This window comes from Bison bison, unplaced genomic scaffold (genome assembly GCF_000754665.1).
Source record: "Bison bison bison isolate TAMUID 2011002044 unplaced genomic scaffold, Bison_UMD1.0 scf7180017864472, whole genome shotgun sequence".
NCBI classification, from domain to species: Eukaryota; Metazoa; Chordata; class Mammalia; order Artiodactyla; family Bovidae; genus Bison; species Bison bison.
Genome location: NW_011495033.1, coordinates 10,114,613 through 10,168,499, shown reverse-complemented (window position 1 = coordinate 10,168,499; position 53,887 = coordinate 10,114,613). Strand labels below are relative to the sequence as shown.

General features: G+C 39.2%; 1 protein-coding gene across 2 annotated transcripts; it reads right to left on the bottom strand.

The window, feature by feature from the left end:
* Positions 1-663: 663 nt before the first annotated feature.
* On the bottom strand, positions 664-23,219 carry DDX52 (DEAD (Asp-Glu-Ala-Asp) box polypeptide 52). 2 transcript variants are annotated; one of them, XM_010861533.1, is made up of 15 exons: positions 23,113-23,219; positions 21,833-22,025; positions 18,221-18,351; positions 17,065-17,250; positions 15,000-15,143; positions 14,011-14,122; positions 11,894-11,966; positions 11,196-11,399; positions 8,805-8,895; positions 6,816-6,938; positions 6,548-6,698; positions 6,295-6,370; positions 4,920-4,991; positions 4,281-4,373; positions 664-1,223 (listed from the first exon to the last, which is right to left on the bottom strand). In XM_010861533.1, the coding sequence occupies exons 1-15, from the start codon at positions 23,197-23,199 to the stop codon at positions 1,169-1,171; spliced, it is 1,791 nt and encodes a 596-aa protein (XP_010859835.1). In that variant the 5' UTR covers positions 23,200-23,219; the 3' UTR covers positions 664-1,168. The 2 variants fall into 2 exon arrangements, with proteins under 2 accessions (XP_010859835.1, XP_010859836.1); XM_010861534.1 differs by lacking the exons at positions 18,221-18,351; positions 21,833-22,025.
* Between the last annotated feature and the right edge of the window lie 30,668 nt (positions 23,220-53,887).

Sequence of the window (53,887 nt, the reverse complement as noted above, 5' to 3'; positions counted from 1 at the left end):
CTTAGTTTTCTGAATGTTGAGCTTTAAGCCAACTTTTTCACTCTCCTCTTTCACTTTCATCAAGAGGCTCTTTAGTTCTTCTTGGCTTTCTGCCATAAGGGTGGTATCATCTGCATATCTGAGGTTATTGATATTTCTCCCGGCAATCTTGATTCCAGCTTGTGTTTCTTCCAGTCCAGCATTTCTCATGATGTACTCTGCATAAGTTAAATAAGCAGGGTGGCAATATACAGCCTTAATGTACTACTTTCTCTATGTGGAACCAGTCTTTTGTTCCATGTCCAGTTCTGAGTAATGGAATATTACTCGGCCATAAAAAGGGACACATTTGAGTCAGTTCTAATGAGGTGGATAAACCTAGAGCCTATCATACGAGTGAAGTAAGTCAGAAAGAGAAAGATAAATATCATATATTAACACATATACAGAATCTAGAAAAAATGGTACTGAAGAATTTATCTGCAGGGCAGCAATGGAGAAACAGACATAGAGAATAGACTTATGGACAAGGGGAGAGGGGAGGAGAGGGTGAGATGTACAGAGAGAGTACCATGGAAATTTATATTACCATATGTAAAATAGATAGCCAACGGGAATGTGCTGTATGGGGGGAGAAAAGGAATCTCATTGTTATGGCTCCTACTACAAAAAGCCATCAACAAATTTAGAAACAGCGAAATAGAGAGATGAGTAGATTTATTCTTGGTAGACAGCTTGTGTTGCCTCTTGTCCATTTCCCTCCCACCACACCCCAAAAAAAAGTGGGTTCTCAAGACTTGACTTTGCCATGTGGTTCCAAATGCCTCTCCACAGCATATACAACACCTGCCTTCACACTTGAAGGGAAAAATCCAGCTTACCACATTTGGGTGTTGTTACTTTAAGTACAAGCTTTAGTTCTTCTATAAGAAGTATCACTCTGGATTCAAACCACACGGATGTCATTGAATGTTTTTCCCACTGTATAATCATTTAAAAATCACCTACGAATTAAAACTTGACATGATACACTGAGAATTTAGGATCATTTTTCACCAGTCCCATGTTCTTGTGGTTGACTTCAAATATTTGGTACAGGTGATTATAAGACGATATATTCCATGAAAAAAACATTCATGCTGGAATTATGAAACCACATTTGCGATACAGTTCTTTTAAAAGTCTGTTTTTAACTTTTGTCCTCAGGAGCTACTTTCTTCTTGTTCTGACCAGTGACCTTTTTCCTGTGATAATGAAAGGAAAGTTGAATTAGAAATTTTAGATATATGTACTTTCCAAAGCTCTACCAGTTTAATAAACATTTACTGAAACCTCCACGATCAAGTATATGAGACATTAGTAAAAAAAAGCTGTGTCTCTGCCCTTTAGAAAAACACATCCACCTAAGTGAGACAGAAACACCACAATAAACTACATTACAACATGGCATAAAAGATTCTGACCTAATAAAAAGAATTCACATTGATTAACTGCTAGACACTGTTACAAGTGCTTTATATGTATCAACTCAGATCTTCTAACTTATGAAAAAAGATTCTATTAGCATCCTCCTTATACAGATGTGGAAAACGAGGTGGAGTGGTTGAGTAACTTGCAGATCATCACACACTGGTAATATTAGATATGAACTCTGATATTCTGATTTTAGAGTCTGCTGAATGGTAAATGCTATCAACTAACTCTTAACCCAAGAAAAACACTTTTGAGAAAATAATCAACATTTGCATACTACAGTAGAGTAATGCCAATCAACTCAATCCTTCACTAACAGCAGCAGAGTTATTATTTATATAACTATTTCCATTACATATAGGGAGAAAGAGGCTTAAAGATGTGAAGTGATTTGTTCAAAATCACACAGAAGAGGTGATATTAGAGCCAGTTCTTGCTCCAAATCCAGTCTCCTCCACCCTCTACTACACCAGGGTGAGTCTGTGGTGCCTGAAGTGAGGTCCACTAGGCAACAGGATTTAGGTGTATTACTCAGTTGGGAAGCAGGGTCTGAAGATATGGACTTAAGAGTAATCAGCACAGAGCTGAGGCCACAGGTGTGGGTAGGATCATTATAGCAACATCTACAGTGGAAAGGCAAGCTGGTGTCAGATCAACTCTTATGTGTATGTTATGTTAAGAAGTATGGTTTTTAAATGTGAAGAAAATAGACAACTAAAGCACCTTAAGCAGGGGCTAGGGACAGGTTTATATCAAGTGTCCTCAAAGTCAGTGCAGCCGTAAGTTTTAATAACTTCAGGGCATAAAGGCTACAGACTTATAAAAATCAACAAAATACATAATTTAAAATATCAGTATTTCTTATTATAGTTCAACAGAGCCACGATCTTATGCTCTAGTTGATTTTCCGTCTTGGTAAAAACTTTCCTCAGCTGCTAGTCAGTACCTGAAAAGATTGCACTTTCAATCTTAGCTTTACGATCACCCAAGAATGAGGTTCTGATGGTCATGCAACAATTCAGAAAGAGCTCATTGCAGGAGAAAGTCTAGTGAGACAGATAAGGCGACAAAGCAGGGCAACCTCCTATGCCAATGCACTGGTCTACTAATCTTCTACCAATCCACCCAGGAACTGTTGCCACAAAGAAGAAAAATAAAAAATGCATTAAGGAGGCACAAAACTGATTAGGTATGAATTAATCTTTCCAGTGATGTATTTTTGTAAGGTTGTAACATTTATTCCTCCTGTTATTAAAGCTCAAAACCACTAAACCCTTGGGACACTCTGTACATGCCATGTACTGGGGTTGAACATGACTTCCCACAATTAATACAAAATGTCAGGCTGACTCTTCTCAGAAGGAAAGTGCAGGCCAGTTTTCTCACCTGGGTTCACCTTGTTCCTTCTACATGCCTAAATTTTACCTATCCCTGAAGATAATTCTACTTCTGTAAAACTTTTTGCAAACAACACCAATTCATAATGATTTTCCCTTCTCTAGCTTCTATTTTACTTAAAAATTATTTTCTAATTATTTTTTTCATGTATACTAATCTCCTTTCCCTAAGTTCAGGAAAGGGGTCTCATTTTACACCCTTTTAACATCTTACTACATATTATGTATGTAGTACATATGTAATACAAATACATGCAGTAAGGCTAAAGATGGACAGTAAGTACTTGGCAAATGCCCACATTTTATATATGTTATATATTAACTGGTACTGACAGAATTTAAAGTGTCATTTTTCTTAAATACTGGAAAGAATAGTACTATGCAGAATATTTCAGTCTACCTCCATGAGATCATGGTTTCCTAGTAGTGATAGGCAAAAAAGGTAGTCCTGTGTACATTCTAAAAAAAAAAGAAAAAGAAAAAAACTATACTTTGAAATCCTCAAAACATTAAGCTAAATGACTGAACTTATAGTTTACTCAAGTTTATAATTTATATATAAACAAATTTGTGTATAATTTCATATAAATATGTAAATGTTTATAATTTACATATAAATAAATTTATAATTTACTCAAATTATACTTTTCAGAGATGTTTCAACATGCTTCAGTGTAAATCCTACTGAAATCCTTTCCAGAATATGAAGCTTCAAGGAAGATTCCATTGATGTGAGTTGACAGTCCTAACAGGTGGCTTCTTGTAGCGTGTCCAGATGCAGGCTGGGTGGAGATAGTGTGTCCATGTGTCCTAAGTCACTGTGTCCGACTCTTTGTGACCCCATGGACTGTAGCTCGCCAGGCTCCTCTGTCCATAGGATTCTCCAGGCAAGAATACTGGAGTGGGCTGCCATGGCCTTCTGCAGGGGATGTTCCTGACCCAGGGATTAAACCTGTGTCTCTTTAGTCTCCTGCACTGGCAGGCGGGTTATTTACCACTAGTGCTACCTGGGAACTCCATGTGGAGACAGTGGACAGTGCAATTCTAATTCACAGTGAATTGAAATCATATTTCCAAAGATGGAAAAAAAATTCATTAATATGTTAAGACAAATTCCAAGATTGAATTAACCAAGTTTCCAAATCATTAGCAACCTGCTATATTACTTTTATTAGATTCTATAATGGACTGTTGCTAATGTTTAGTCGCTCAGTTGTGTCCAATTCTTTGCGACCTCATGGACTGTAGCCCCCCAGGCTCCTCTGTCCATGGAATTTTCCAGGCAAGAATACTGGAGTGGGTTGCCATTTCCTTCTCCATTATGGACTGTAGACCTATTAAATTTTATTTCTAAAAATCTATCCTAAGGAAAAAGAAAGCCCATGTTATATGAAAATGACAGAGTCAAACTAACTTTTACCATATACTTACCGTTTATCCTTTGCTTTTTCTAAAAAATATTTTGGAGTTGTACTAATGCTCTCCCTTTCCAAGGGCTTCTTAATCATCTTTTTCTTTTGTTTACTGGAAGTTACAAAGAGAAGAAAGAACTGAATTAAGTGCAACTTAAATTTAGAGAGCTAAAACTAAAACTAGTTTTGGTTCTTAGTCACAAAATTTGTTTATCTACTTACTGGTTTATAGTGACAACACTGTATCCACTTTAATATACTAGTTTACCTAATAGTATCTAGAGCGGTAATCCAAAGAGATGAAATTCAACCAATTTTTACAAAGGCACTGATTATGATTAAAATATGTGTCACTCATATCCTGCCAATAAGCGCTAGAGTCTGATTCTGGCCAATTAACTACTTTTTACTAGCTTTATGAATTAAAATCTGAGCATATTTCACTCACATTTAATATTTTAAAAATCTGAGTACTTAAAATTTCAAGGATGAAAAACTGACAGGGAAAGAGCACACAATATTCACAAATATTTAAGTGGAAAGTTTTTACTTTAGAAGGTTCTAAAACAGTAATGTTGATAGAACCACAATGTATGAGTGTGAAAGTAAGAATGTACATGCAAAGAGAGAGAACTCCCAAGTAAACTTAAGACTGTACCTTAGTAGTTTCTGGAAACCTTTTATGTATTCTGGGACAGGACATCCAGCCTGCTGGATAACATTGGCAACACTGAAAAAGGTACCAGTAAACATAAATTTGTATCTTGTCAAACTGTTGTTTATGTACTTAAACCCTCTGTACAACAGAAGAGGAACTAAGACTACACAAACAAGAAACTAATCCAGTAAAGTGTTCTGATCAATTATTACCAGAAGCAATCACATTGGACTACTGAGAGAAGAGTCTGCTGGACTGCAATCAAGGTACTGATGAATAATTTTAGCTAGCAACGGCTTCTACTCAACATGCATCAAGCCCTAACCAGCACAGCCCAGTGCTGGATGAAAACGCTGAAGTCAGAGTCACACTTAAATTTATTAAATCATAGGGCTTGGCTGACTTGAGCTTCTCATGTACAGTCACTTATTCAATGTACAGTCATTTAGAAGCTTTTGTAGTAAGTATCATCATTATCCCCATTTCCCAGATGGAAAAGAAAACTGAGGTGCACACAGTGATATGGGGGCGGGGTCATCAGAGTCACATGCTTAGAGCTGCTGAGGAGAACTCAGGTGCATCAAGGCTGCTGGAATACAGTCCCCTACATATCACACGAGTCTGCTCACGACAAAACCAAGGTTGACAGAGCCAAGGCTCAGAAGGCACAAATCAAAATCTGTGCCACAACTGAGAAACAGGTCAATGTATAAACCACCTCCATCCACAGCTTGATTTGTTAGAAATATGAACTGCTGTCAGTTATCATCAGCCTAACATTACTGTAGGCAGCCCAAGTGTAGGAAACACAACTCAGCTTTTACATTAACATCTAGGATGATGGGCTAAATTAAGATGAGATTCTAAAAATGTATCCATCATATGTTACCCAGGCCTCAAGGAGCTACAACTGAATAATACTGGAGTGTGTTACTAAAGCAGTTTTTCCTCTATGACAAGTGACCTGGGACTAAAGATAAACTCCATCTGCCCCTAAAAGTAATGGGAAGAATGTACCATGCTAAGAGATCATTTTGACTAGGCTGTAACATAAAGAGATTCAGGGATTAACTTTAACTATTCACTAATCCAAAAACCTTAATATTACCTTGTGATTAATATCAAGTGATGTTATTGGAAGAATTCTTTGAGTATGAAACTTAAATGAATATTCTCTTGTGAATACTTCCAAAATCTAACAACGGAAGAACAAAAACGAAGCCTTTTGATCGTTTTTCTTTCATGGCTAACATTTGGTTGACTAATATCATAAAAGAATTTGGGACATAGCCATTTTGTAATTATCCATCAATTGTGTATAAGAATAAAGAACTAATTTTGCCAACTTAATGCTAAGCTATTTCTCCTAATTTACCTTCTTAATAATGGTTTATCATCTTCAGTGAAAAATGTAACAGCTTTTCCTTTATGCCCAGCTCTTCCAGTTCGACCTAAGAGAAATCAGATCATTAAAAAAAAAAAAAAAAACTCATTTTTGAAGGGAATGGGACCTTCAAGATTCACATATACAAGTCACTGGATTTTTACAGTACTGAAAAAATGAACATGCTGAAGGGACTCTGGTAGACGTGCTAAGACAGATGAGTGGGGGTGGGCACGTGACTCACCTATCCTGTGAATATATTCCACTGAGCTGGTTGGAAAGTCATAGTTGATAACCAAGTTCACACCTTTAAAATCGATCCCTCTGGCTAGCAAGGCTGTACAAATAAGAACCCAGATTTTTCCTGCTCTGAAGCTGTGGACTGTGTTATCTCTCTGGTCAAGAGAACATACGAGAGATGTTTTAGCACCACTCTGGGAATGGAAAACAAGTGCTTCATAAATGCCAGTACTTAGTTCTTTGTTGCTTTGAAAGTTTACATTTGACTTTACCTGTTGCTGTGTTCTGTCTGCATGAATAACATCCACGTTAATACCTTCATATATGAGCTCATGAAAAAGTTCTTTAGCCCTTTCAATGGACTGAACAAAAACAAGAACAGGTGGATTGAAACCCTAAAAGAAAGCACACATAACCCATAATTAAGAATGTAACTGCATCATTTCATAAGATTTTAATTCAATTTAGAAACTGCCAAATTTCTCAGACCTGTGGTCTAAGTCTGCCTCCATCTTCCTCAGCACCCATTCTCCACAATGGGCTTTTCCTACTTTCCTTCAACAGTACTCTCCATTTTGCCCATCCCCAAAATCTTGTCTAATTAATCCCCCTTCACCTGTCTACGGCAATGGATGTCTACTCCTTGAAATAAACACGTTTGCTTCTGTGCCTCAGAACATTTTTGTTCCTTCTTAAAATGTAGTAATTATCACTTTAATCCATTATTTATCCTAACTGTGGGTATTCCAAAAAGCTTAGTTCCTGGTTCTCAGTTCTCTCAAAATTATCTTATCAAGTTAGACAAATTTTAAGTTATAACTACCAGCTCTAAGCAAATGATTTTTACATTTTGTATTATCAAACCCTGATTCTCTCTCAAACCAGCTTTCTATATTTTCAACTGTCAGCATTAGGACTTGACCTTGTAATTATGGTCCATACATCCTTTCAGAATCTAATGCGACATATGAAGCTGTCTAGTAGGTAGTCAGACATTCACACAATTTCAGAAGGTTCACAAAACAAATTCATGCATGGCTAAAAATCCCTGGAGTATAATCCTATGTGAATATCTGTCAAAACCTTCTATTTCCTATTGCCAAGTGATATCAATAACTAACAAATAGCACAATGTGCCAAGCACTATTCTAAGTACTATATTTGTATCAATTCAGTCATAAAACAAAAAACCCCACTCCAGTGGGCCCTACTCATGTAAGGCCCCAGTTCTACATGGAAGCAGCAGAGTGGTGGGGGGAGATTTATATATACATGCATACTCTTGTTTTATTGCACTTGGCAGGTTTTTCATAAATCAAAGGTTTGTGGCAACCCTATGTTCGAGCAAGTCTATCGACATCATTTTTCTCCCAGCACCATTTGCCTACTTCTTGTCTCTGTAGCACATTTTGGTAATTCTTAGAATATTTCAAACTTTTTCACAATTATTATATTTGCCACGGTGAGCCGTGATCAGTCCTCTTGGATGTTACTAATATAACACACTGAAGGTGATGGTTACCAAGTTTAGCAATAAGGTATTTTTAATTAAGGTGTGTACATTGTTTTTTTGACATAATGCCACTGCACACTTGACTACAGCATATGTAAATGCAACTTTCCTACGCACTGGGAAATCCCCAAAATTCCTGTGACTCACTTAATTGTGACACTGGCTTTACTGTGGTGGTCTGGAACTGAACCCCCAGTATTTCTGAGGTCTGCCAGTTCACAGATGTGGAAAAAGGAGGCTTTGGGGGCATCAACTATGTCTTTTCCTAGCCTTCCCTGCGCTGGGGACAGAAAACTTAACTTTATTCTCAGAGGTGAGCCTCTCCACTTGGGACGAGTTGCTCCAATGTGCTTCTTACTGATTTGCCACTGGATTACTAAACACGACGGAGAAGGCGATGGCACCCCACTCTAGTACTTTTGCCTGAAAAATCCCATGGACAGAGGAGCCTGGTAGGCTGCAGTCCATGGGGTCGCTAGAGTCGGACACGGCTGAAGCGACTTAGCATGCAGGCATGCATTGGAGAAGGAAATGGCAACCCACTCCAGTGTTCTTGCCTGGAGAATCCCAGGGACGGGGGAGCCTGGTGGGCTGCCGTCTATGGGGTCACACAGAGTCGGACACAACTGAAGTGACTTAGCAGCAGCAGCAGTACTAAACACGACGCAGGAAAACGTGCTCAGCCTCCCGTCAGTAATACAAGGCTTGGTGAGCTTCATCAAAATTTGAAAATGCAGCCCAAATTTACCTTTTTAACAAGTTCTCTCATGGCCAGTAGTTTTCCAGTCTCTGAACCAACAAAGAGAAGCTCTTGTTCTACCGTCTCTACTGCAGAATTCCTGAGAAAGAAAACATATCTTACAGTGTGACAGCCAATCTTTGCTTTTCCCCATAAATTTTAAATAAATGAAAAAATTTACACATACTTCCAACAGAATGATTTTTTCCATTATCAATATAAGTACCTAATTATTTATGTTTTAAAGACAAAGTTTTTTGAAATTTACTTTTACCTAGAGAATAACTGCTTTACAATGTTGTGTTGGTTTCTGCCATTTAACAACGTGAATCAGTCGTAAGTGTACGTATGTCCCCTCCCTCTTGAGCCTCTCTCCCTGTCCTACGCCTCTCAGTTGTCACAGAGCTCCCTGTGTTATACCAAGGTTTTTAAATTTTAGTTCAAGTACAGCTGATTTACAATGTTGCATTAGTCTCTGGTGATTCAGTTATACACACACACACTTTTTCAAACTCTTTTCCATTATAGGTAATTATATGTGGTTTATGTATTTTACCTTTAGAAGTTTGCATCTGCTAACCCCAAACTCCTGCTTTATCCCTCCCCCCTCATTTCCTCTTTGGTATTCCTAAGTTTGTTTTCTATGTCCATGAGTCTGCTTGTTTTGTAAAGAAGTTCACCTGTATCATTTTTAGATTCTACACATATTCTACAATATCACATTTGACTCTACTTTCTTCACTTCGTATGATCATCTCTAGGTCCATCCGCGTTGCTGCAAATGGCATCAGTGAGTCGGACGCGACTGCAGCGACTCAGCAGCAGCGGCAGCATTCCACTGTGTATGTACATATCACATCTTGACCCGCTTACCTGTCAGTAGACATTTAGGCTGTTTCCACATCTTAGCTGTTATAAATAGTGCTGCTATGAACACTGGGGCGCATGTATCTTTTCAAATTAGTTTCCTCTGGATATATGCCCAGGAATAAGACTGATGTATCATATGGCAACTCTATTTTTAATTTTTTAAGGCATCTCCATACTGTTCTCCATAGTGGCTGCATCAACTTATATTCCCACCAACAGTGTGGGAGGGTTCCCTTTCCTCTACACCCTCTCTAGCATTTATTCTTTGTAGCCCTTCTGACGATGGCCATTCTGACTGGTATGACGTGGTGCCTCATTGCAGTTTTCAGTTGCATTTCTCTAATAATTAGTGATATCGAGCATCTTCTCATGTGCCTATTGGCCATCTGGATGCCTTCTTCAGAGAAATGTCTATTTAAGTCTTTAAATGTTCTCTTCTGATTATAAAAATGTTATTTCAATTAAAAAAAGACATAAACAATAAGTTGCCCACAATTCTACCATTTTACGATAAATTTTGATATTTTGTTGTGTTCTAGTCATATATTTTCATGTTTCCAATCTTTCAAAATCTTTCTAAAAGTAAAATTAATGGGTAAAATCAGAACATTTTAAAGGTTGCTTCATATGGCTAAATTTTTTTCATAATGATAGCAAAGGTTTATTTATAGACAGATAGTTGGAGTGAGGTATCTCAAGGCTTTATTAACACTCTATAAGCCACTGTAATATACTATGTATAAATACTTTTTCCACTCTGTTATCTCCTTTCATAATTATATTTATGGTGAATCTGTTCTATTTTTCTTTTTATACACAGGAGTTTTAAGTTGGAAGTAGCTAGGATATTCTTTATTATTTCATTTGGCTTTTTACTTAACACGGTATTACAAGCACTTTTTCATACAGCCACAATCTTCACTTTTACTACTTCATTTCCATTCTCCTGGCAACAAAACTGGAGTACATGTTCATTCCCTTCTCCAGGGAATCTTCCCAACCCAGCAATTGAATACAGGTCTCCTGCACTGCAGGCAGATTCTTTGCTGTCTGAGCCACCAGGGAAGCTCCATACTACTTCATGGGTTGCACTACAGTGTATCAAGGGGAAGTATTATAATTTCATAAAACTTTTTCCCTACCAATTAGCATAAATGCACCCCAAAATATTTTTAAAAAGGAATTATAAATCAAGTGGCTCAGTAACATTAGCTTCCTTCTCTCAGCCCTACTGAGTTAAGCCATCAAAGAGATTAAATCCTCTGGGTGGCCACAGAGCTCATGGTCATACTTTATGGAAGGGAAAAATCAACTAAATGCATGATGACAGTAATATCTACATGACAATATGAGAATGTCCCTTTAGATTATTCTAACACAGAATATCCTTAATCAACCTTGACTTTAAAGAATATGTTTCTTTCAGTAAAACTCTTTTTATTAATCTTAGGCCACACAACCTGTCTCTTTTAGTCTAAAATAATGACTTGTGTGGTTTTTTCCATCAGTGGGATAACGTGGAAGAATTACCTTGCTCCAACGGATACAGTAATGACACTGTCCAAGTTCAGTCTGCACCACTGTTCGACGTCATAGGCAAACGTTGCACTGAACATAGCTCTCTTCACCTTGTGGGATGTACAGGCCAAGAAAATGGAAGCCAGCTGGTCTCTGAACCCAGTTTTGCCATCTTCAAACAGTTTATCTGATTCATCTACTACCAGCCATTCAACACTAAGAAACAACAACAAAAAACATTTGTAGCTTATTGAACTGAAAGATCCAGGACACGTCACTAAACTGTGGGAACACATAAAGAAGTCAAACCACAATGACGCTTCTCAGATCTACATATTGTACCAGAAAAAGGTACAAGAAGAATAAGCAATAAAAAGGTAAAACAAGATCAACATAAATTAATGTACCTATTCCATTAGACCCCAAGGATATGAAGCTCCACTGGCAATGTCAGAACCTCAGATAAACGTTAGGAACTCCATCACCACTGCTGAAAGATGTGAAAAATTTCTAGGGAAACTGTACTAATTGCTTATCAGAATCTGTTAACTTTATTTCAGGCCAGATATTTCTCAGCACCAACACTGACTGAAAGCTGGCAGATAGCAAGCTCCAAAGGGCAATACTACAAGTATTATATTATAGTTGAGGACAAAATATAATCAACTTAATGAAAAACAAACATAAAAGACATTATTAAAGTAATGTACCTCGTTAGGTCTATTCCTGGAGGATCTTGTTTTAATAAATAGATTAGTCGATTTGGAGTAGTCACAAGGATATCTGTAAGGAAAAACAAATGGTACAAATTGCAAAACATTCATCCCTCTTCAACTAGGGGATTAAGTCCCCTGCATTTCAGTTAATAACCTCAAGTGGAGAGAAGTGCTGATATGCACTATACCAATAACACAACAAACTAATGTACGTATTTTTTTAATCCATCATAGCACAAACTACTAAATCCTTACTCTCCTTTTATTTGACTTGCATGGATCACAATAAACTGTGGAAAATCCTGAAAGAGATGGGAATACCACACCACCTGACCTGACTCTTGAGAAACCTGTATGCAGCTCAGGAAGCAACAGTTAGAACTGGACATGGAACAACAGACTCGTTCCACATAGGAAAAGGAGTACGTCAAGGCTGTATATTGTCACCCTGCTTATTCAACTTATATGCAGAGTATATCATGAGAAACACTGGGCTGGAGGAAGCACAAGCTGGAATCAAGATTGCCGGGAGAAATATCAATAACCTAGGATATGCAGATGACACCACCCCTATGGCAGAAAGTGAAGAACTAAAGGGCCTCTTGAGGAAAGTGAAAGAGGAGAGTGAAAAAGTTGGCTTAAAGCTCAACATTCAGAAAACGAAGATCATGGCATCTGGTCCCATCACTTCATGGCAAATAGATGGGGAAACAGTGGAAACAGTGGCTGACTTTATTTTTTGGGCTCCAAAATCACTGCAGATGGTGATTGCAGCCATGAAATTAAAAGACACTTATTCCTTGGAAGGACAGTTATGACCAACCTAGAAAGCATATTAAAAAGCAGAGACATTAGTTTGCCAACAAAGGTCCGTTTAGTCAAGGCTATGGTTTTTCCAGTAGTAATGTATGGATATGAGAGTTGGACTGTGAAGAAAGCTGAGTGCCAAAGAATGGATGCTTTTGAACTGTGGTGTTGGAGAAGACTCTTGAGAGTCCCCTGGACTGCAAGGAAATCCAACCAGTCCATCCTAAAGGAGATCAGTCCTGGGTGTTCGTTGGAAGGACTGATGTTGAAGCCGAAACTCCAATACTTTGGCCACCTGATGTGAAGAGCTGACTCATTTGAAAAGACCCTGATGCTGGGAAAGATTGAGGGCAGGAAGAGAAGGGGATGACAGAGGATGAGATGGTTGGATGGCATCACCAACTCAATGGACATGAGTTTGGGTACACTCCGGGAGTTGGTGATGGACAGGGAGGCCTGGAGTGCTGCGGTTCATGGGGTCGCAAAGAGTTGGACACAACTGAGCGACTAAACTGAACTTGGCCTCTAAGAGGCAAGAATACAATCATCCCACAGTCTGCTTTTCAAACATTCGTTTGTTTTTCAGGAAAATACTTTCCTTAAATGGAACTTTATTCAGAAGTTCAAGATAAAAGCCAAGTAAAAGAGTTTCTCTGGTGGATGTTAAGAGTAGGGATGTAAGCCAGTCTTATCTGCAGAATACTTCCATGGCAGGTTAACAACCAATAGAATAAAGCAGGGATTATCAGTCTCAGTACTACAGACATTTTGGTTCAGACAACTTGCTGTAGGAGGCTGTTCTGTGCACTGCAGAATGTGTAATACTATCTCTGGCTTCTATCCCTCTAATAGTAGCACCTCTCCCCAGCTGTGACAAAATATCTCCATATATTGCCAAATATCCCTGGGGTGGAGGGTGAGGTGGAGAACCCCTGGTATATATTTATGTAACTACTGGGTGAAAGGAGATTTCTTTCAGCTTTTCTAAAAATCGAACTAACTACACTTTAAGAATTTTTAGGTGGCAATTAGGATATTTGAAATTTCCAAATTCCTTACACTTCAAGCATGAACTGAACTGAATTTACAGCTTCCATCCTCTTGAATGCATGCTCAGTTGTGTCAGGCCCTGTGACCCCATGGAGCCTGCCAGGCTCCTCTGTCCATGGAATTTTCAGACAAGAATACTGGAGTCAGTTGCCATTTCCTCCTCCAGGGGATCTTCCCCACCGAGGGATTGAACCCGAGTCTCTTGCACTGGCAGGTGGACTCTTTACCATTTGTGCTACCTAGCAATCCCTTACCAAATTTCTTAGATGATTTAGGTCCAAATTTCTTGGCTGCAACTGCTGCTTTGTGGATCATGTGTATCCTGAATCCTGTTCCCTCAGACAGTTTTACTAACTCTCGGTGAATCTAAAACAGAAATGATAAAAACATCAGCTGCTGAAATACTTGGATAAGATGTACAGTCACTTTTTTAGTATTTATAAAATAGATCTAGTATCAATCCGTGAATACCTGAAATTAAGCTTATGATAATCTGTAGATTAACTTGGAATCTTGGCATTTTGGAACATCAATGCCAAATAAGATTCAGTAGTTTCTTCAGGTCTAGTAAACCAGTTCCAAGAGATAAAATCAAAACTCTTCAACTCTGTATTATTTTTAAGAATAAAGTACCATTTCAAAACTATTTCATACTTGGCATGTTTACATTAAGCACACGGGGAGAGTCGAATGGATCACAGTATAGTTTTACTTTCTCAAAAACTGAGATGAGGTTTCCTTTTTTCTAAGTGAGAAAAAAAGTTTTAAAGAGGAACTATATATTACAGACCACATCCCACTACTGTCTGTGGCTCAGACAGTAAAGAATCTGCCTGCAATGCAGATGACCCAGGTTCGATCCCTAGGGAAGATCTCCTGGAAAAGGGACTGACAACCCACTCCAGGATTCTTGTCTGGAGAATCCATGGACAGAGGGGCCTGGCGGGCTACAGTCCATGGACTTGCAGAGTTGGACTCAACTAAGCAACTAACACACATATGTTACAGTAGCCTTCCAACTACAAGGATCTTAGAGCATATACCACAGTATAAATGCTAAGATCATCATATTTTAGAAAATTATAAGACTTTATGCAGTAAGACACTTAGAAGTATGCTTTGTACATAATACTTGACCATGACAAAGACACGGCCCTTCTCTTCTGGACCTTTCTATTACCCTCAAATAAGAAAGATGACTGGCAAACACAAACACATACTTTTCAGAAACTACAGGTTATACCTGGCTGGCAAGTTCTCGTGTTGGTGATATAATCAGGGCTCTGAAGCCTTTATTTGTGGGTTGTTTCAGGTGCATTAAAATAGGAATGCTAAAAGCCAAAGTCTTTCCAGATCCAGTAGGAGCAGAAGCCAGAAGTTCTCGACCCTAAAAACAGAGTATATTAAGTATAAGGAAGAGTACATACATTTTTAGTGCCAGTCAAATAATGCTACCAGCCATAAAAATAAAATTATACACAGCAAGTCCAGATACTCACATTCCCATCATTCTTCTAACTTCTCCCATATTTGCTTTTCTAACATCACCCATCTCTGCTACCACCACCCCAACGGAGTTTCTGAGCATTATCACTAAAGTTAATTTGAACTGGGTAAAGAAACTAGATAACTAAAATCCAAAGATAATCCACAACCATATTCCCATTATTTCAATTTTCCTTTTCCCTAATCCTCTTTATCAAAGTTAAATCAGAAAACCAACTTTTGGTCCTGGTATCTGTATTGCTCCATCCTTATGGAAAATTTTAATAAGTAACAGAAGGACTAAATGTAAAATAAAAAGTGGTGATAACACCAGTGACAGTCATATATAGGTGACAATCTTCAAAAAGTCACTGTGCTTTTTAAAGCTTTAAGCTAAGGTCACTACAGAAACAACATTTTAATGAAAATTAAAAGCAATTTTGCTATAATGTCAGTAAAAAACATCCTTCAAATATATTCTGATTTCAGTTTCCCAAAGAAAATGAAAAGGATTAATACAGATGAGGAGGGAGGGAACTCATACCCTTTGGCTACTACAATTGGGAAGGCCGCCTTGGTTATGTGGGGAGAAAAAGTCAGCTCTCACTACTATAAAAAGAAACCTCAGAAAAACTTAATTTCCAAAAATCTAAGTTAACTCATACCTTTGTTAACAGTGCATAAACAAATCATGGTATACTCATACAAGAGAATACTACTCAGCATTTCATATATCAGTAACAAATTGATATATGCAACATGGAGGAATCTCAAAAAAAGTTCACAGAGTGAAAGAAAGAAACCAAAAACAAAAGAACACATACTGAATGATTCCACTTATATGAATTCTATAATATATGGCAATAAGAACCAGAACAGGGCTTCCCTGGTGGCTAGCGTTAAAGAATCCACCTGGAATGTAGGAGACGTGGGTTTGATCCCTAGATTGAGAAGATCCCCTGGAGGAGGAAATGGCAACCCAATCCAGTATTCTTGTCTGAGAAATCCCGTGGACAGAGGAGCCTGGTGGGCTACAGTCTATGGGGTTGCAGAATCAGACACAACTGAGAGATTAAACAACACGAAGAACCAGAAGAGTGCTCACCTCTGGGTGAGGGTGGGGTGGGGACTGAATGGCAAGGGTATGAAACTGCTGAAATTCACTCAACTGTGCACTTAACATCTATGTATTTTTTCGGTACTTAAATATAGCTCAATAATAAAAGGTACTGGGATATGGGAATTCCCTGGCAGTCCAGTGGTTAGGACTCTGTGATTTCACTGCTGAGGGTGTGGGTACAATCCCTGGTTGGGGAACTAAGATCCCACAAGCTGCGCGGCATGGGCAAAATCTTTTAAAGTACTGGAATTAAAAACAAAGTCAGGTTATATACAAGAATTCAGCACTTCTGAAATAGTTCTTGGATATTATAAACCAAATCAATGATGGATAAACAGAACATAGTCTCTATGCTCAGAAGATGAACACATTTAGTTAGATGGAAAATGTAAGTGCAGTTAGTGCAAATACATAGTATATAAAGTGTAAGATAAATGTTGCAAGAAAAAGAAAACATGGAGAATTGGGTGTTAGGGGAAAGAGTGTTGGTAAAGGAAAAAGATCACATCAAGCAGTAGTGATCAAGACAAATTTTATGGAGACACAGGTATTAGAGATGGAGTTTAGAGCATGGCAAGGATTTCAACAAGGGGAGATAAGGCAGAAGGGAGGATCTCACAGACAGAGGAAAGAGAATGAACGCACACACACACACGCACACACACACACGCACACACACACACTTGGAGGCCTTCACACTCACATGCAGCATAACTGGAATGGCTTGCATTTGGATTGGTGTAGGTGTCTGGAAGCCTGCATCTAGAATGTTCTGAAGCAGTCGAGAATTGATTTTATATTCCTGGTCAAGTTGCTGAAACGTAGCAATTGGGTCAGGAAGATCAGTTCCTTGGACATGAATTTTATGTTTATTCCGGAAGAAGTTTAGCTGAAAAGTAAAATAAAGGGATTTGGTAAAATACATTGTCAGATGTTGTAAAGCAATAGTAAGTTTCTGAAATAAGCTTTAGTAGCATATGAAGCTTTCTAGTTAAATTCCAGGCCGTGAAAGAGACACATTAGGTACAATTTCCACCCTTTCATAGAAGGATGACCTTCCTAACAATGAAACCTATCTAGCCACACTTTCCACATTTAATGTGTCAATGCCACGAAGAACATTATTCATACTCATGTGCTACTGTCACAGTCACAATCTTATATAAACTGCTAGAAGACAGGCACTGACTCCATCTAGTTGCTTTATCTGGCACTTAGCACACAAGTGCCGATGCTTTCTAACGATCTACCCTAAAAGCTCTACTTATTAAGACTGAATGCCACTAGAAGAGTCAGGTGATGTTGGGTTTTTTTTTTTTTTGGCTTTCCCACTCTCTGATCCAGACAGCCAAATTCTGGATTCAGGATTACTAAACGAGCTGAACAACACTCCATCTATAACATGGCAGGAGTGCAGCAAACTCGACAATGGCATATTTGTTGTCTCTTCTGAAGTCCACTCCTCCTAGTCCCAAGTTAGAAAACAGGTTTCTTAAGAATTCCAACTCTCAAATCCCTGTCACATGAAATTCTTCAAAACCAGTGAGTTTAACATAAAGGATAAAGTGGGCCAATTTTATGTTTATCAAAGGGAAATAAATCTAAAAAAATTAATTCTAAACACATTCTCAAATTTGACCCTAAGTTTCAAGATTTTAAGATACTTTCAAGAATTTTAAATTTTAAAAATTTCAGCCACAGCACAAAGGCTACTTTAAGTTTTCATTAAAGTAAAATCTAGACTACTACAAATAACCTTCTATCTTAACAAAATCATACTGTGATGAACCAAAAAACCCAAGCACAGTGAAAAAGGCACAAGGCCAGAAAAACAATTAGAGTGAAGATATTTTTCTCACCTTTTCTTTTCTTAGCTGCTCTAACTTTCCTGAAGTTAGTTTATTTTTTCTTTTAACATCTTTATCTTCAATCTTTGCTTCCACAGATGATATCCACTGTATAGTAGAAACTTCTTCTTCAGAAGTAATTTCTAAAATATATTTTTTTTAAAATTTAAAGATTTTAACTGTAACATTCTTAGGTGGCACAAATAGGCCATATCTTCACAATGAAAGAAAAAGTAACAGTTGATACAACCAGATAGTTTTGGTAACTGGCCTAGTTGACTTTGAAGTTTACGTGATAAAATAAATATGCAAGAATAGCTAAAAAAATTTTAAGAACAATAATTAGTAAAGACTACTTCTGGCATTTCTTTTAAATTTTTTTCAACTTCACTGATAAAATGCATATATTTAAAGTATGCAATTTGAGGAGTTTTGACATATGTATATACCTGTTGGAGTTCCCTGGTGGCTCCGTGGTAAAGAATCCACCTGCAATGCAGTAGACATGGGTTTGATCCCTGACCTGAGAAGATCCCCTGGCGAAGGAAATGGCAACCCACTCCAGTATTCTTGCCTGGGAAATCCCCTGGACAGAGGAGCTTGGCAGACTACAGTCCATGGGGTTGCAAAAGAGTTGGACATGACTGAGTGACTAAACAACAGCAACAATACACCTGTTAAACCATCAACACATTCAAGGCCATTTTAATCAGTTCCCAAAATTCCTTGTAGCCCCTTATAATGCATTACTCCATTCCTAGGCAACAACCTGTATTCTCTCATTGTTGATTAATTAACTTTATTTTTTCCTGGAATCTTATACAAATGGAATCATATAGTATGTACTAAATTTAGTCTGGTTTCTTTCACTTAGTATAGTTATCCTGAGATTCATCCATTCAATCTATGTTGGAGCATGTATTGATCATTTTAAACCTTTTATTTATAGGGAGCGTCCTATTGTATGGATATACAATCTGTCTATCCTCCACTGTCCAGGGACATTTGGGTCATTTCATATTTTTGGCTATTACAAACAAAGCTATTATGAACACAAGTATACAAGTCTTTGTGAGAACATAGGTTTTCCTTTCTGTTGGGTAAATTCTTGGAGCAGAACAGGTGGATCACATGGTAAGTGTATGTTTATTATTATTATTTTTTAATTCTTTTCAATTTCTACCAAAAAAGCCAACTAGAATTTTAACTGGATTTGCACTGATCCTATAGCTCACTTTAGGGAGAAAGCATCTAGTTGCTCAATCAATAAACATGGTATGCCACACTACTCTACTGGGATTTATAACACAGTATTAGTCTCTCAGTTGTGTCCGACTCTTTGTGACCCCATGGACCCTGGTCCCCCAGGCTCCTCTGTCCATGGGACTTTCCAGGCAAGAATACTGGAGTGGGTTGCCATTCCCTTCTCCAGGGGATCTTCTCAACCCAGGGACTGAACCCGGGTCTCCTGAATTGCAGGCAGATTTTTTACTGTCTGAGCCACCAGGTAAGCTCATTTATAACATAAAGCCATGTTAACTGAAACAAGCTTGTACTGGTTTATGAATACAGAATCAGAAGTAAATGAAATAGAACAGAACCCAAAGACCCAAATATATATGGGAAATAAGTTACAATAAAAGCTGTCTCTGAATCCAATGGGGAGAAGATGGATTATCAATATATTAAGATAGTCGGCTAGCCATCTGGAAAAAAAAATTACATTAGTTCCTTATTTACTCTTTACACCAAATAAAATCCCAGAGGGCCAAAGATTTCAATATAACAAAATGAAACTACAAATAAGAAAGTATGGGAGAATTAAAAAAATATATATTAATTTAATGCTTAGGGCACAAAAGCAAAAATAAATTATAAAGGAAAAGATATATTTAACACATAAACTGGCAAAAACAAATAAGATTATGAGAGGACAAGCTAGAAAACATGTGTAAACCCAGTATGCTAGACAAGAGTTAATTCGCTAACAAATTAAGAGAAACAGATGGACAGTGTAATAGAAAAAAGGTGCAATGCGACATGAGGAGGCAAATTATAACAACAGAAAAAGAAAACTCTCATACACTGCTGGTGGGCATCACCAACTGGAATGACTTTTTTAAAAAAATAAAAAATTATGCTCACTTTTATGAGGAGACAGTTGGCATTAACAGACCTGAATCATTACTAATCCACAAGACCTTGAATTCTCCCATTACAACTCTTTACATCTATCCGCACTTGCTACTCAACGATTACAGGATGTATCTGTGTGTTTCTGGTTGCCCAATATTTGAATCTTTTCCCTAAGCTGGTGTCAGGTCTTTTTAGAATTCATCTTGATGGAAGGCTTTATAGTAAACTTCCCTGTAGCCAGGAAAGGCAAATGACTTTTATTGCAACACTGTCACCAAAACTGTGGAAGCAAAGTAAATGTTCGTAACACAGAAACTTGTCAAACCAATTAATGGAACATCCCTACAATATATAGCAGGACACTATGCTATGGCTCAATGAACAAAGCAGTGGACTTCCTAATGATACCATGTTTCTGGTGGACAATTCCTAAATATCTAAATTTAAAATAAGTTTATTTGTTAACTATGAAATCCCACTTTTAAGAATTTATCAAAGAGATATACCCACACATACACAAAGTAGAATAACATTTACTGCAACACTGTAAAAGCAAAAGTGGAGAAACAAGTTAAAGGCCCACCACTTAGGAACTTGTCAAATCAATAATGGAATGTATAACGGGATGTGACGCTGCATTAAAATGAACAAGGCAGTGCATTTCCTATTCATTCATAACAAATTCCAAGATATAGTTTTTTTATAAGAGGGGTAGAAGGAAGGAAGTTTCAGAACAGAACAGCACGTAGAGTATGCAATCATTCATGCTTTTTATGGGAGGTATAAATACATGTCAATAGACTATCTCTACAAAAATATCTAAGAAACTGAGTAACAGAGGTTGCCTCTGGAGAAACAGGGGACTAGAGATAAAACGCTGGGAAGAAAATTTACTTTTCACCCTTGTATAACTTTTAAAAATCATGTGTAAGTATTTACTCTACCAAAAAGGTAAGATGGCTAGGAAACTTAATAGATGAACAAGGAAAAAGACAAATACCCCTACAGTTGAGTACTGAAAAAAAAAAAAAAAAAAACCTTGTGAAAAATAGCCAACGAGTACAAACAAGTCACAAAACTTGAAATGTAAATATCCAGTAAAGCCTATGAAAAGATGTTCAATCTCACCAGTTATCAAGAAAATATAAATAAAAAAAGTTTCACTCATTAGATTGGGGAGGAAAAAAAAAAGACCAACAGTATCCAACACTTTGCAGTTATCTGTTCAAAGGAAGAAGTGTGCGTGCCCTTTCACACACTGAATCCACTTTGGGGATGCTAATTACAGAAATAACAGCACCTGTATAAAAAGATATGTTTACAAGTATCTTTACTGTAACAATATTTGTAATCACAAATACCCTGAAACAACCTGAATGCTATCAAATGACAAACAGCCATATATTGTCTGACATGTAACCATAAGGTTGTACTATTTCTGTAAATGAAAAAAAAATTAAAGACAAAAACCATAAATCAAGCCCTAACCTGAAGTTATCTTCTTCTTTTTCCTGTTCTGCTTCTTCCTTTCAATTTGGCTTTCTTCTGTTTTCTCTTCATCTGGTAGCTCCTGATGAGTTCTTAATGCCCCACAATCACCTGGGACAGGCTTTTTGTTTCCAAAAAAGTCCAGTCCCTGTAGCACCTCCGAGGAATCAAAGTCATATTTCCTTTTTCCTATCTAAAACCCAAAAAATTTTAAATGAAATCTGTGGACAGATTTGGCATTGTTATCACTTTAGCAGCACTGACAGTAAGGACGTGGGTACAATGACTCCCAATCTTTTTTGTCTTTCACCAAATATCTGTTGAGCTGACAAGAGTTTGGGCAAATGGAATCCAAGATGACACCTTTTCTGACTTTATAACAGTAATAATAATAATCATAATAGCAACTAACACTTTTAAGCCTAACACTTACGCTTAATCTGCATAACAATAACACTGCATAATCAGGCAAATTTCTAACCATGTTTAGATATATTAAATTCCTCCTTCCTTCAACTACCCTAACAAGGTAAATAGCAATATTGCAGATGAGAAAAATAGAGGCATTAACAGGTTAAGCAACTTTACCAAGGTCTCAAAACTGGTAACTGGGAGGCCGAGGATTTGAACTTGAATAATCTGGTTCCAGAGTTCAAACTCTTAACAACTACACTATACCGTCAGAGAAAGAAAAAACACAGGTCTGGCACACACACAAAAATGTCTCCAGTCCCAATACCAAAGTTGATATTCAAGATTTTTCACAACTGGGCCCCAACTTCTCTCGATTTATCACTCACTACTTTCCCTCTGTAAGAGCACCCATTTCAAATGGTTCTTCTCACTACTTAATACGCTGTGGAGTAGCGGGAAAAAAAAAAAAAAAAAAGCATGCCCAGGCAAGCCAAGACAAACACCGTGAAATAATCTGTTCTCTCCTTTTGAGGTTGTTGCTGTTTTTCAAATTATTTTCCATCAGTTTCGGAGAAAAGATAATTTTTGAGAGTAAGATTCTAACTGTGCTTTCAATAAACTCAGAAGAGCGGCTAGGGAGGAGGAATGCAGGTGAAACATTTCCTTGCTAGACCCAACCAAGTCTACAGAAGGACAGGTAAACGGTTCATTCAGAAGGCTGCGGTAACCTGAATGCCAAATGAGGGAAAATGCCCCACAACCAGGCCACGGGGTCTCCGAGTGCGGGCTCCCCCAGCAGCCAGCAATTTCTCCGGCTCCCGCCCCTTCTCAGTTACTCGCGCTTCTGCCTGGAAGCGATACAATACCTGGAATCGAGCTGCGTCCGCTGAAAAGCGTCTCAAGTCGAATTTGGCCCCCACGCCGAGCCGGCGAAACAGATCGTGAGCATCCATCTTTACCCAGAAAGCTCCGTGGTCTCACAGCGCCTGCGCAGAGGACTTCCTCTCCCAGAAGGCCTAGGGCGGGCGGAAGTGGCTTGGGGGAGAGGGCGGGGCCTCCTGGCTGTGAGACGTCGGGTGGGTTTACCGAGTTACGGTCTGTCGTTATTTGTTTGATTAGAAAAATATTTATCTAAATCATGCCAGGCACTCACTGTTCTATACTTTAGGGATAGTTTGGTAAACAACACTCCACGAATTTCACCTCAGGAAACTTATATTTTAGTGTTGATAGAAGATGTTAACAAACAAGCAGAATAATTCCTAAATCAGAAAAGTGACAATGAGACAAGGGTAAAAATGGAAACAGGGAGGTCAGTCAAAGTAGAAATGATGGTGGTGGCTTGGACTAGGGTGATGAGCTGAGCTGATGGAATTAAATGGGTAAATTTGAGATATGTTTTGGAGGCAGATCTAAGTACACCTGATGAATTTCATATGAGCGAAAGGGAGGAATCACTCCTATGTTTTTGTTTTAAAATCTGGGGTAAGTGGCATGCCGATTACTGAGTTAGGAAAGACGGAAGGAAGAACAGCTATTTTGTGTGAAGATGAGGCATGGAAGGTGAAAATCACTTCTTATGTTTTGGGCATGTTAAGATGCCTCATAGATTTCAAGTGGTGGTTAAGTCCAAGTGGGCAGTTGATTACATGAGTCTGAAGCTCAGGGGGAAAGGTCAGGGCTAGAAAAATAAATTTAGGAGCCATCAAAATATAAATAGTACAATGGGATCATGTCAAACAAGCATTTAACTTGTTAATTGAGTTACACATATTCAACCATAGAGTGAGAAATACTTTAAATTGTGTGGCTCCTTTACATTCAAGAAAAGCAAATGTGGAGTGAGGAGGATATGAGGGCTGAGAGTCTGCTGAACCCTCTGATGGAGTTGGTCCCTAATTCTCTCTAGCAGGAGCAGCTTGTTCCAACTGTGTCTGCTCTTTAAAAATAAGTAGTTTTCACGAAATGTGAAAGTTCAAGTACTTTTTCATCTATTTCTCAATGAAAACAATTTATCTCAGTACAGGAGGGGAAAAAATCAACTGAGTTTTTAGGAAATGGAGTACTGGTCTTCAATTTGGCACATAAATACGGCCACAATCATATGTAAAATCAACATGTATGAAACCACAACTGCTGTAGTTTATGTGTGATTTAAGGAATTTCCAAGAATAGTTACTTAATAAGTTTTTTCTTTATGAGCTGACTTTAGAACCCAATCCCTGTGTAAGTGGTGACAAACCTATATGTAAAAGCATGATCATAAATTGGAATACAGAATGAAGCAGGGCAAAAGCTAATAGAGTTCTGCCAAGAGAACGCATCAGTCATAGCAAACACCCTCTTCCAACAACACAAGAAAAGACTCTACACATGGACATCACCAGATGGTCAACACCAAAATCAGGTTGATTATATTCTTTGCAGCCAAAGATGGAGAAGATCTATGCAGTCAACAAAAACAAGACCAGGAGCTGACTGTGCCAAATTCAGACTTAAATTGAAGAAAGTGGGGAAAACCACTAGACCATTCAAGTATGACCTAAATCAAATCCCTTATGACTGTACAGTGGAAGTGAGAAATATATTTAAGGGCCTAGATCTGATAGACAGAGTGCCTGAGAACTATGGACAGAGGTTCGTGACTCTGTACAGGAGACAGGAATCAAGACCATCCCCAAGAAAAAGAAATCCAAAAAGCAAAATGGCTGTCTGAGGAGGCCTTACAAATAGCTGTGAAAAGAAGAGAAGCGAAAAGCAAAGGACAAAAGGAAAAACATACCCATTTGAATGCAGAGTTCCAAAGAATAGCAAGGAGAGATAAGAAAGCCTTCCTCAGTGATCAACACAAAGAAATAGAGGAAAATGATAGAATGGGAAACACTAGAGATCTCTTCAAGAAAATCAGAGATACCAAGGGAACATTTCATACAAAGATAGGCTCGATAAAGGACAGAAATGGTATGGACCTAACAGAAGCAGAAGATATTAAAAAGAGGTGGCAAGAATACACAGAAGAACTGTACAAAAAACATCTTTGCAACCCAGATAATCACAATGGTGTGGTCACACTCACCTAGAGCCAGACATCCTGGAATGTAAAGTCAAGTGAGCCTTAGGAAGCATCATTATGAACAAAGCTAGTAGAGGTGATGGAATTCCAGTTGAGCTATTTCAAATCCTGAAAGATGATGCTGTGAAAGTGCTGCAATCAATATGCCAGCAGACTTGGAAAACTCAGCAGTGGCCACAGGACTGGAAAAGGTCAGTTTTCATTCCAATCCCAAAGAAAGGCAATGCCAAAGAATACTCAAACTACTGCACAATTGCACTCATCTCACACACTAGTAAAGTAATGCTCAAAATTCTCCAACCCAGGCTTCAGCAATACGTGAACCGTGAACTTCCAGATGTTCAAGCTGGTTTTAGAAGAGGCAGAGGAACCAGAGATCAAATTGCCAACATTTGCTGGATCATCGAAAAAGCAAGAGTCCCAGAAAAACATCTATTTCTGCTTTATTGGCTATGCCACAGCCTTTTACTATGTGGATGACAATAAACTGTGGAAAATTCTTCAAGAGATGGGAATACCAGACCACCTGACCTGCCTCTTGAGAAACCTGTATGCAGGTCAGGAAGCAGCAGTCAGAACTGGACATGGAACAACATACTGATTCCGAATAGGAAAAGGATTATGTCAAGGCTGTATTTTGTCACCCTGTTTATTTAACTTATATGCAGAGTACATCACGAGAAATGCTGGGCTGGAAGAAGCACAAACTGGAATCAAGATTGCCGGGAGAAATATCAAGAACCTCAGATATGCAGATGACACCACCCTTATGGCAGAAAGTGAAGAAGAACTAAAAGGCTTCTTGATGAAAGTGAAAGAGGAGAGTGAAAAAGTCGGCTTAAAGCTCAACATTCAGAAAATGAAGATCATGGCATCCGGTCCCATCACTTCATGGCAAATAGATGGGGAAACACTGGAAACAGTGGCTTAATTTATTTTTCTGGGCTCCAAAATCACTGCAGATGGTGATTTCAGCCATGAAATTAAAAGACATTTACTCCTTGGAAGGAAAGTTATTACCAACCTAGACAGCATATTAAAAAGCAGAGATATCACTTTGTCAACAAAGGTCCGTCTAGTCAAGGCTATGGTTTTTCCAGTAATTATGGATGTGAAAGTTGGACTATAAAGAAAGCTGAGTGCTTAAGAATTGATGCTTTTGAACTGTGGTGTTGGAGAATACTCTTGAGAGTCCCTTGGACTGCAAGGAGATCAACCAGTCCATCCTAGAGGAGATCAGTCCTGGGTGTTCATTGGAAGGACTGATGTTGAAGCTGAAACTCCAATACTTTGGCCACCTGATGTGAAGAGCTGACTCATTTGAAAAGACCATGGTGCTGGGAAAGACTGAGGGCAGGAGGAGAAGGGGACGACAGCAGATGAGATGGTTGGATGGCATCACCGACTCGATGGACATGGGTTTGGGTGGACTCCGGGAGTTGGTGATGGACAGGGAAACCTGGCGTGCGCGGTTCATGGGGTTGCAAAGAGTCGGATATGACTGAGTGACTGAACTGAACCGAACTGAAATGTAATCACTTAGATTCTGTGAATAGGGAAGAGAAGAGAACCCAGAACTGACTTTTAGTGTATTCCAGCATTTAGAGATCAGGTAGAAGAGAATGTAATTATAAAAATTTGAGAAGCAATCAGTGATGTAGGAAGACAAGGAATGTGGTGTTCTGGCAGCCAGACAAAAGTTTCAGAAAGAATGTAGTGATCAGCTATTTAAAAAACTGTTGAGAGGCTGAGCATGAAGAAAAAAAGATCACTGCATTTGGCAACATGGCGGTCACTAATGACCTGATAATTTCAGTGGCAGGGAGGATGGAAATGATTGAGTGGCTAAAGGTAGAGAACTGGAGACTGTGATGAAGCCAACTCTTTCCAAATGTTTAACTGAGAAGGAAAGCAGAGAAGTAGAGTAGTAACTAGAGGCAGATAGGGGTTCAAAGGCAAGTTTTACTTTTTGTGTTCAGTGTTTTTAAAGATGGGTGCTAAGGGAAATTAGTAAATTGCAGGGAACGATGCAGTGAAAAGATGGAAATTGTTGATGGAACAGAGAAGGGGAGAATAATGGGATGGATGTGGGATGTGATTTTTTTCAGGCAGTGTAGGAGGGCTGAAGAGGAGGAAGTGATATGAAATAACATTCCATGTAGTCAAAGCTATGGGTTTTGAATGTATGAATGAATGTGAGAGTATGCATGTTGAGAGTTGAACCATAAAGAAAGCTGAGCGCAGAAGAATTGATGCTTTTGAAATGTGGTGCTGGAGAAGACTTGAGAGTTCCTTGGACTGCAAGGAGATCAAACTAGCCAGTCCTAGAGGAAATCAGTCCTGAATATTCATTGGAAGGACTGATACTGAGGCTGAAACTGCAATACTTTGGCCACCTGATGCAAAGAGCTGACTCATGGAAAAGACCCTAATGTTGGGAAAGATTGAAGGCAGGAAGAGAAGGGGACGACAGAGGACAAGGTTGAATGGCATCAACGACTCAATCGACGGGAGTTTGAGAAAGCTGCAGGAGATGGTGAAGGACAGGGAAGCCTGGCATGCTGGAGTCCATGGGGTCGCAAAGAATCAGACACAACTGAGTGACTGAACAACAAGAACAACCTTCTGTAAGAATGGGAAAATTTCTCTACTGGGGAAAACATAGTACCTCTGGGCAGAGAATGCCCATTGGAATTGGAGACAATGAATTAAAAAGCGAGACTAATCAGCATGATTTAGCTGCTTAGATGAAAGTGTGCAGAAGTTGTATTGCTGGATTTAGCCAGGATTAAAGTTTTTCAGGTGTATGTGGTAGAAGATTATGGCAGAACCCTGTACTCCCTCTCCTCCAACAAAACCCCTAGGGCTTGATAGTCAACAAAGGTTTGACATCCTGAGAACCAAGGAAGGGGAAGTGCGTAGGCATGGGTCTCTTTTATTAAGAATAATATTCTTCATTATATTAATAAACCAACTCACTTCCCCTCCTTTCAGAGGAAAGGGTTGTATTGAGTGTTGAGTTTGTGTATTTTACTTTCATAAGCACGTAGTTGGAGTTAAGTCTGAGTTTAAATTCCAGCCTCTCTTCCTATTAGCTATGACCTGTCAGATTAAGCTCTCTTGGTCTAATTTCCTCATTTCTAAAATGAGGATCATGAAACCTACGACAGAATTGCTATGAGGATTAAGCAGCACTCATAAGGCAATGGCATACAGTGGAAGGAGCATGGGTTTTGGGTGTCAGAAAGACTTATGTGTGAATCATTTAATAATTCGATCTCCTTAGGTAGGTTATTTCACTGCTCTGTGCCTCAATTTCATCGCTGGTAAAATGAAGATTATAGGATTATAATATCTACCTTGAAAGCTAGGAGTAATATTGGTTCAACACAGAGCTCAAATGGTGAGAACTGGCTCAGGATTCTCTCATCTATGTATCATCTATCATTTATCTTTCTATATACCTATTCATCTATCTTATGTATATTTGTCTATATTAGGAATATATATTACATATATGTATATCTTATTATATAAAGCTTTTGGAACAAAATTTCAAACACAGTAGACGCTTAATAAATATTATCCTTATCTTTCTTGCAGTCCATTCTCCTAAAGCAATAGTTCTTTGTTTTTTTGTTTTTTTAATTTTATTTTTTTTTAAACTTTACAATATTGTATTAGTTTTGCCAAATATCGAAATGAATCCACCACAGGTATACCTGTGTTCCCCATCCTGAACCCTCCTCCCTCCTCCCTCCCCATACCATCCCTCTGGGTCGTCCCAGTGCACCAGCCCCAAGCATCCAGTATCGTGCATCGAACCTGGACTGGCGACTTGTTTCATACATGATATTATACATGTTTCAAAGCCATTCTCCCAAATCTCCCCACCCTCTCCCTCTCCCACAGAGTCCATAAGACTGATCTATACATCAGTGTCTCTTTTGCTGTCTCGTACACAGGGTTATTGTTACCATCTTTCTAAATTCCATATATATGTGTTAGTATACTGTACTGGTGTTTTTCTTTCTGGCTTACTTCACTCTGTATAATAGGTTCCAGTTTCATCCATCTCATTAGAACTGATTCAAATGTATTCTTTTTAATGGCTGAGTAATACTCCATTGTGTATATGTACCACAGCTTTCTTACCCATTCATCTGCTGATGGGCATCTAGGTTGCTTCCATGTCCTGGCTATTATAAACAGTGCTGCGATGAACATTGGGGTACACGTGTCTCTTTCCCTTCTGGTTTCCTCAGTGTGTATGCCCAGCAGTGGGACTGCTGGATCATAAGGCAGTTCTATTTCCAGTTTTTTAAGGAATCTCCACACTGTTTGTTCTCCATAGTGGCTGTACTAGTTTGCATTCCCACCAACAGTGTAATACCTGGAAAACTTTAAATGCCTACCAGGCAGCCTAGCTGCATGCCTTTCAGCCTGATGGACAAGGCCTCCACCTTTTGGCTTTCCAAACAGACTCCTAAAGTGTTCTGTGTAATTTGATGACAGGCAGTCTGTACTCTGGCAACCAACAAGTACATGTTTGAAGCAGTAGTTCTTGACCTTAACAGTACGTGAGAATACCCCGAGGAACTTAAAAAACAAGACACCCACCCCCAGAAATACTGTTCTGGAGTAGCTCTCTGGCCTGTAGTTTTTGAAAGCTTCTGAAGTAAATCTAATTGCTATCAGGGTTAAGAATCAGTGCTAGAGTCATCTTTCTAAAGCCCAAGTGACACTATGTTGCTCCTCTGCTTAAAAATTTCTCATGATTTCGGTGGTGGTCTAGTGGATAGGAATCCGCCCGCCAACGCAGGGGAAGTGGGTTTGATCTGGTCTGTGTGCCACAACTACTGAGCCTCCTTGCTTCAACTACTAAAGCCTGCATACCTAGACCAGAGCCCATGCTTCACAAGAGAAGCCATGGCACGGAGAAGCCTGCATACTGCAACAAAGAGTAGCCCGCACACTGCAGCAGAGAGTACCCCAACTCGCCGCAACTAGAGAAAGCCCAAGCAGAGCAATGCGAACCAGCATAGCCAAAACTAAATAAATCCATTTTTAAAAATTTCTCATGATTTCCCATCATCTACTGAGTGTGGTCTGAGCTCATGTGGCATGTACGCTAGACCCCAAGCAGTGATTCTCAGCACTCTCAGGACGCATGACACACTCCGATAAATAACTTTGGCTTGGGTTCAACTGCCTCCAGTTCTCTTACTTGCTAGTTGTGTGATCTTAGGCAAGTTGCTTATCCTCTCTAAGCTTTAATTTTATCATCTAATTTCAGCTATGCCTCTTCTAACTCTGAACATTTGATCCTATTTTTCTTTCTTCTTGGAATGTCCTCTCTCTTTTTGCACTATGGGAAACACCTTATCTTCAAATTTCAGTTTTATGACTTATGATTACCAGGACTTCCCGTGGCTCAGATGGTAAAGTGTCTGCCTACAATGCGGGAGACCTGGGTTCAAACCCTGGGTTGGGAAGATCTCCTGGAGAAGGCAATGGCACCCCACTCCAGTACTCTTGCCTGGGAAATCCCATGGACGGAAGAGCCTGGTAGGCTACAGTCCATGGGGTCGCAAAGAGTCGGACACAACTGAGCGACTTCACTTTCACTTTCATGATTACCAAAGGGGTGGGGGGGCATGAAGGGATAAATTGGGAATTTGGGATTAACACATATATATATATATATATATATAAACTGGATAAACAACAAGGGTCTATTGTATAGCTCAGGGAACTATATTCAACGTCCTATAATAACCCATAATAGAAAAGAATCTGGGGACTTCCCTGGTGATTCAGTGGTTAAAACTTCAGCTTCCAATGATCCAAAATCTTGAAAACAAGATGGAGTTACAGATAAATAGCCTGGAGACAAGGATTGAGAAGATGCAAGAAATGTTTAACAAGGACCTAGAAGAAATAAAAAAACTTCACCGTCCAATGCAGGCAGTGTATGATCCATCCCTGGTTGGGGAGCTAAGATTCCACATGCCTCCTGGCCAAAAAACATAAAACATAAAACAGAAGCAACATTGTAACAAATTCAATAACGACTTATAATGACCCACGTTAAAAAAAAAAAACTTTAAAAAAAGATTCTGAAAAAAGAATATGTGTGTGTGTGTGTGTGTCTGTGTGTGTGGTGTTGCTGCTAAGTCACTTCAGTCGTGTCTGACTCTGTGCAACCCCATAGATGGAAGCCGACCAGGCTCCCCCGTCCTTGGGATTCTCCAGGCAAGAACACTGGAGTGGGTTGCCATTTCCTTCTCCAGTGCATGAAAGTGAAAAGTGAAAGGGAAGTGGCTCAGTCGTGTCCAACTCTTAGCAACCCCATGGACTGCAGCCTACCAGGCTCCTCCATCCATGGGATTTTCCAAGCAAGAGTACTGGAGTGGGGTGCCATTGCCTTCTCAGATATATATATATATATATATATATATATAGTGGATATATATACACATATAAAACTGAAGCACTTTGCTGTATACCCAAAACATTGTAAGTCAACTATACATCAATTAAAAATCAGTTTATGTGTTCTCTGCTAAGAAGCTTACCTTGAATGTCCCCTTCTTGACATAGTCCATCTTCTTTCTCTGAGTTCTTACGGCACTTTGTAAATGTCTCTGTTTTAGCTGTTGCATTTTAATTGTTTTCCACATCATCACATACCAGACTGTAAGCTTTTTGAGGGCTGAGCCTGTATCTCATTTATCTTCATATTATGTTGGCCTAGCATGGATACTGTTTCATCCTGAAGCGATCAATAAATTTTGTTGAATGAATAAAGTGAAATAAAATAGACAAAGATTCCTGAAACTGCCAATCTTGTGGATTCAGCAAAGAACCTGTATCTTTTGCTTGGTGGTTTGGAATAAATTGTGGCTGAGCAAGTAAATAACGTCAAATGAAAACTGTCAGACTGATACCATTTTCTACTGTGACAATGTCCAGCTGACTCATTAAAGGACCATTTCCTCTTGAGAAAAAACAAAACAATTAAAAACCATTGTCAATAAAAGTGGTAAGGACTTTGAATCATGGTTTTGTATAACTGGAATTTCTCCAAAAACCAGTATGGTCTGACTGGTAGACACACATGGTTTCCCAGCTGTAGCAAGTGAGTACACAAACTTTGTATAACACTGCAGTGGGGTTGGTTGGGATATCTTGTTGTTATGGACAGAGTGACCCCTGCATGCCCTAAATATATGTTTTTGAAAATCTTTTTCTCCTCCACTCCCTGCTTCTCATTCAACAAACTTTGTTATTGTTTTCACAGTGTGCTTGGCATGGACTTGGGCCTGGAGATGCAGAGATAGATAAAGTTCTTGTTTTCAAGTAGCTTGAAGTCTGCTAAGGATAGTGACTAAAGTCTGTTAGAACCTGTTTTCAAACACAGCAAGCACTGTAACATGAGTTACAGGAGGTAAGGGAGTGTTCGGGCTCTGGTGTCAGAATGGGGCGGACTTCGTAGGAAACTAGGAAAAGTTTGTAGAGGAGGTAAAGCTTGCAAACCCTTAAAAAAATTTATGTTGATGAGTTAGATGACAGGCAAAGCTATTCTGAACAAAGGGAACAGTAGCAACAAACGTAAGGGGTTATGATGATCCCTGTTGTGTTTGGGGATCTACTGGTGGTTCAACAAAACCAGAAGTGGATGATGCAGCAAGAGATGGAGCCGAGCAGATGGGTAAGGACTAGCTCCTGTACCCCTTATGAGCATGCCAAAGAGCTTGGACTTGATCTTGTAGGTACTGAGAGCCCTTAAAGGATGTCAAATCACTGATATAAACAGTGTTTTAATTTGAAAAGATCATGCTAGCAGCAACATGGAAGGGAGGCAAGTCGAGTCAGGGAGATCAGAACATCGCAGTAATAGTCAAGTGAGGGAAGAATGCTGTAGCAAAAGGGAGGAGGAGAAAGCAGATCAAAAAGATGTGAAGGTTGCGATGTTGATCATACTCCCTTAATGATTGAATGTAGGAAGACAGGGAGAGAGAAGCAGCTCCCAGGTCTCAAACTTTGGTGACTCGGTGAGGGGAGCTCTGTTTATGGGGATGGGAAATATTGGAGGGCTAGGATAGTGTAAGAGCAATATGCTGCTGCTGCTGCTAAGTCACTTCAGTCGTGTCCAACTCTGTGCGACCCTATAGATGGCAGCCCACCAGGCTCCCCCGTCCCTGGGATTCTCCAGGCAAGAACATTGGAGTAGGTTGCCATTTCCTTCTCCAATGCATGAAAGTGAAAAGTGAAAGTCAAGTCGCTCAGTCATGTCCGACTCTTCGAGACCCCATGGACTGCAGCCTACCAGGCTCCTCCATCCATGGGATTTTCCAGGCAAGAGTACTGGAGTGGGGTGCCATTGCCTATAAGGTTTAATTTTAGAAATTTTAATTATATTTAATTATTTTATTGCTTTACAATGTTGTGTTAGTTTCTGCTGTACAATGAAGTGAATCAGCTATATGTACACATATATCCCCTCCCTCTCGGACCTCCCTGCCCCTATCCCACGCATCTAAGTCATCAAAGAGCACCGAGCTGAGCTCCCTGGACTATACAGCAGCTTAAATAGCTTAAATAGGTGGTAGTATATAGAGTAAAGTTTAATTTAAAAAAAAAATTATTGTAGGGCTTCCCTGGGGGCTCGGTGGTAGAAAATCTGCCTGCCAAAGCAAGAGACACAGATTTGATTCCCGATCTGGGAAGATCCCAGATGCTGCAGAGCATTTAAGCCCATGTGCCACAACTATCGAGCCCATGTGCTAAAGCTACTGAAACCCGTGTGCCCAAGAACCTTGCAATAAGAAGCCGCAATGAGAGGAAGCGGTGCAATGAGAAGCCTGCAAGCAAAGGCACTGCAATGAGAAGCCTGTGTATAGCAACTAGTAATTCCACTTGTCACAACTAGAGAAATAAAATAAAATTTAATTTTAGTTTTTATTTTTGGCTGTGCTGGGTCTTTGTTGCTGTGCCCGGGGTTTCTTTAGTTGTAGAGAGTCAGGGCGACCCTCTGGTTGTTGTGCTCGGGCTTCTCGTTGCAATGGCTCCTCTTGATGCAGAGCACGGACTCTAGGCACATGGGCTTAAATAGTTCTGGTGTGTGAGCTTAGTTGCCTTGAGGCACATGGAATCTTCCTGGACCAGGGATCAAATCTGTGTCTCCTTCATTGGCAGGCTGACTTCTATCCACTGTACCACCAGAGAAGTCCTAAAGTTTAGAGAACAATTGAGTTTGAGATTTCTGTGAAACACCTAAGTGGGGTTTCTAATGATCATTTGGAAATAGGAATTACTAGTTCTTTGCAAAGGGAGCTAGAAACTTCTAGATCACAGCTTCAGGGTCTTATAGGTAACAAACCTGCAGCCGTTCACACTTAGACAAAAATCTCACTTTCCCGGGGGCTAATTTTTCAATATCAAATTCTCAAGACTGACCAATACTCTAGTCCTTTAGAAATCCAAATCAAGGGCTTAAGAAATCCAGATTCATACACTTTTTGTACATTTCTGTTTTGCCATCGAGTTGAATGTACAAAATGTTAAGAGTAAAAGTATGGAATGTACTTTTCATGTTTTAATGACAGTAATGTGTGTGCTTAGTCGCTAAGTCGTATCCAACTCTTTGTGATCCCATGGACTGCAGCCCTCCAGGCTCCTCTGTCCATGGGGATTCTCCAGGCAAGAATACTGGAATGGGTTGTCATGCCCTCCTCCAGGGGATCTTCCCAACCCAGGAATCAAACCAGGGTCTCCTGCATTGCAGGCGAATTCTTTACTAGCTGAACTATAGGGGAAGCCCCTTAATGACAGTAAATGCAGTGTAAATATGAGCACTCAGATATGCCTGTAATCAGACCAGAATTCAAGTAGGCTTTGCCAGGGCCAAAGCTGACCTCAAGGTGGCACTCCAGTCTCACTGGAATAAAGGGCTCTGGCATCATCGTATTCACCTCGAAGTGGACAGTCCACACTGAAGTAAAGAGCTGGCATAAATTCTGTGTCCACAGACCCCAAAGTTAAACCTTCTGGGAGAATTTATAGGGAAGGAAGTGTGTTTGTGTGTATGTTTTAATCCACTCTGATCTAAGGCTGGATCAGCACAAAGGGTATAATATGATAGAAGGTCTCCATCCAAAAAAGACATTTCACCAGGGTTCACAACTAACCAAAATAATATCCTCATTATTATGTAATAATAATTAATAATAAGTAGCTACATGTATTGGTGGGCTTCCCTGGAGGCTCAGTCGGTGAAAAATTCATCTGCCAATGCTGGAGACTCAAGAGACACAGGTTTGATCCCTGGGTCAGGAAGATCTCCTAGGGGAGGGCATGGCAACCCACTCCAGTATTCTTGCCTGGAGAATCCCATGGACAGAGGAGCCTGGAGGGCTACAGTCCATGGGGTTGCAAAGAGTCAGAAACAACTGAAGCAACCGAGCACTCACACACAGTGAGGACCCCTATTGTGAATTTGAGGCCTCTTCCTGAAACTCTTCACCACCTGTAAGAAACAGATATTTAACTCTGTGGGAGAGGGAGAGGGTGGGGAGATTTGGGAGAATAGCATTGAAACATGTATAATATCATGTATGAAACGAGTCGCCAGTCCAGGTTCGATGCACAGTGCTGGATGTTTGGGGCTGGTGCACTGGGACGACCCAGGGGTAGGGTCGGGGAGGGAGGAGGGAGGAGGGTTCAGGATGGGGAACTCGGGTATACCTGTGGCGGATTCATTTCGATATTTGGCAAAACTAATACAATATTGTAAAGTTTAAAAAAAAAAAAAGAAACAGATATTTACATAGTCATGAAATATGGCCCATGGTGTATTTATCAATTATCAATAGCAACTTTACAGTGGCGAAATCTAGCTGGTATGTTGAGACAGTGAAGTATAAATGAGAAAGCAAATGCAATAAAATACCAGTATTTGTGCCATAGAGAGATTCTTTTCCTTTCACAGGGGAAAAAACTAGGGTACTGGACCTGATTGGCCAGCAGTGGAGCAGAGGAGAAATTTCTATCTTTGATCTTCATCTGTGAAAGCCCAAATCCCACAAAAGTTTCCAAATGAAATATTTACCTTTCTAAGGGGTAGAGAATTATTGGTGAATCCTATACTCTATAAAGGAAGACTCCCAAGTGAAAGACACAAGTAATAAAACTCCAGGATAATATTATTGTACTGACCATACACAGCAGAGGTGGGAGTTAGTTGTCTTTACTCCTGCAATGCTTAATCAAGAGTGTCCAATCATATTTATACAGCATTTTTTAAATGCCTTACGGACATCAAAGCCAAAAAGCTTCTCTGCCTCTCTAGGGGTTAATGTGAGCATTTTGTACATCGTCACCCTAATAGAATGACCAATTTGCCTGAGTTGTTGTTTTTTTTTTTTTTTTTCCCTTTAAAGAGCTGTTATTTTAGTGAGAAGGAAAAGATGTCCAGAGAAGCTTTTTGTTCAACCTGTCGGTGTTTGCATGATTTACAGTATAATTAACCAGCCCTGGAGCACCAGCCGACCAGCTCCTTTCACTATTCATCATGTTTCCAGTGACTTTAGATCATCAGCTCTGCTGGGAGGAAATACCTCCTCCTTAGAGATGTAAAAATATTGTGTCCCTGATCATTCCCACAGGCGGAATGGGACCCATCTTTGTATTAGTATTGTTTTTCAGACCTAAGGGATTCCTCCCCTATCCCATTATTTTTGCCCGTCATTACTCTCAGAGCTAAAATGTAATTAAGTAATTACATGTAGAATCTAATAATACTTACGAAGAATTTTGCTATTTGATTGCTTATAGTTACTAGAACATATTTGTTAAGATATGGAAGTCTGTAACTCAAAATCTAAAACAAAACACCTAACAAATGCATAATAAATATCATCACAAAAACTATTTTAAATCTCTATATTCAAACCTTGCTAGGTACCTAAAAAACTTCAAAGGTGTCTACTTTGGGTCCAATAGCTCTTCTTCTAAAAAGTTATCCTAAATATACACCTCCAACAATATGAAAATACAAATGCACAAGGTTAATAATTGCAGTACTGTTTGTATTTGCAAAATATGGGACACTGTAAATGCCCATTAGCGGAAAGAAATTGAATAAACTATTGGTACAAACACATAATTGAGCACTATATATCTGTAAGAGAAACTGAAGATGATGTCTATAAACTGACAAGGAATAATTTCAAGGATATACAATTCAGTGAAAAAAAGCGAAGAACAAAAGAGTATCCACAATATGCTGCCTTTCGTGTAAGAAAAAAAGGGAAGTGAGAAAATACACAAGTGACTTTTTTGACCAAAAAGCAAACCAGGAAGGATAAACCAGAAATTAATGAGATTACTGTTACTTACAGGAAGTGGTTGGGAATGAGGTTGAAACGGTGAGTAGAAGACAGAAAGTGATATTTCTCTCGAATATTCCTCTTTGTATAGTTATGTCTTTTGGAGCCATGTTAACGATTCATATATTAGGCAGAACACATACACACAGAAAAAGAGGAAAAGCCTAAAAATGGAATACAAATAAATCAGCCTAGGTTTTAAATGAATGAAAGTGAAAGAAAGTGAAAGTGAAGTCTTTCAGTCCTGTCCGACTCTTTGCGACCCTGTGGACTGTAGCCCTCCAGGCTCCTCCGTCCATGGGATTCTCCAGGCAAGAATACTGGAGTGGGTAGCCATTTCCTTCTCCGGGGGATCTTCCCGACGCGGGGATCGAACCCAGGGCTCCCGCATTGCAGGCAGATGCTTTAACCTCTGAGCCACCAGGGAAGCCCTTAAATGAATAACCACATGGAAAAACGTGTATATATGTGGGACAGAGAATTAACTGAACCCAAGGAACTTTAGAATATATATTTGTTTGGCTATATACTCTCAGACTAAAGAAAAAAGGAACTGTAAGTGCATATTAAACTTGGCTTGGTTTTTTGCAATAGTTGGGGTTTTTTTTTTTTTTGGTAGCAGTTCTAAAACTACTTTCTATGTATTCTGAGATTGGGTAAATAAATACACATATAAATATATTCTGGACAATGAGTTCAAATTTCTCACTGAGAGAAAAGAGCTTTACAAATATGGAAAGAAAGAAGAGTAGAATGAATTCTATAGTACTGGATTAGAACTGGACATGACAACCCTTCCAGTGAGAAAGACCAGAAGCAGTGTTACCCTAGGAGCAAATTCTGTTTGCTAATAAAAAGATCCATGACTCCTTGAAAGACTTGCTTATTCTAGAGCTAGATCTGGGAAAGAATACACACACACACACACATAGAGGAAAAGTCTAAAATGGAATGCAGGCAAATCAACCTAATGGTTTTAAATGAATAATACAATCACTTGGAAAAGCAGGTGTATGAATATGAGACAGAAAATTAACTGAACCCAAGGAATTTAGAATACATTTTTTTGCTATATGCTCTCAGACTAAAGAAAAAAATGAACTGTAACTAAATATTAAACTGTATGCAGTTTTTGCAATGGTTTGCAAAAAATATATATATATTTTTTGGTAGTAATTCTAAAACTACTTTCAGTGTATTTGAGATTGGGTAAATATTTATGGACAATGAAATTCAAATTTCAAAGAACAAGATGAACCTTGAACTCACTGTATTAAATGAGTAAATTAGGAAATGCTCAAAAAATGGTGGGACATACCAGAATGACAAAAAAAAAACTACACTGAGAGACTTCCCTGGCAGTCCGATGGTTAACTCTAGGCTTCCAATGTAGGGAGCTCAGATTAGATCCCTGGTCAGGGAACCAAAATGCCGCATGCCTCATGGCAAAAGGAAAAAAAGAGCTATACCAAAGAGACTAGTACGAGCCAAATCTGGGACAACGAAACATAAACAATGAAAGCCGGGTATTATAACCCATTGAGTAAAATAAGAATATATCAACATATAGATAAATGAAAAGAGTAAAGAATGTGGAAGAAGATAAAGTGAGTCCCAGTAGAATGCCAGCTAATAAACATAGAAGGAATGATGGAATTTAAAAAATCACACACAGACACAAATAATTGCTTTTTTAATAAATTAAAAAATAATTTATTAAAAAAAATCACATACACAAAAGAAAAAAAAATCACTATTTGACAGCTGTCACTCTAATAACTGAATGATTAATGGATGGTAAAATGAGTGGGTGAATTTGGATGAGAAACAGGATATTTACATGACAAAGTATGTTCTTACAAGATATTAATTACAAAGAGAAAAGTAGTGAATTTAGAGTGGAGAAATTGTCAGACGCCGTGTTAACAAAATAATCGAAATAAATGATAATGCAAATTAATAAAAAACAATATTTGGGAAATCTTGGTGAGACATTCACAGGAATTTTGAGTACTGTTTTTACAACTTTTCTGTAAGTCTGGGATTATATAAAAAGAAAAGATTAGGAAAGGTAATTAAAGCACTTTTGAGGTGTTTGCTAGGCTATAGCAGACAAAGGTCATAATCAGTATATAGGAAGTTAGTTCTGCCTGCCTCCTTGGAGACCAGTTTATGGAAAGTCATTGTTGGGGAGTAGGGTGTGGCAGGAGGGCAAAAATTTTATTAAATGTTCCCTTGAATGATATTTTAAAAATTCTTTTTGAAATAATATAAACCTGTTGAAAAAGAATTTTTGATAGCAATAAAAACATGTATATATAGCTGAATCATTTTGTTGTACACCCGAAAATAACAAACCATTGTAAGTCAACTGTACTTCAATAAAAATAAAATAAAATAACAAAATACATAGCTAATGAAAAATGAAGATTTTTTGTACTTAAAATCTAAGCAAAAGAATTCTATAACTTCTACGCAAAATACTGTATAAAAAGAAAAGCACTAAAATTCTAGTAATTAACTGAAATAAAAATCAACACAATGTTCAAAAAAATAAATAAAATTTAAAACTCTCTACTATGTACCAGAGACAAATTCTTTTTCTAGTCTTTAAATAACTAGATGCAGATTTAAATCCCAGGAAACATACAAATCAAAGAGATTTTAAAGCATTTAGAATGAAGTAATTTCTGTTCTCTTCCCAGATAGTAAATTTAATAGAGATTTCTGATGATGATGGCACTTATAAAGCTTTGATGTTACTGATGCAGAGATACACTCCAAAACTGTTTTTCTCTATCACATAGAGATAAGTCAAAGATCATTGAAAAGAACTGTCCTAGGTAACAAATACTACTACTGCAATGACTTGTTAGACACTGTTCTAAATATTGTTCACATGTTAATAATCCATTTAATGTCACTGCAACCCTGTCTAATAGTGTCTAATAGAGCAGTGGACACTATTATTAGACTCAGTTTACAATTGAGAAAATCAAGGTTCTCAAACTTCCTTGATTAACTGTGCTGTTAGTGTCTCAGTAGTTTTTTCATGGCAACTCAGGCCAATACCTAGTAATTCCATTAACAGAGTTGTTAGGGCCAAATATCTTAACATCTTCCCTTGAAAACAAGGGCTTCCCTTGTGGCTCAGCCTGTAAATAATCTGCCTGCAAAGTGGGAGACCTGGGTTTGATCCCTGGGTTGGGAAGATCCCCTGGAGAAGGGAAAGGCTACCCACTCCAGTATGCTGGCCTGGAGAATTCCATGAACTGTATAGTCCACGGGGTTGCAAATAGTCAGACTCAACTGAGCAACTCACTATCCACTATCACTATCTTAACATCTCTCTGTGATTTCACAACTTAGTAGCCATTAAAATACATGTAAACTGAAAGAGAAAATATATTCTTATTTTATTGTTAAATAATCATCAGTTCAGTTCAGTCCCTTAGTTGTGTCTGACGACTCTTTGTGACTCCTTAGACTGCAGCACACCAAGCTTCCCTGTCCATCACCCACTCCCGGAGCTTACTCAAACTCATGTCCATTGCTAATGGGATGGATGAGCCTGTTGAGTGCTGTGTGTGTATCTGTGTGTGGGGGTGTGTTCAGTCACTCAGTCATGTCCAACTCTGCAACCCCATGGACTGTAGCCCACCAGGCTCTTCTTCTAGGCAAGAATACTGGAGTGAGTTGCCATGCCCTACTCCAAGGGATCTTCCTGACCTAGGGATTGAACCCACACCTCTTGCATCTCCTGCATTGGCAGGTGGATTCTGTCCAGCTTTGAAAACTTTGAGCTCAGATCAGACACTGACACACTCATTTCCTGTTCCACACTGATATTAATGCAGTACTTGCTTTTCATCACGACTGCAGAAAATCCAACTCTTCAAAGACATGGCATCACTGGCACTTCCCTGGTGGTCCAATAGTTAAGACTCTTCAGTCCCACAGGCAGGGGGCCTGAGGTTGCGTCCCTGGTTGGGGAACTAAGATCCCAGATTTCACATGTTGTAACTTCCAAGCCCACACACCACAACTAGAGAAGCCTGTGGTCATCGAAGACCCAGCACAGCCAAAAACAAATAAACAAAATTATAAACAAAGAAAAGACATGACATTATCTAAAGGATAATAGTCTAATGCTGGAACCATGATCTATCTTGGTGTACTAGAAGTTCACGTGGTTTCAAACAGATGTTGAGTATCACTGTGTTGCCCTTGAAACTTTAAAATATTCTATGTTGCCCCATTAACTTGCTGCTGTGGCGCTCTACAGTGCCTTGGGGCACAGTTTGAGAACTGTGGATCTAACACAGAATTATTACTCAGTCTTGCAGACAAAAATTCTTAGGGGAAAATCAAAATCAGAGTAGTGTGAACATTAACAAATTGAAGAAAGAGTTAATATTTTACAAATCTTGTTCTCTATGTATCTCTTCAATGCATGTTTTTTATTTTGTTTTTATCTGACTGCTTTGGGATAGATTATTTAAAAATAATTTTATTGAAACATAGTTGACTATAATATTTTATTAGCTTCAGGCATACAATATAGTGATTCAATACTTTTATAGGTTATACGGCATAGACTTCTATTTTGCAGATAACAAAACAGAAACAGAATCATCTGGAATGAACAATAAAATGTTCACATCATATAGGTCAAAGGTAAGTGCTGGCATTTAAGGAGTGGGGAGCAAGGACAGTGCATGATAAATGGTTTAGCTGATAATATATGTAATAAAAATATTTTATACTACCAAGCACAGAGAATGAACTCAAGGAAGTTTGAAGTTTAATTGAACCTCTCTTTTAAGCAAATTTGTTACTTGAAAACCTGAATGTTTTAAACCATTATACAGGGGCTTGATTATTTTACAAAAGATTATTATTTAAGATTCCTTGGTACATCTAAAGTATGATGTGGTTCACTGATATTAAAATGAATGCTGAATTTTTAAATGCATTAGTTGATAAAATATCTCTCTGCTGTTTACATTGCATTTTGAGTTTCTTTTCAAAAAATTTTATTTATTTGCTTATTTTTGGCTGTGCTGGGTCTTCATTGTGCACATGGGCTTTCTCTAGTTGTGGCAAGCGGGGGCTACTCTCTAGTTGGCATGTGTGGGGTTCTCATTGTGGTAGCTACTCTTGCTGTGGAGAATGGGCTTAGTAGCTTTGGGGGCATGCGAAATCCTCCTGGACCAAGGATTGAACCCATGTCCTCTGCATTGGCAGGCAGACTCTTAACCACTGGACCACCAAAGAAATCCTGCATTTTGAATGTTCTGTCTTTTAGGAGGATAGGAAGTAAAAATTCATCTCCTAATTGTCAACAGAGGAAAATGACATACAGAGAGAAGCAGTGAGTTTATTTAGCATCGTGTATTCAGAAATGAAAAGGCATCTCCTACTCATTTGGGTTGTAAAAAACTCATGTTAAAAATCGCACCTGAAAAAAAAAAAATCGCACCTGGCATTTTATTACCAAAAACTATAGTTCTTTTCACAATAAGGTGATGATATATAACAATCAATAAATAAAGTTTAAAGTGCCCAGTTCCACAAGATTTTGTATTAGAGCCAGTGTATGTGATTGTTGCTGAAGAATTTAAGTGTCAATTCTATTTACTGTACTGACCTAGTAAAGATATTGTTGTTTAGTCACTAAGTCATATCTGACTCTTTTTTACCCCATGGACTGGGGCTAGCCAGTCCTCCTCCGTCCATAGGATTTCCCAGCCAAGAATACTGCAGTGGGTTACCATTTTCTACTACAGATCTTCTCAACCCAGGGGTCGAACCCACGCCTCTTGTGTCTCCTGTATTGCAGGAGATTCTTTACTGCTGAACCACAGGGGAAGTTCATAGTTAAGATAATGCCAGTGTATCCCATGAGTGATATGATGGAAATAGGCTTAATAACCGATGGAAGGAAATGCTTGCTCCTGTTTTATTCCAATGGCCATGATAAAGGGTTCATTTTGATTGTGTAACTTCAGCTCATTGTTACAGCATGAAGAATCAAAGAAAGTTTCATTTCACTTTGTCATCTTCATTTCAATGGCAGATTGACTCAACAAATCTGGGGTTCCAGGAGCATTGAGGGAAATACCACTGAGGTGTCTCTGCAAAGTTATTCTGCAGCCCAGACTGAAATGTCTTCCTTGGGGGCCTCTGCTATTTTACTTTATCTATATATTTATTTTAATTTATATTTTAATTGGAGTGTAATCGCTTTACAATGTTGTGTTAGTTTCTGCTGTACAGCGAAGTGAATCAGTTATACATACACATACATCCCCTGTTTCGTAGATTTCCTTCCCATTTAAGGTCACCAGACAGCAAGGAGTAGTTTCCTGTGTTATACAGTAGGTGCTCACTAGTTGTCTATTTTATCTGGGATTCTTTAAGATAGAAATAAAGGCGTTTCCCTGGGTCCTTGGGAAAAGCAGGGAAATCTAAGAAAATCCCCCACGGCAAAGTGGTCTTTTTATAGATCTGAATACTAGGTCTCTCATCTGGGTGCCCTGAACAATTGTCTTCAGGACTGAGCCATAGTTCACTATCTAAAGTTTCATCTAAATATTATGATGAATTGGCTGCAACAAGTAGATGGGGGAGGAATGTGAAGAATTTGTATAACAAAGAACCATAAATCATCTCTGGTACAGTGGGTCCCCTTATCCCCCAGCCTGTGGGCTTGTCAGGGGAGCTGCAGGGAGCAAGATGAGCGGGAGTGGGGCCTTCCAGCAGTAGGCTACAGCACCTGCGGACCTGGGAAAGCCATTTATCCCCAGCCAAATCCTTCTTGAGGTATCATCCACTCTTCATTAAGAAATATCCATCAAGTGAGTGCCCTCTGTGTGCAAGGCACCATTCTAGATGCTATCAGGCTAGGAGGAGAGGACGGGGAGAGTAGGACCAGGATGAGTCCGTCATAACCCTGGGTTATGACAAGGACTCTGCTCCCTTCTTCAGCATAAACGCTGGTACATAATTAGGTGTGTGCTTCACTTTGTGAAAGAGAAATACTTCTGAGCCTTTCTGGCATGCAAGTAAATTCCCATCAAGTCAATCTCCTCTACATTCTCCATAAAGCCAACCCTGACATCCTCAGCTTCCCTATGTTCCTGGAGCCCTCTCCTGTGCACGCACCTTGTATCTTTCTTGGTAGGCCTCCCCCACCCCTTTTAAATGTTTGTCTTTTTTATTTAGTGAGCGGTGCTGGATCTAAGTTGTGGTTGCGGCATGCAGTGTCCTTAGCTGTAGCGTGTGGGATCTAGTTCCCTGACCAGGGATCCCTGACTGGGCGCCCCCTGCGTTGGGAGCATGGAGTCTTAGTCACGGGGCCACCAGGGAAGTCCCTTGGTAGGCCTTTCTGATGCAACTGACATAGAGTGGGAAGTGAAAACAGCCTGGGCTCTGGAACCAACCAGGCTCAAATCAGAATCCTAGCTCTCCTACTCAATAGCCATGTGTGACCTGGTTAGTTTCTTAACACAGCTAAGCCTCAGTTTCTTCTGTAAAATGGGGATAAAAATAGTTCCTATTCTTTAGGACACTGGGAGAATTAAATGAGATGAGGTATGTTGCCATTGAGAAAATGCCTGGCTATACAGTCAGCATTCAGGAGTTGTTAGTCATCACTATTAGGTGCTTTACAGATGATTGCTTTATAGGTGAGGAAACCAAAGCTCAAGATTTAATAACTTGGGTACGTTGTAACTTGGAGGAAGTATGGCAGTGTGTTTAAAAACTCTGGAGTCAAATAGACCTCATTCACATTCCTTCTCTGCCATTTATCATGTATACAACCCTGAACACACAATTTGATTTCCCTTAGCCTTCATTTTTCTATTTGCAAAATGGAGGTGATGATTGCTAATAATTTCTGCTTCGCGCTTATTATGAGGATTAAATGAGATGATGTGTGTAAAGTGCTTGGCACAAGGAATGCACTCAGAAAACAGGAGTCACTCTTATTACCAAAAGTCACCCAATCGACAAGTAACAAGACCTGGATTTAATGGCTCTGAATCCTAAGTGCTTACCCTTTTCTACTAAACTTACTCACCAACTCCTTTGCTCTCTGAGCTAGAATTCTAAGGAATTAGCAGATGTAATCAACACTTGGAAGGCTTTTTCTGTTCCAATGTGCGTGTGTGTGTGTGTGTGTGTGTGCTAAGTCGCTTCAGTTGTGTCCGGCTCTTTGCGACTCCGTGGACTGTAGCCCGCCAGGCTCCTCTGTCCATAGGATTCTCCAGGTAAGAATACTGGAGTGGGTTGCCATGCCCTCCTCCAGGAGATCTTCCCAACCCAGGAATCGAACCCGCATCTCTTATGTCTCCTGCATTGGCAGGCAGGTTCTTTTACCACTAGCGCCACCGGGGAAGCCCCTTTTCTGTGCAATAAAAGTTCTTTACTTTCCTCTTCTGATGATTGGTTTGTTTGTTTGTTTGTTTTTCACAAATATGTACTCACACACCCATAATCTTGAACTAGCATTTCCCTTCCTCATCAATGGAATATAAATATTTACTGATTTTCCAACCTCATAGAGGAATAGCTAACATCTCAACGGAAAGGAATACTGCCTTCACCCACATGAATGTTTCAAAGTGCTTGCCTTTGAAAGAGATCATCATCCCGGAGAAAGTATTATAGGGACTCTCTTACGATGAGGTTTGGACTAAAATTCAAGTTTGTGGAATGAAGCCCAGGTGAAAAGGAAAAGCTAGAGCTCATCTTCTTCCTAGCCAGCCCTGCCTCCAGTTACTGCCCGCTCCCCATCCCAGGAGGGAAGAGAGCCCAGCCTAGGGTCAAGGAGTGGTGACCAGGTTAGCAACAAGGGCAACAGGGGGAGGAGACAAAAGAACAGAAAGTGGCAGCGGCTGGCTGAATGCCTGAGCATGTTTCTTTGCTGAAAGAGAATGGCCAGACCAAGATTCAAACTGAGAGAGAGGAGGGGGGAGGGGGGAAGAGGACAGCTAATGGATGGGGTGGCCCAGCGGGGGTCAGAGGTCAGGAGGGCACTCAGGAAACTAATTGGCCACTCTGTGCATATTCACTTTCTGCTTCTAGCCTACAGCTGGGCCTGGAGGCAAAGCGATAGGGTGGAAGCTGGCTGTATTTTTTTTTTTTTTAATGTCCCGAGATTCCAGGCCAATGAAAAGCAAGTGAGATAAGGACCTTCTTTACTTTTCCAGAAACACTTTTTCCTTCTTGCAAAGGAAAATGTTGAAGGTTCCACTTCACTCATTCATGCATGCATGCATTTCTTCTTCCTCTTCTCCTTGTCTTTCCTCTCCTCCTCCTCCTCCATCATCATTATCTCCATATGTGAATTGGATGCCCTAGGAAACGTTATGCTGGGCACATTCATAAGATGAGAAAGGATCCACCCTGAGCTTGGATCACAGATAATTAGTTAGGTCTGGGCTTCAGGGATCACCTAGTCCAACTCTCTTGTTTCAGACCCATGGAAGGGAGGAAGGCAATTTGCTCAAACTCTCAGAGCAAGGAGCGAAGGAGGGAGCAGAGCTCAGGTCTTCTCCCTCCTGGGCCGGAGATTTTTTTCCATGACATTCTTCTCAGAAACATATTAACTTTGAAAACCTGAGCAGACTGGTTAACAGCTCAGCCTCAGGGCCAGACAGCCTGAACTAGAATGCTGGCTGCTAGCTTTGGGACCTTACGAACCTTAAACTTTCAAGGCAGCAAGTTGCTCATCTGTAGAAAAACAGGGTTGTTATGGGGATTAAGTGAGCTAAATGCATGTAAGGTGAGCATATGCTTCAATAAATGTTAACTATTACTATTCTTATTTCTTCCGAGCCCAGCATAGACTGCGCTTATTGTGATAAACATGTAAGGCAATGAATATCAACTCTTTCTTCTTCTATAATCTCCATGGGCAACCCATTCCAAGATGAAGATTCTCATTCCCCCTTAGTTAAGAGAGCTGTGAGGATTGGAGGAAAATTTTGGAGTCCTGTCTGAACCTTCTTCTGAAAGGCTCTCCAAATTTGGAAGGAGCTGACTCGTGTCAACACATGCAAAAGGCTTAACGCAGTTGCAGGGTACAGAGTTAGCACTCAGGCAATGCCAGCTGTCATTATTATTATTATTCCTGGGAAGGAGAGAGTGCTTTGTCTGTGCAGGGGATCAGGCATTAGGCTGGTTTACCCTTCATCAGGAATGTTGGGAGGGAAATTCATGGATCTGTTGGTAGTTGGCCAAGATGAGGTCTGAGTTCTGTGAATTTTCTTTCTAACTTTTGTGTAGTTTAATAGAATCAGTTGCCTAGCTCTGCCCAGAGTTCTGAAACAGACCATCACTCCAGGACCATTGCACATGGACTCAGAAGCAGATAAAAAGATGAAAATACACTAGACACATAGACCATCTATGAACACTGGCTCTCCAACCCACAGCGGAGCTTTACATTATGGACGTGATAGGGTCACAGAGTGATAAGAGTTTCTATCCAAAACTTAATTTTGAAGCTCCTCTATGCCACATGTTCTCTCCATTACATTATTCATTCATTACTGAAGTGTAATTTACAGACAATAAAATGCAGATCTTAATGTTCAGTTCAGTGAATTTTGATAATGGTATATACTCTTGTAACTTGCACTCAAAACAAGGTCAGGAACAATTCTATCACCCCAGAAAGTTCCCTCTTGCTCCTTCCCATTCAACCTCCCAGTCTTCCTCTTCCCCTCTCTAGGAATTCATTTTTTCTTTTAAACTGTTTTATTTATTTATTTATTTTTGGCTATGTTGGGTCTTCATTGCATGCTTTCTTTAGTTGCAAAAAGCAAGGGCTGCTCTCTTGCTACAGTGCTCGGGCTTCTCGTTGCAATGATTTCTTTTGGCTTCTCATTGTGGTGGCTTCTCTTGTTGCAGAGCGCGGGCTCCAGGGCGCTGGCTCATAAGCTATGACACATGGGGTTAGTTGCTCTGAGGCATGTGGAATCTTCCTGGACCAGGGATCGAATCCATGTCCCCTGCATTGACAGGTGGATTCTTAGCCACTGGACCACCAGGGAAGTTCTCCTCTAGGCAATTCCGACTTCTGTCACCCTAGATTCATTTTGCCTGTGGTTGAATGCTACACATTTTTCTTTATCTGCCTCCTTTTCTTAAGCATATTTTTTGGGATTCATTTGCGTTGTTCATGTACCAGTAATTCATTTCTCTTTATTGAATACTACTCCATTGTATAAATATACCACAACTTATCCATTTTATTGTGATGGACATTTGATTTTTTTCCAGTTTTTGGCTGTTATGAATAAAGCTGTTATGATTGTTCTTATATATTCTCCTGAGCCCCATTGCATTTATATTTTAATTATAAAATGTATGCAAACAGTTCAGAGATTATTTCAGATATTCATATATCACCATTCATGTTTAATAAATGCTAACATTTTGCCATGTTCAGTTCTTTCAAAAGAAAGTTTATAGATTTAGTTGAAACTCACTCTATATCCCACCCCACTCCTATTCTTCACCTCTGATCCTTCAGAAGTAACCACTTCTCTGAACTTCATTTGAATCCATTCTGAGTTTTTACATATTTGATAATGTATCTGTATGAAAGGATGCTTTCATTAACATGCTAGATACTTACTCCTAAGAAAATTTTCTTTCATTATTTATCGGAGAATTTCCCTTCTGGTTTCTTCTATGTTTTGTTTTGTTTTTTCTTTTTGCATTTTACTTAAACTTTCTGGGAATTTTCTCAACTTTATCTTCCAACTCATTCATTAAGTTTTCCACTGATGTTATCATATATATTTAAGATTTCTAATTTTTTATTTTTTAATTGTCTAAGTGTTCCTTTTATAGTTTCCTGCTCTTGTTTTATGGATATGCTATCTACTCTTACCTGATAAGGAATAATAATTATAGTCTTTTTTTTTTTGCCTTTATTTTGTTTATTTGCTTTTAGTTTCCTTTTCCTGCATAGAATCTGTTTTCTCCAGGTTGTAATTTCCTGTTTGTTTTGGTCTCTATTTTTCATGTTGGAGTTCTTCTTGAGGAGTCTGGTGGTTCTTAGATGCTCTCTAAAAGAGCATGGGGAACTTAAAAACTGATTGAAAGCTCTGAATTTGAGAGTAGGACTTATCAATTAAGAGGCTCACTGTAGATTTACCTGGCTGTTCCATTTCCTTGGGGGAACCCCTGATGTCAGAAGTGTTAGGCTTTTTCTTGTGAACTAGTGAGAATCCCTAGGGAAGCATTGCTCATTCTCCATCCTGGAGAATGAAGGCTTCCTTCACTTCATCAACATTTGGCATATGAACATTCACTTAATCCTCCTGTTCTCCATATAATAACCTGCCCTCAGCTTTGTCTGTTGTTTTCTTTCCAGAGACTCTCTCTTCAAAGTCTTGGCTCCAAGAAGCAAGGGAAAAAATATGTGACCCTACTGGCTTTTTAAGGGGCTTCCCTGGTAGCTCAGCTGGTAAAGAATCCACCTGCAGTACAGGAGACCCCAGTTCAATTCCTGGGTTGGGAAGATCCCCTGGGGAAGGGATAGGCTATCCGCTCCAGTATTCTTCGGCTTCCATGGTGGCTCAGATGGTAAAAAATCTGCCTGCAGTGCAGGAGACCTGGGTTCGATCCCTGGATTGGGAAGATCCCCTGGAGGAAGGCATGGCAACCCACTACATTATTCTTGCCTGGAGAACTCCCATGGACAGAGAAGCCTGGTGGGAGGCAGACCATGGGGTCACAAAGAGTCAGACACGACTGAGTGACTAAGCACATACATTGGCTTTTTAAAGATTTCCAACCAAAAAATAAAAAATAAAAAATAAAGATTTTCAACCAATCTTGATGTTTCACTCCATCTTCACTCATCCTCATTGCCTGAAGTACTTGGTAGAACTACTTCCTACTTTCTCCACTTCTAGATTGGGATTCAGCTTTCTTAGGTTTACTGAGTCAGTTATCTCTCATTTACTTGCTTTCTAGCTTCCAAAATTTCCAAAATGTGTTGTAATCTCCTTTCCCATTCTCTTCATCCTTGTGAGTTTATGTCTTTTGTAAAAAGAATCTTTATTGTTATCTTATTGATGATGGAAGTCTCTCTTATTGTGATTTTAAGTTAAATTTCTCAAAATATTACTGAGGTCTATTACCTTTGCGTATACTTTTTACCTGTTAGGTTTCCATTTCTGTGACTTGTTTGGTTATATTCTTTGAAGATTTTCCTCTTTGGTTGTTGGTCTCTTTCTTATTGATTTGTTGGAACTCCTTATATAATCTGGAACTCATCCTTTGTTAGTAGCATTCATTGTAAAGATTTTCTCCCACTCTGTGGTTTGACTTTTACCTTTATTTATAGTGTTTTTTCCATTTCAATAAAATAAACATTAAATCTATTTAATATATCAAATCTTCATTTTAATTCAGTCAAATTTATCCATTATGGTATTGTGTTTGAGGCTCTTACCTAAGAAATCCTATCCTACCCCAAGGGCACAAAACTATTCTCCAATATTTTCTTCTAAGAGCTTTAAAATTTTGCCTTTTTTAAATCAAAGCCGCTAAGTTGCTCTTTATATACAGTATGAAGTATGAAGCTAATTTTATTTTATTTTTCCATATTGATAATCAGTCATTCTAGCACCATTTACTGAATTGTCCATCCTTTCTCAGTGATCTGTGATGTCATTTCTATAATATACCAAGTTCTTATATTCACAGGTCTATTTCTGAGCTCTCTATTCTATTCCATTGAAGCTATTTATCTTTCTGTGTGTCAAAATCATACATTTTAGGTTATTACAGCTTTATTTAGGTCATACCTGAATGGTCTAGCGGTTTTCCCTACTTTCTTCAATTTGAGTCTAAATTTGGCAATAAGGAGTTCATGATCTGAGCCACAGTCAGTTCCCGGTCTTGTTTTTGTTGACTGTATAGAGCTTCTCCATCTTTGGCTGCAAAGAATATAATCAATCTGATTTCGGTGTTGACCATCTGGTGATGTCCATGAGTAGAGTCTTCTCTTGTGTTGTTGGGAGAGGGTGTTTGCTATGACCAGTGCATTCTCTTGGCAAAACTCTCTTAGCCTTTGCCCTTCTTCATTCCGTATTCCAAGGCCAAATTTGCCTGTTACTCCAGGTGTTTCTTGACTTCCTACTTTTGCATTCCAGTCCCCTATAATGAAAAGGACATGTTTTGGGGGTGTTAATTCTAAAAGGTCTTGTAGGTCTTCATAGAACCGTTCAACTTCATCTTCTTCAGCGTTACTGGTTGGGGCATAGACTTGGATTACTGTGATATTGAATGGTTTGCCTTGGAAATGAACAGAGATCATTCTGTCGTTTTTGAGATTGCATCCAAGTACTGCATTTCGGACTTTTTTGTTGACCATGATGGCTACCCCATTTCTTCTAAGGGATTCCTGCCTGCAATAGTAGATATAATGGTCATCTGAGTTAAATTCACCCATTCCAGTCCATTTTAGTTCGCTGATTCCTAGAATGTTGATGTTCACTCTTGCCATCTCCTGTTTGACCACTTCCAATTTGCCTTGATTCATGGACCTGACATTCCAGGTTCCTATGCAATATTGCTCTTTACAGCATTGGACCTTGCTTCTATCACCAGTCACATCCACAACAGGTATTGTTTTTGCTTTGGCTCCATCCCTTCATTCTTTCTGGAGTTATTTCTCCACTGATCTCCAGTAGCATATTATTATATGATTATGATTATACAGTGGAAGTGAGAAATAGATTTAAGGGACTAGATCTGATAGATAGAGTGCCTGATGAACCATGGACTGAGGTTTGTGACATTGTACAGGAGACAGGGATCAAGACTATCCCCATGGAAAAGAAATGCACAAAAGCAAATGGCTGTCTGAGGAGGCCTTACAAATAGCTGTGAAAAGAAGAGAAGTGAAAAGCAAAGGAGAAAAGGAAAGATATAAGCATCTGAATGCAGAGTTCCAAAGAATAGCAAGAAGAGATAAGAAAGCCTTCCTCAGTGATCAATGCAAAGAAACAGAGGAAAACAACAGAATGGGACAGACTAGAGATCTTGCCAAGAAAATTAGAGATACCAAGGGAACATTCATGCAAAGATGGGCCCAATAAAGGACAGAAATGATATGGACCTAACAGAAGCAGAAGATATTAAGAAGAGGTGGCAAGGATACACAGAAGAACTGTACAAAAAAGATCTTCATGACCCAGATAATCACGATGGTGTGATCACTGACCTAGAGCCAGACATCCTGGAATGTGAAGTCAAGTGGGCCTTAGAAAGCATCACTACGAACAAAGTTAGTGGACGTGATGGAATTCCAGTTGAGCTGTTCCAAATCCTGAAAGATGATGCTGTGAAAGTGCTGTACTCAATATGCCAGCAAATTTGGAAAACTCAGCAGTGGCCACAAAACTGGAAAAGGTCAGTTTTCATTCCAATCCCAAAGAAAGGCAATGCCAAAGAATGCTCAAACTACTGTACAATTGCACTCATCTCACACGCTAGTAAAGTAATGCTCAAAATTCTCCAACCCAGGCTTCAGCAGTACGTGAACCATGAACTTCCAGATGTTCAAGCTGGTTTTAGAAAAAGCAGAGGAACCAGAGATCAAATTGCCAACATCTGCTGGATCATCAACAAAGCAAGGGAGTTCCAGAAAAACATCTATTTCTGCTTTATTGGCTATGCCAAAGACTTTGACTGTGTAGATCACAATAAACTGTGGAAAATTCTGAAAGAGATGGGAATACCAGACCACCTGACCTGCCTCTTGAGAAACCTATATGCAGGTCAGGAAGCAACAGTTAGAATTGGACATGGAACAACAGACTGGTTCCAAATAAGAAAAGGATTACGTCAAGGCTGTATATTGTCACCCTGCTTATTCAACTTATATGCAGAGTACATCATGAGAAACGCTGGGCTGGAAGAAGCATAAGCGGGAATCAAGATTGCTGGAAGAAATACCAATAACCTCAGATATGCAGATGACACCACCCTTATGGCAGAAAGTGAAGAGGAACTAAAAAGCCTCTTGATGAAAGTGAAAGAGGAGAGTGAAAAAGTCGGCTTAAAGCTCAACATTCAGAAAACGAGATCATGGCATCTGGTCCCATCACTTCATGGCAAATAGATGGGGAAAAAGTGGAA

Coding starts and splice junctions, on each gene's coding strand:
- DDX52 (XM_010861533.1), bottom strand. CDS start 23,199: ATGGATGCTCACGATCTGTTTCGCCGGCTCGGCGTGGGGGCCAAATTC. Junction 4,992..6,294: donor GATAAACCATTATTAAGAAG/GTAAATTAGGAG, acceptor TACCTTTTTCAG/TGTTGCCAATGTTATCCAGC. Junction 1,224..4,280: donor GAAAAAGCAAAGGATAAACG/GTAAGTATATGG, acceptor TCATTATCACAG/GAAAAAGGTCACTGGTCAGA.